This window comes from Myxocyprinus asiaticus, chromosome 13 (genome assembly GCF_019703515.2).
Source record: "Myxocyprinus asiaticus isolate MX2 ecotype Aquarium Trade chromosome 13, UBuf_Myxa_2, whole genome shotgun sequence".
Classification (NCBI taxonomy): Eukaryota; Metazoa; Chordata; class Actinopteri; order Cypriniformes; family Catostomidae; genus Myxocyprinus; species Myxocyprinus asiaticus.
The window spans coordinates 11,126,017-11,198,105 of NC_059356.1; the positions used below are offsets into that span (position 1 = coordinate 11,126,017).

At 38.6% G+C, this 72,089-nt stretch overlaps 2 protein-coding genes and 1 pseudogene across 6 annotated transcripts; all 3 read left to right on the forward strand.

Moving 5' to 3' along the window:
• Window positions 1-20,647: 20,647 nt before the first annotated feature.
• LOC127449785 (hepatocyte growth factor-regulated tyrosine kinase substrate-like) lies at window positions 20,648-42,314 on the forward strand. Of its 5 annotated transcripts, none has more exons than XM_051713330.1 (21): window positions 20,648-20,789; window positions 24,462-24,546; window positions 24,703-24,778; window positions 25,772-25,864; window positions 26,656-26,779; window positions 28,028-28,080; window positions 28,176-28,244; window positions 28,345-28,469; window positions 32,101-32,230; window positions 35,682-35,780; window positions 35,884-35,979; window positions 36,329-36,367; window positions 37,381-37,542; window positions 37,653-37,866; window positions 38,204-38,376; window positions 38,455-38,595; window positions 38,721-38,907; window positions 39,386-39,519; window positions 39,616-39,711; window positions 39,837-39,923; window positions 40,505-42,314. In XM_051713330.1, exons 1-21 carry the CDS (start codon window positions 20,753-20,755, stop codon window positions 40,598-40,600), a joined length of 2,316 nt encoding a protein of 771 aa, XP_051569290.1. In that variant the 5' UTR covers window positions 20,648-20,752; the 3' UTR covers window positions 40,601-42,314. The 5 variants fall into 5 exon arrangements, with proteins under 5 accessions (XP_051569290.1, XP_051569291.1, XP_051569292.1 ...); XM_051713331.1 differs by having other exon boundaries at window positions 32,101-32,212; XM_051713332.1 differs by having other exon boundaries at window positions 32,128-32,230; window positions 37,656-37,866.
• A 1,363-nt stretch (window positions 42,315-43,677) lies between these two features.
• Window positions 43,678-49,518, forward strand: LOC127449796 (39S ribosomal protein L12, mitochondrial-like). The gene is made up of 5 exons (XM_051713348.1): window positions 43,678-43,881; window positions 45,444-45,633; window positions 48,633-48,704; window positions 48,784-48,921; window positions 49,039-49,518. Exons 1-5 carry the CDS (start codon window positions 43,823-43,825, stop codon window positions 49,153-49,155), a joined length of 576 nt encoding a protein of 191 aa, XP_051569308.1. The 5' UTR covers window positions 43,678-43,822; the 3' UTR covers window positions 49,156-49,518.
• A 5,640-nt stretch (window positions 49,519-55,158) lies between these two features.
• LOC127450600 (mitochondrial dicarboxylate carrier-like) lies at window positions 55,159-58,162 on the forward strand (annotated as a pseudogene).
• Window positions 58,163-72,089: the final 13,927 nt, after the last annotated feature.

Below are 72,089 nucleotides of genomic sequence, written 5' to 3' on the forward strand. Positions count from 1 at the left end.
GATTATTGCAAATGTAGGTTAGCATCAGCAAACAACAAATGAAAAATAATATTAGCATTTCGTAGTGCAAAAGTATTTACATGCTGCAATATGTAAGCCTCAGTGCATTATTATCATTAGAGGTCAACTGATACTGGGTTTTTAATGGCCAATCACTGATAAAATGATGAGAAAAACTGTATATTTGAGAGTAGTGTGATTAAAAAATATTATTGGTAAAAAAAACTGGTAAACCTGGTAACTTTAGCTTGATACTTGCAAATATACTAGAAAGAGGCTGTTGACATGGAGTGAATTCTACTCAAAGGCATAGATTCCAGGGGGATGGGGGGAGGTAAGCCCCCCAATAATCAAAACAAGCAAGTACGGGTCCTGGGTAGCTCAGTGAGTAAAGACACTGAATACCACCCCTGGAGTTGTGAGTTTGAATCCAGGGTGTGCTGAGTGACTCCAGCCAGGTATTTTGGCTTCGCTATTTGCAGAGCATAATTTAAATTCATTTAAACTGACTGAATACTTTTCACAATTATCTAGACCAGGGCTATTCAACTTTGGAAAGGTCAGGGGCCGCAAAGCTGGATCCCTGTACCTTCGAGGGCCGCACTCTTAAGTTTTATGATTATATATATATATATATATATATATATATATATATATATATATATATATAATTTAATTTATAATTATCACACATTTGCACATATACATTGAAATTATTTTTTTCACATATCCCAGCTAAGCTGGGGTCAGAGTGCAGGGTCAGCCATGATACAGTGCCCCTGGAGCAGGTAGGGTCAAGGGCCTTGCTCAAGGGCCCAACAGTGGCATCTTGGCAGTGCTGGGGCTTGAACCCCTGACCTTCTGATCAGTAACCCAGAGCCTTAACTGCTGATTTATTTTAATGTAAATAAACACATTATTTACCATTTTGTTTTTACATGTTAACATGTAAAAGTATAGGTAAGATAAATACGGATAAGTTTGGCCCCAGTTCAGTTTATAAATCCCCAAGATTATTTACTTAAAAGATTATTAAATTAACATATGTTGCGAACAAAAACAGTCTCAGAGTATAAGTTTAATACTAACAAGGAGAGCACCTGCACTTTTTTTCTTCCACTTCAAGCACTGCTTAACGACTAGGTTTGGGAACTGAGAACGGGGTCTTGTTCAGAACCGGTTCCATTCTTTAAAAAATACCGGAAGCGCTGCCCTCTACTGACTCTACAGTTCTACCAGTGTATTTAATTCCCAATTGAACGAGTCACAAGCTGGTTCTTTTCCGGTATAGTTTGATTCCCCAAACAATTATTCAACGGAGCAGGTTCTTTTGAATCTACAACGCAAAACATACCTTGTTTTCGGTATAGTCTGATCCCGAAAGAATCATTCTAATGAGCCGGTTCTTTTGAATCTACAGTGTGAAACATACAGCACTTCCAGTATAAGTAATCTTATACTGATGTGCAAGTTATGAATGTCCAACTCAAAATTAAATAAGAACTGTTGAAGTCTCACAAGCCTGAAGTACAACATTAGGCTACAAAACACAGTCTAAACTGTCCCTGGAACTGCTGTGTCTATTTTAAATCAAGCAGTGCAGTTACTGACTGGTTGTTCATATGACAATGTATAATTAAAGTTACACGAGTTTTGTTGTAATAAGTGGAATTTTATAAAATAATAAATGAATTCATGAAATATGCCATCACATTTCTTGTTGGTTTCGATTTGTTTATTTAAAATATAGTTAGGATCTATTATTGGATTGAATGTATGTCTTTAAAAAGTCTGCAAACACACCTTTTACAAGAACTGTATTAAATTTATTTCTGGTTGGTTGTGTCTGCTCTGTAGAAATCTGAAATCTCATTATTTGGTAACAGATTGCAGAGGGTAGTAAACACAATAAGAATTGCATTACTCATTTCCAAATAATTCTTTAAAAAAAGGTACTAAAAGAATTACTGAAACCGTTAAGGAACAGGAATCGTTAAGAGAAATCGGAACAGGAATCGATTCCTAAACAGGAATTCCCAACCCTTCTTATGACTTCAAGGTGTAATCCATGTCTTCTGAAGCTATTTAATCGGATTAGGGTTAGAAACAGACCAAAATGTAACTTGTTTTTCTCTAAAAATCTTAGCATCTGCACTCTCCTTGGTGCATTCACGATTCGATTATGCACATATATCTGTGTATGCGTCAAGAGCGAGGAACTGTAATCGAAAATTTAAATAAACACTTATGGAAAAAACATATATGGAAATGGATTACATTTTTTAAATGTGCACTATCCATTGCAGGTTGCTGGTAATTTTTGGACATGACACTAGGCAGTAATTTGGGGAAACGCTTCTGTTAAGTGACCAAGCATTTGACCTTTATCAGTCAATACCAATTTTGAAAACCAAAGCCAAATACTGGCAGATTAATCGCCCTGCATGATATACTGTATATTGTCTTTCTCTGGATATTATTTAGTGCTGAAGACAGCATCCCAGCAGAATTCCTTTTGATAGAAGTCATTGCTAACAGATGGAACCATCAAAACAACTTTTCATTTTGCTTTAGTGAATTCAAAACTAATCTACAGAATACAGGTTTTCTTACATACTTATGTATTAAACATATGTATATTATAGGCGTTTGTAAATCACATACGATGCAAGACATAGATCTTACATAGGGCTTTAAAGTCTCAAAATAATTGCCATTCACAAAGTTTGGAATTTTTTAAATATCTATGGGCAGGTAATTCCACACATATCTCTACCCTGTCTGCTGTGAGACGACTCATGTTAACAGTCAATGAAGACGTTCTTAGCTCATGTTGTCTTGACTCTCTGAGCATCTCTAACTGTTGTTATGGGGGCTGCTTCTGTAGACAGTAGTACAATAGCACTGTATACTGCACCACCAGCACAGCATCTACAATAGCCTACATTGTCTACTGAGCCAGGTAGTGACTCATGTATGACCTAATGCATTGTGTGAAAATCCCGGGTTTTAAAATATAGAAAAGTAGTTGTTGTCTTGACTATTGGGGTGTATGATGTGTGATTGGCATCAGGACTGAAAGCTCATGTTTGCCTCTATTTACTGGACACAGTTTCTACCAGGGTGGCATAATGGTGAGGGCATTGATACATTCAAGTAGTGTTTTGGCTTGAGCTCTTGCATAGCTGTTACACATGGGATGACAGTTTGATTTCATGAAATAAACATACAAATAATGCAAGGACTGGTGCACTCAAATGTTTTCCTTATTAGTAACCATGGTTTCCACCAAAACAGCTACCATAGTTCCATCTGCACAATTCCTCTGTTACAACAATAAACTGTCACTGGCAAAAAGATTCTGAAAGCATTTTATGCATGTTTCATACTTGTAGATAACTGATGATGCTATGCAGTTATTAATGATATGCTGCGGGTGTGTCTATGGAAGTTAAGTTCATATATGTTCATTCCGTAACGGGGTTTCATCTCAGTGTGCATGTGCGTGCAGGGGCAGTGCAGTGGAACGGTTGTACCTCTGCAAATGATAATAAAAGAAGTTTGTTCTCCTGCATACAAATGCCTCCGTGTCAGTTAAACTACAATACTGTTACAATAGCAGGTTCACACAAGCTTTTATAGTATTTCCAGCAAGTCGGTCCACTGGCAGCCATCTTTGGAATGCTCCCGGGAGGCTACTTCCAGTCATGCCAGTGCAGCTCCTATCTACTTGAATGGGGGAACAAAGAAATCTCAAAAATGGTTGGTCATGATAACGATCAAATAGCGTATTTTAAATCAGCAGTAAAATCTGACAAAACTGGTATCATAAATTGTGCTTCTTTACTTCATATTACACTAAAAACGCAATTTTCCCTGAATAACTAATGCGCATGCGCGTTCTCGAGTTGATTGACAGGTGATGTCTGTATCTAAAAGGCGATTGGCTCTTTTACCTGTAAGGCGGGACTTCCTTTATACATCTGTTGGCCATTGTATGCTAGAGCTCCTTGGTTGGGCATTCCAATTTCTCCTATTAATTTTAATAGAAGTGACCCATCTCTGCTAAATACTCTTTGGCTTTTTAGCCAGGCAGATGACTTATAGACAAGTCTTCAAGTATATAAATTAATGAATAAATCCACTTGGTGAAAACCAAATGGAAAGTTAATCTTAGTCTGGTATCTATATGAACCATATAAATACACACAGTGTAAACTTAACTCTTTCACAACTGGGGTGGGGAAAGTAGGATTTATTTATATTGGAAGTGCTTGTGACTTTCAAGGGGGATAATTCAACAACAGCCCACCCACAGGTGGCTGTATGAAATATATCAGGTAGCCCACCCATAATAAGGGCATGTGCCCAATCGCTGAGTGTTGGAACAATAAGCACTCTAGTCAGTGAGGACCTGTGAAGAGATAGACGCCATGTCTAGGTTGTAAAGCCTAGCAAAAGTGTTTTGCAAAGACCAACCTGCTGCAAACATACGTCTTGCTAAGACACACCGTTTGTCCATGCCCATGAAGAGGCCATGCATGAGCTGTCGATCGACAGCGCCTGCAAATCACCCACTTGTTTAAATGAGGCCAGAGTTAACAAAAGTGCGGTCTTAAGAGAAAGCACATGCAACTCAACAGATTCCAGTGGTTTGAACGGGGGGCTCATGAGCATCTTCAGAACCAGGTTTAAGTCCCAAGTTGGAACTGTTGCAGGGCGAGGGGGGTTTAGGCACCTCGCTGCCTTGAGGATCTGAAAAATAGAACATGTCTGCCCATGGAAGAGCCAGCCTCCGGGGCATGGTATGCCTAAATGGTCACCACATAGACCTTAAGCGTCGATAGGGTGAGATCGGCGTACGGCCACACTTGGAGGAACGTGAGGATCTCAGCTATGGAGCAATTCACAGAGTTTTTGCCACATGAAGAGCACCAATGTGTAAACACACGGCACTTAGCACATAGAGGCGTCTCGTGGACAGTGCTGTATCATGCAGAATGGTATTGATTTATGTAAGCTACTACTGTCATGTTATCCGATCAAATTAGAGCATGTTGATTCGCTACCTCCGAATGAAAAGCCTTCAAGGCTAAGAGACAGCTAGTATTTCCAGGTGACTTAAGTGGCAAGTGCCGGGCATCCGCCGCACAGTGTGTGATTACCACGTTTCGACAGAAGACCTGACCCAGCATGATGCTGTTAAAAAGTTGGAGCTGTCAGCTAGACAGTGGCAAATTATGCCAATGCGCATGCGCCCCTGGCGCCAGGCGTTCTGTGATACATGATGTTTGAACCAGCGTTGGAGAGGTATCATGTGTAAAAGACCTAACGGTGTGATGGCGGATGCTGCCGCCATGAAACCCAGCACTTTTGAATGACTTCAGTGGAAGTGATTTCCCTAGTTTGAACTGAGACAGAAACTTAAGAATGGTCTGGACACGCTCGCTTGTGAGATGTGCACGCATGCACAGAGTTGAGTCAGACCCCTAAAAAGGAGATCTAATGGCTGGGAGAAAGTCCTTTTCGACCAGTTTGACATTGAGGTCCAGGCTGTACAAATGGCAGCGTAGTAAATTTCCGTGCTTGCAAAACAGTGCCTCTGATCGGGCTATTAATAGCCCATTATTGAGGTAGTTCAAATGTGCACGCCACTCAGCTTCAGTGGAGCAAGCACTGCATTGATACACTTCGAACATGTGGGAAGCCAGGAAAGAACTCTGAATTGATAAGCTGTTCCCTCAAATGCAAATCTCAAAACAGCCTGAGACGAGGTGCAACTTGTACATGAAAGTACGCGTGCATCCCTTAGGTCTATCAACACAAACCAGACCAAGGGCAGATGTGCAATAAGATCTGTTTCTGTGATATCATTTTGAATGGGCGCTTCGCAAACGTGTGATTAAAGCATTTCGGATCTAAAATGGGCTGAAGCCTGCTGTCTTACTCCGGAACGAAAGACAGCGGCTGTAGAATCCTTGTGGGTGCCGCTGCTCGGAACAGACTCAATCGTGTTCTTGCGAGGAGATTGTGAGTTCCAGTGCGCAACATCGGTGCCTCCCGTGAAGGGCCTTAGATGACAGAACAGCGTGAACAGGATAACGGGTGTGTCAGCTCACTCGCTAGAGGAGATAAATCGCCGCTTGCGACCGGGAAGCGGTTGTGCACAGAGTGTGTGAGTAAGAGAAGCATGAAGGGCTTCTTTGAGAGTTTATTTGCCTTGTGTAGTGCAACGAGCGTTTTCTCTTTATTTGAGAACATTCTTACGTGAACACAACACACAGAAACACATTTGTGTACCATCCCGGTGACCTATGGTGGGGAATGAGCAGCGTGTGAATATGTGTTTCTCGAACAGGAGCGACAAGCATATTTCTGTTTTTATTAGAACATTGTTTATGTGAACACAATCACACAGAGACAACACATATGAGACATCCCGGCGAACACCAGCGGAGAGAGGGAGCGAACAATGTGAAAATGTGCTTTTGTGAGCATATTGTTTATGTGAACAAAACACACGGAAACACATTTGTCTACCATCCCGGCATACCCGGCGGGGATGAGCAGCGTGTGAATGTGTGCGTCTTGAGAGCATTTCTGTTTCTTGTGAAAACATTCTTTATTTGAACACAACACACAAACCTTTCAGGCCACGGTTTGCATGGATTCACAGATGGCTCGGCTGTCTTTGCCGGAGCCGGAGCAACAAGATGGGATTCTCTGCTGGGCGCTGACCCGAAATAGAGCGGTGAGTCTTAGACTGAGTCACCGGTGACATTTTGTGACCCGCACACCCGAGGCAACCACAAAATTTTGTGTCACATCCATGACTCTGTCATGTCACGTGTCAGCTCGAGTCGATGGCTGGTTTTGAACCGTGGTCCTCTGACTCTTAGACCAACACTTTATGAGGCGAGTTAACACGCAAGCCGGATCTCCGGGAAGAATGGCGCTGCGATTTGAGACGCAGTCTTTTGACGGTGACTGGACTGCAGGACCACTCATTCTGATGAGATCTTTCCGGCTCGACTGGAGGGGACTGATAATCAGCTCTAATCACGTTCCTCACCCTCACTGGGGGAAGGGACGGCAACATCCTCCCTGGACCACTCGCCCATATTTGAGGCTGTGAGGGAAACAACGTCATCCCCATGGTCAGAACGGCAAACGTGACAAGGCTGTGCCAATGGAGGACCGGCACTTGTCACACGTATACTGGACTGCTACATCGGAAAATCGAGGGGCTCCGGAGGCAATCTGTCTCCATAAAACCGTTTCAACTAGGTCATCGGGAAGGAATCCCCAGTGCGAGTTTTCGCAATGTTGAGTGGACTGAATCGAAAAGGAACAAAATTTTCCCGGCTTGTATATCTAATGAGCATGCGCGTTCTCAAGTTGATTGACAGGCGATGTCTGTACTGTATCTAAAAGGTGATTGGGTCTTTTACCTGTAAGGAGGGACTTCCTTTCTAGATTTGTTGAAATTTTTTTAAAGTTATGCAATTTCTGTGCCATCAGTCACTAAATGGAATATTTTTCCAGAAGTATTTGTCCATTTATTTATTTTTTTCATAAGGATTTCATATTAAATCTTTCATAAAAGAGTTCTAAACCATGAACCTATCCAGCCAGCTCTGAGGTGGATCACAACATTATAAACTTTGAATTGAAGTAAAAAAGTATTTGCAAATTGGACAAAAATACAAAGGTACAAATTAAGGTACTTAAAGTCTTTAATGAGGCAATGAGCTACAAACTCATGAAGGTTTGGCTTACCTTTATGATCACTTCAGTTATTTTTCTTTATTCTTTCTCTCTTGAAAAGCTAGTGATGGGATGAGAGGGGGTCAAACTAATCAGTCTTAATGCCTCAGGACACTTACAGATTTCTTCTTCATTCTTTGTTCAGAGGTAAAAAGAAGTTTGAAACAGCTTAGCAACAACATACTCTTTGCGAACATTCAGACACTGGCCACACTGCTGGGGGAGGCATTAAGAGTTACATTTAAATATGAGGACATCAAGACTACATGTAAAACATCAACTGATATTACATTAAAGTGTGTCATCAATGATGTCATGCCTCATTCTATGAATAGATTTCAGTAAAAGATCAGTAAAAGAAGCTGTTTTAACCACTCGATGATGATTTAAAGTCATGTACTGTATATGCAGTAGATAATGTGTAATATTTACCTTTTGCATTTATGGTGTGTGGCAGCGGGGGTGTGGTCAAGCATCTCTCCGGAGAGAGAAAGCGGTAAGGGCGCTTACTCCTGAGCTAAATTATGTCTAACACCTGTCTCTAATTTCAGTGAGCACGGGGAGAGCGGCATAAAGAGAGCGACACAACGCTCAGGGAGAGAGACTGGATATGACAGAGCTGAGCCAGAGTGTCCATTCCTGAGTAGTGGAAGTTATTTGTAGAAGCAGTGTGTGTGTTAGTGTGGATAGAGTGTATGAACGTAACTGTAAAGTGGTGTCGAGGAAGAGGGGAAATAAAAGCGTCACCTGAAAAAGGAAAACTGCTTCTCGTGTCTTCTGTTACATGGTGTTAATGCACTAACACCGGGGGCGGACTGGGAACAAAAATCGGCCCTGGAGAAGAGTTGTTGAGCTGTTGTTGGGGGGGCGGTTGTGTCGCTGTCTTCTGCATATCATGGCCCTGTTCGGCATATCGCGGCCCACTTTGGCATATCGTGGCCCAGTCCCGATTCTCCCGATGGCCAGTCCGCATCTGGCTAACATGCTATCCACGGCCATAATACACACCAATCGCACTCTGTTATTGTAATTTATGATGACAGTGATACTACTGCATACAGTAGATGGGTGCAAAAAAAGTGTGTTAACGGGTGGAATTCAGACAAAAGAATGATGATAGCCATATCTTACTTTGGGCAGATGTGTGAATGGCTTTTGCTGCAGATTGCACGAGTGAAGCACTCAAAAACAGAGTGAATGAGCACTTAAGAGTATTGGAGTAGATTTGATTCCTTTTGTAGACTAATTAAACAAACAAAACAAAACAAATCACATGACAGGTTCTTGGAAAATGTTTTTAGACAAAATGTCATGGAGGTACAGTACATTAGCACCAATTCCCTAATAAATCTGCATGCCAGTGTGTTCATGTTGACAGATCTTAACTGACTGAACAAATAAATTATTGTTTATTTTATTTAAAATAATGATTCATTTGAAATCTTTCAGTTACAATGTTAACAGGCATGTATCAATAATTACATAATTGCCTGATTGCTACACTACAAAATGTGCATTGTGACGGCAACACTTTCTAGGTAGATAATATCATTTCTCCAGATTTGGAATAAGGAGCATATTAAACAAAACTGTTATCAACTCCTCCACACCAATTGAATGAAAAAAGGTAAAAATAAAAATTTCGTGCCGCATTTAGTCAGAGGTATGATTCACACACTAAAAGGGGTTAATGTTCTGCAGTATTATTGTATTATTAATACAGTAATATAAGTATTATTTAACAAGGATTATTAAACATATCCAGATATTATTTTAGTATTATTATTAACTGAAAATCCATCCCTCCCACTTTTGGCCTCTAGTAGGACAGAAGGCTTTGCAGCAAGACAGATAGCAGCATAAGTGAGATGGGCAGATGGGCAGGGAAGTATAGCAAAGGGGGCTGCCAAGAAAAAGTGCATTACTCACTAAGACAGTCTTGCTTTATGCTAGCGCAGAGCACTGTACACGCTTGTACATGCGCTCTGCATATGTGTCAAGTGCAAGGAAGTTTAATCAAGCTTCAAATCCTAATCTCGCCTATGAGACTACAATGCCAAGATTTATAGTGAAAAAGGAGTTACATTTTGGTCTGTTTCTCACCCAAAACCAATTGTATCACTTCAGAAGACATGGATTAAACCACTCATGCTGTATGATTACCTTTAAGTTGCCTTTATGTTCCTTTTGGCTTGAAAATGTTGGACTCCATTGACTTGCATTGTATGGATATATTCACAACAAATCTCCATCAAAATATCTTTGCCTGTGTTCCGCAGAAGAAAGTTGTACAAGTTTAAGATGGCATAAAGGTGAGTAAACAATAAGAGAATTTCATTTTTGGGCCTGGGTATCTCAGTGGTAAAAGACGCTGGCTACCACCCCTGGAGTTCGCTAGTTCGAATTCCAGGGCGTGCTGAGTGACTCCTGCCAGGTTTCCTAAGCAACCAAATTGGCCCGGTTGCTAGGGAGGGTAGAGTCACATGGGGTAACCTCCTCGTGGGCGCTATAATGTGGTTCGTTGTCGGTGGGGCGCATGGTGAGTTGAGTGCGGATGCCGCGGTGGATGGCAATGCGCTCAACAAGCCACATGATAAGATGCATGGGTTGATGGTCTCAGATGCGGAGGCAACTGGGATTCATCCTCCGCCACCCGGATTGAGGCGAATCACTACGCGACCACAAGGACTTAAAAGCACACTGGGAATTGTGTATTCCAAATTGGGTGAAAAAAAAAAGAGAATTTCATTTTTGGGTGAACTTTTCCTCGGGAGGCCACCTCTTTGATGGCCATGACAGTGAGCTCTGGAAATGGTGGGCCTCGGGCAACCTCTGCAGTGGCCATGGCAAAACTCTGGAGCTGCAGCAGTTTCTGTGTCTGACCGGGGACTCGATTTGGATGGCGCGGCGGGAGAGGAGATCCAGCGTCAGTTGTCCAACATGTCGGTGATGTTGACGAAGGTTCTTGCTAACTTGGAGGATCTCGCTCCTTATATCAGCGAAAGATCACTTTTGCTCTGATGTTTCCGGCAAAACTGAGAATAGAAAGGAAGGTCGGTCGCAAAGTATTTACATGTCCCAATCAGGCAAGGTCTTTTATTGAATCAATGGGTTAGTAAACCATTGGGTGTTTCTCATGTGAGTGGGTCGACTCGCTGTACTTACTCTGGTTTTTGAGGAAGTTGGGCGTCATTTTGGTTTCTTTTTGCTTTTTGCGTTGGCTCCGCCGAGCGGCTGGAGCTTGTTTTGTGAATAACACTTTTCCTTAAAGAAACTTTTACATTGACGGAAGATTACTTTTGCATTGAAGTTCCCGGCCAGTTTGAGAGTGGACACTACGGATGACCGCAAAATATCTACATGCTCACACAAAGGATGTCTTTTATAAAGTTAACGGATTGTGTAAGTCATGGTATATAGTTTTATGCGGCCTCCGAGTGAATTGACTCGAACATCCGGGGAACCAGGATGCTGGTTCTGTTTCTGTTTCTTTTTGTATTGGTTCCGCCTGGCGGTTGGAGCTTGTTCTATTGAATAACACTCCTTTGGAACAGCTGTGGATTAATCTGTTCGTTCTTCGTGCTTATTCTTTCTGCTGGCTTTAGTTTGTTTTGTTGAGTATTTTTACGGGACATTGGAATGATTACGTCATCCGTTGAACTCATAACAGCCGGCTCACTGAACATATCTGAACGGTTTTATATCAGCTGGAATTTGTTTTGTGGAGGATCACACCTTTGAGACAGTTCTGTGAATGAATCTACATGTTCTTTGTGTTCATTCTTCCTATTGGCTGGGGTTTATTTTACAAAGTATTTTCTGTTATGTAATTTTGCCTCACAAATCTGTGAGGCAAAATTGAGCAAACCTATGGCAAAGTTGTCGTGGGGGCTCGTGGGCGTTCATGGACCTTTTGAGTTTAGAGGGATTGTCGCCGGTTGGCGCTTTCGTGCGCGGGGTTAATGCGCACATTTTTCTTTTTTCTGTTTGTTTTGTTCAGGGGGAAGTTCGGGGTTTGATTGTTTCACTAATGGGGAATGTGGTCTGTATAATTTTGTTTTTGACACACAATTTATTTTTTCTACTATATCAAAATGTCAGATGTTAATATGAGTGTACTATCTCTCTCTACATGGAATGTAAATGGGTTGGGGCACCCCATAAAAAGAAGGAAGGTTATTACTTTTCTTAAAGGTTGATTTTGGCTAATATTTATGCACCTAACGCTGATGATCAGGGCTTTTTTATTGATCTTGAAGGGATGCTGCAAACCGCTGGCACCCCTCATGATATAATATTGGGAGGAGACTTTAATATTTTGATGGACTCAGTCCCTGATCACAGTGAAGCAAAAGTGTGTAAACCCCCTAGAGCGACATTGACGCTTCACAGGATGTTGGTCTTATGGATATTTGGAGACTTTTGAACCCATCTGGTAGGGACTATAATTTTTTTTCATCAGTCCATAAGATTTATTCTAGACTAGATTTTTTTATATACCCAAATCCCTCATTTCATCTGTTGTTGATTGTTCAATTGGAAACATCTTAGTCTCAGATCATGCCTTGGTGAATTTAGAGATGTTGCCATATACAGAGAAAAAGAAATCATTTAGTTGCCACCTTAATGTGTCCCTTTTGCAAAATCCTGATTTCCAACAAATGTTAAAGACTGAAATCAGTGTTTATAGGGAGACCAACTGGTCCTCAGTATCCTCTGTGGGCGTGGCTTGGGAGGCACTTAAGGCAGTTCTTAGGGGTCGGATCATACAGTATGCCTCATTCATCAAAAAATCCAAAGCACGAGAACTCGTGGAGTTGGAAGGAAATATTAAAAGTGCCGAGGCAGAGCTGAAGCGCCGTATGCCAGCTGATGACCTCAGAGAACTGACCCGATTGAAATATAGATATAATACTATTTTGTCGCGGAAAGTGGAGTTTTGGTTATTCAGGGCAAGACAGTCATACTTTGAGTCAGGTGACAAAGCAGGGAAGCTTTTGGCTAGATATATAAACAGAGAGAGTCTCTTTCTATCATTCCCTCAGTGAAATCTGCTGGTGGTGAAATTTTTACCTCAGCCATTGATATTAATAATGCCTTTAAAGAGTTCTATCTTGATATTTATAGTTCCACATCTTCGTCTACTGATGAAAATTTTAGAAACTTTGTGGAACCATTAGATCTTCCTAAACTGACAATTGAGCAAAAAAATTCTCTTGATTCTGAGATAAACTTGGAGGAGCTTGACGAGGTAATTAAGTCCCTACCTACTGGCAAGGCTCCGGGGCCAGATGGTTTTGCCGCAGAATTTTTTAGATCCTATGCTACAGAACTGGCTCCACTTTTGTAAGAAGTTTATACTGAATCATTAAAGAATGGAAAGCTTCCTCCAACCATGACATAAGCCCGGATCAGTTTGATTCTTAAAAAGGACAATGATCCAAGTGAGTGTAAAAGTTACTGTCCAATCTCCCTGATCCAACTAGATGTAAAACTTTTGTCAAAAATTTGGCTAATCGATTAAGTAAAGTTATGACATCTCTTATACATATAGATCAGGTGGTGTTTATTCGGGGCCATAGCTCTTCTGATAACATTAGGCGTCTCATCAATATCATGTGGTCAGTAGCGAATGATCAGTCTCCGGTCGCTGCCATCTCACTTGACGCCGAAAAGACATTTAATATGGTAGAATGGGATTATCTTTTTTAGATTTTGTAAATGTATGGGTTCGGGAATACATTTATTGGTTGGATTAAGTTACTTGATAGACACCCTGTAGCAGCAGTACAAACAAATGGATTAATTTCAGATTATTTTACTCTGAATAGGGGCACTCGGCAGGGCTTCCCTCTTTCCCCATTATTGTTCTGTCTTGCCCTGGAACCATTAGCAGCCGCGATAAGAAAGGAGGATGATTTTCCAGGGGTGGTTGCGGGAGGTGTGGCACATAAGCTTTTGCTTTACACAGATGATATTTTATTATTTGTCTCTGAACCTACTAGATCTATGCCTTGCCTCCACAGAATTATTAATTCCTTTTCCAAGTTCTCAGGATACAAAGTCAGTTGGTCTAAATCCGAAGATTTGGCTCTGACAGCATACTGTCCAGTAACGGCTTTGCAGCCGGGTGCCTTCCAGTGGCCCAAACAGGGCATTAAGTATTTTGGGATTTTATTCCCATCAAATTTGTCTGATTTAGTTAGAGTTAATTTTGACCCTTTAATAAAAAGATTTTTGAGCGATATGGGCAGGTGGGCTTCATTAAATTTATCGATGATTGGGAAGGTTAATGTTATTAAAATGAATTGTATTCCAAAATTTAACTACCTGCTACAATCTCTCCCTTATTTAAATGTTGCCTCGAGCATATGGCAGAACCCAAGATTGTGTATTGGCAAGTCCCCTTTCTGCTGGCCAGAGTGGATTGTGAGGGGGGTTGCTACACTCGGTGACCTATATGAAAGTGGAGTGTTGAGATCGTTTGAAAACTTGGTCCAACATTTTGGGATCCCCAGACCTCAGTTTTATAGGTATTTACAACTGCGCCACCTGCTTTGTACTATTTTTGGGAGTAGCACACACCCCCTTAAGGAGGCAGATGCTTTGGGAGAGGTGATTGCAGCTTTTGGAAAAGGTCATGAGGCATCAGTGTACTACTCCCTGTTAATTCAGAGTCTGGGGGACAGAGCCTTAACTTCTCTCAAGAGAGTATGGGAGAAAGATTTCAACTTGGCATTGGAGGAAGGAGTGTGGGCTAAGATTCTTAAAAACGTAAGTCTGCATCTACAGATGCAAGGGTGTGTCTTTTACAATTCAAAATTTTGCATAGATTTTATTGGACCCCCTCTAGACTGTATAGGCTTGGTCTTAAAGACACTCCCACCTGCTGGAGATGCCAATCGGAGGATGGAGATATGGCCCATGCTTTTTGGTGGTGTGTCGAGATCCAGAAATTCTGGTCGAAGGTTCAGAATTTTGTGTGCGATGTGGTGGGCACTCGGGTTTCGTTTTGCCCCAGACTTTGTGTTCTGGGCGATGGGGCGGTCATCGATGTGGGGGATGGCTATATAGAGAACTGGGTTCTGACCTGTGTGATGATCACCAGGCAGGTTATTTTGAGGGGTTGGAGGTCAGCTGGTGCGCCCCCATATCCGGAGTGGTGCACGGAGGTGGGGAGGGTGGGAGCTTATGAGGAGGTGTCATCGGGAAGACGGGTGGCTTGGATATGTTTATACGGAAATGGGGTAGGTATTTGGAGTTTTTGGAGGGCTCTCAGGTGGGGTGTGGAGAGAGTAGTGTAATATAGTTAGTATGATTATTATGTGTGTGTATGTATGTATGTATTTATGTTTGTATGTATATATATATATATATATGTATGTATGTATGTATGTATATTTTTTATATATATGTATATATGTGTGTCTGTTTGATTTTTATTTCTACATATTTACTTATGTTTGACCACAGGGTTGTTGTTTTTTTTTGGGGGGGGGGGGGGGGGGTTGTGGGGTTTAAATGTTGATATATATATATATATATATATATATATATATATATATATATATATATATATACATTTCATTGTCATTGTATGATTTAATCAAATTTTTTAAATTGTAATCAGGAAAAAAGCATGGAAAAAGTAATCACATTACTAATTAAGTTTTTAACTAATTCAGTTACTTTGTACAGTCTTTGAAAACAATTTCCACAGAAACGTTTTGTTTATCTACTGAACAGATTATGTCTGTACTTTTCTCCTAGTCCACTGCTGCACACAAGGCATACACTCAGTGCCATATTTTTCTTGTTTACAGTGGCCCTGTTTACACCTGGAATAGAGATGCTTTTGGGGTGACAGGCAAGACACCAGTATTTGCACCAGGTCATAATATGTATCTCAGTGCATCTCTTTTGACCACTTTTGTGTGGTTTTCGAGGGGACAGTGTCTAATTTCATGACAGCATTCAATCAGTGTGTTAGTGTGTTACTGCATGAGAATTAAGTGCAAAAACTTAAAAGAAAAAGTGTGAATTTTTTTTTTGCATCTTTTCTCTCTGTGGCAGCGGGGGCGTGGTCAAGCGTCCACCCGGAGAGAGAGAAAGTGGTAAGGGCGCTTGCACCTGAGCTAGATTATGTGTTTCCCTGTGTTCTCCTTCCCTTCTGTTTGTGAAGCTGTGTTACACTCTCAAATATACTTTTTTTAAATTAAAGCACATATGTGACATTTCAATCAGAATTCTCAGTTATTTTAGTAAAGTACCTGTTTTAATTACGTTTTGGATGTGTTCCTCACATCTGTGACTCTTCAAAATGATATCAGGTTCTGTAAAGTTCTTGTGCATGTATGTGTATGCTTTCTCAAATTTTCTGATAAGATGCTATTTGCATTGAAAACGTAACCGTCGATCGTCAGCTTTTAAAACTCTTGTTTTGGCACAGTGGTTGATTGACAAGTGAGTAGGCGGTGCTTCACTGCTTTGCATAACAGATGAGCATTTACATTACAAGCCCAATGTGGTCACATGCATTTGCATGCCAATGGGTAATCACTGGCACACAAGCAACAGTGAGAGAGAGAGAGAGGAGTATGTACGTTATTTGTATAAAGTTCCTCACACCTGCATGCTGATGCACATACAGTATGAGGTAATCCTTCCTCATAATCAGGCAGAGCCTAATTTATTTATGTGCTGAATAGAAGGCTAAAAGCTATTAGTCAACAGAGACAAACCATGCACACAACTATGACGTGCTAATACTGCAGTGCTTCACTTTCAGTCCAGGTCCGCTTAATGTTGGTCGTGTTGCGCGGTTGAACAAATGACAGCTACAGCTGAATTCAGAAGTTTACATACACTTAGGTTGAAGTCATTAAAACTCATTTTTAACCACTCCACAGATTTCATATTAGCAAACTATAGTTTTGGCAAGTCGTTTAGGGCATCTACTTTGTGCATGACACAAGTAATTTTTCCAACTATTGTTTACAGACAGATTGTTTCACTTTTAATTGACTATATCACAATTCCAATGGGTCAGAAGTTTACATTCACTAAGTTAACTGTGCCTTTAAGCAGCTTGGAAAATTCCAGAAAATGATGTCAAGCCTTTAGACAATTAGCTTCTGATAGGCTAATTTGCTAATTGGAGTCAACTGGAGGTGTACCTGTAGATGTATTTTAAGGCCTACCTTCAAACTCAGTGCCTCTTTGCTTGACATCATGGAACAATTAAAAGAAATCAGCCAAGAAAAAAAAAATTGTGGACCTCCACAAGTCTGGTTCATCCTTGGGAGCAATTTCCAAATGCCTGAAGGTACCACATTCATCTGTACAAACAATAGTACCCAAGTATAAACACCATGGGACCACGCAGCCATCATACTACTCAGGAAGGAGACACATTCTGTCTCCTAGAGATGAACGTAGTTTGGTGCGAATAGTGCAACTCAATCCCAGAACAACAGCAAAAGGACCTTGTGAAGATGCTGTAGGAAACAGGTAGACAAGTATCTATATCCACAGTAAAATGAGTCCTATATCAATATAACCTGAAAGGCTGTTTAGTAAGGAAGAAGACAGTTCTCCAAAACCACCATAAAAAAGCCACACTACAGTTTGCATAAGGGGACAAAGATCTTACTTTTTGGAGAAATTTCCTCTGGCCTGATGAAACAAAAATTGAACTTTTGCATAACTTGGCAGCACGTGTGAGCAGCTAGTGCTGCCTGTCTCATGACAGGCCACGCTAGCTCCTCACGGAGGCTGCCTCCGTGGCGCATCACAAAAGAAAACAGGTTTTCATAGGGCAGTGGATGCTCAAGCACCATGGCCAGGCTGCTCCTCCCAGTCAAGCAGCTCAGTTATCTGGGGAATCCTGGGGCCTTTATTGGCCATGATGGTTAGTGCCACCTCTAAAGGAAGGGGTTTGTGGTAGCCAGGCTAAAGAAAATAAAAATGGATGTCAATGGCATTTCGTCTAATGAAAAGTAATATGTTGATTAACATTATTATTAAAACAACACGTTTTAAATTAACGAAAAAAGAGAGAGCAGCCAACTTACAATGGATATATATTCTGTGTTGTTTTCCGTCTTCGTGACAACTTTAATTGCCACCTGATCAACAAAAATAATTAGTTACAATTAACATGTGCACAGAGCTCAAACTGAATTTAATTGTAAAGGTTAGTGAATTTTCATTCCAAGCAACCAGAGCACCACTAGTCTGACAGTATATACAGATCAAATTTGCTAGCTTGACATTGTAAGTAAAAAAATGAAACCTTAATGTCATCCTTTAAACGTCTTCCTTCAAAGATGAAGCCAAATCCTCCTTTATCCAGCATTTCCCCGATTTCATAGCCGAGGGATATGTCTATTAAAAGATAAATAATTGTAGTTAACATGAAATTTCCATCAGTCACCGCGGTGTCCTGCTGTGTGACATGTTAAACTTCATCTATATATATTTTAAACAACTTTTTGTAATTATTATACATGTAGTGTTAATAACATATTAGTAGAAACAGGGTCGGTATTGGATGTGATCTTTGGTGGGGCATTTGTATGGTTAAGTGGGGCAAAATTAATCTTTCGCTGTCAGTCCGTGCAGCTGCGTTCCCCTTGATAATTTCGCTGTCAGTCAGGACGGGGACATCAGAAGTTTTTAGAATTGCTCGAGGCCATGAGTAGAAGAATACATGGATAATTTTCCATAACTTTTGACAATTTATTTGTCACACCGCAATACTATTTGGAATGCCCAATTCCCAGTTCGCTCTAAGTCCTCATGGTGGCATAGTGACTTACCTCAATCCAGGTGGCGGAGGACGAATCTCAGTTACCTCCGCATCTGAGACTGTCAGTCCGCACATCTTATCACGTGGAGGCTCATGCTATTCTCCGCGGCATCCACGCACAACTCACCATGCGCCCCACCGAGAGCGAGAACCACATTATAGCGACCAGAGGAGGTTACGTCATGTGACTGTACCCTCCCTAGCAACCAGGCCAATTTGGTTGCTTAGGAGACCTGGCAGGAGTCACTCAGCCTGCTCTGGATTCAGACTCGTGACTCCAGTCAGCGTCTTTACTTGCTAAGCTACACAGGCCCCCATACCGCAATACTATTTGAGTGAACTGCAAAAAGGCTAAATGGTAATGAAATGTTTTTCTTTCTTTTTTTTATCTAAAAGAAATCATGCAATCTACTGTCAGAACATTTTCTGTTGTTCAAACTGTCACTCTGCTGCCCTGGCAGAGAGGTGCTTCCCAGTCAGTTTCCCATTTACATTATAACCAAAAATAAACTAGTTGTAGTAGTTCTTTAAAATGTTTGGTGTGATGGTGTGATGGTCACCAACAGTACTGGTGACAGTGCTTTGTCGTAAACATACGCATAAAAAATGCATACATAAATCCCTTATTATAATTTCTAAATATAAATATGGAATGTGCAAAGTAGAATTTACCTGATTTTAACAATTATTATATATTCTCTATAGAGAGGAAGCTAAAAGGTTTGGGTGGGTGCAAGCCAAAAGTAAAGAAATTCTAGCAAAAATAACAGTTCAACACTGAAATGAGGAAAACATAATAAAAGGGGCACAGCAGCATTATTTTTTCAACCTAAAGGACAGAAAAGTTTCAACAATTGATGAGTCACCCATTAATGGATAGTTATAGGCCTATCTGTTAAAGATGAGGTGACTTTTTGATGTACAATGCAAACTCCAAAGGCAAAAAAAAAAAAGAAAAAAAAAAAAAATAGCAAATTTGTATAACATGGTCATGTAGCTAATTTACCATACCTGTGTATAGCCTCAGTACAGTGGCGGATTTAGGCATGGGCGACATGGGCAGTTGCGGCATTTTGTTGGGGGGTGGGGGGTTCTGTGTGGGTGCCTCATGCCTCTAAAATTATATTCTTAATTATATTAAAATACATTTTCTATTATAGGCCTATTTTTAAATGCAACACTTTTACACATGCAGTCTATTTATTTAATATATAATTAATATATGCAGTCATTCTTTAATGAATTAAGTGAATCAATGAATAAATTGAAATGAAATTAATATATTATATTGTCCATAATATCTTTAGTTTATAAAATTTTGGAAATATTTTTTTTCTATCATCTAGGATGCATTCATTAACGAGACTTTTTAGCTAAATTGAAATGGTAAATTAATTTTTACTGAAACAAAAGTATTCATGAAACAGCAAAAATGTCAAATGTAATGTAAAAAAAAAAAAAAAAAATCACATTTAGCATATATTCAAGTTTAAGTATAAAAAATAAATTAAAGAACTGGGCTACATTCCAAAAAAGGCTGACCATGACTTTTAGAACATGACCTTTGTTGTACAAAGCCAACAAAATTAATACATCTATTTATATAGGAATCATTCAACAAATAAATACATTTTGTACTTTTGTCCTGGTCAACACTTTAACTGTATAAAAAATATATTTTTATATTATATTATATTATATTATATTATATTACATTCTATTATATTATTTTATTATATTATATTATTATATTATATTTTATTATTATATTATTTTATATTATATTATATTATATTATATTATTTTATTATATTATATTTTTATTATTATATTATATTATATTAATATTTGAACGTAAAGAGTACAATAATAATGAAACCCAAAATAATTGATAAAAGGGCAACAAAGTAAAACGTTACTTACAAAAATCACTTTTATTAGATATGTATGAGTATAATTCTGAAATAAAAATAAAAATAAGTAAACAGACGATAAATATACAAGAAACAAGTGTAACAGATTAAATGAAACGTCTTCTCGCTAGGACTTTTATCTGACGTTTGCGCCATTTCATTTGAGTCTGACGCGTGTCCCCCGGCAGTGAAACTGTCTCTTATTCACACAAGAGAAAAACAGCAAAACAAGACACGCAGAGATCACAGTGAGACATCAGACATGGGCAAAGGCGGCGGTACATTTGAGAGACTGTTGGGTATGTTATTTCAGCGTTGAAGTAGATTGACAGGCCGCTGTCTGGATGACACACAGATGTTGTGTGTGCTAATGTGCTCGAGTAGTCTATTATCTTGATTTCTCTCAACGGAGACTCAACACACAGATGACATCTTTCACTTTATTGTCATCTATCTCAGTTAAACCGTGTGGTGTTATTGTAGTCTTCAGCAGCTCGATTATTCTGATCAAACTAGTTAGCTAGCAGCGCGTTTAAGCTAAATGTATTCTCAGGCCTCTTTTTCAGTAACAGTAAATAAATATTGTATTAATGTTTTCAAACGAACAGATCCGTATGTATCGTATGATATTTGTGTACTTTGCCTTCAGTGTGTTTGGAGTTGTTGACGGTGAAATGTGTTATCACGGCTGCCATAATGTTCTTGTCCACAAACAACTGGGAAATGAACGGAAACCCTGATATCATGTTTACATGGCTTACACATTTTGGAATAGTGTATTGTAAACAATATCACTTTTATTTACAATATAAGGTGATGGTTTCCTAAAAGGGCATGCAGTGGATAAAGTTTGACAATGAGTTTTGTTTTTATGTCTTCTAATGGTGAAACTTGTCATGTAATTGCTGAAGGTTGTCCCGTGTGGACTTCTTCCGGGTTCAAATCAAGTTCAGTTTAATGGACGGCATTTGTGGCTTAACTCTGATTACCACAAAAATTCATTTAATTTCTACTTGACTCGATAATCATCGTTTAAAGGCAGAGATGTGACGCTTACATCATTACACCATCATGGTAACAAAGTTGTAAAATTGGATATAACTTTACACAATTAACATTAGTTAGTGATTATGCCACTCAAATCATATTAAAAAAAACCTTCTTCTTGGGGCCTAGGTAGCTCAGCGAATATTGACGCTGACTACCACCCCTGGAGTCACTAGTTAGAATCCAGGGCGTGCTGAGTGACCCCAGCGGGGTCTCCTAAGCAACCAAATTGGCCCGGTTGCTAGGGAGGGCAGAGTCACATGGGGTAACCTCCTCGTGGTCACAATTAGTGGTTCTCGCTCTCAGTGGGGCGTGTGGTAAGTTGTGCGTGGATCGCGGAGAGTAGCATGAGCCTCCACATGCTGTGAGTCTCCGTGGTGTCATGCACGTGATGAGATGCACGGATTGACGGTCTCAGAAGCGGAGGCAACTGAGACTTGTCCTCCGCTACCCGGATTGAGGTGAGTAAACGCACCACCAAGAGGACCTACTAAGTAGTGGGAACTGGGCACTCCAAATTGGGAGAAAAGGGGAGAAAAAAAAACCTTCTTCGTATTCACATTGTACCTGCTGTGGACCTGTTTTTGTCTGCTTTGTGATACTGTCTCAGCCCACTGTTCATCATCGTTATTTTTTGGAACCCAGTCAACTTGAATATTATGTTATTGTAATATAATATTTTATTGATTATTATTATTTATCACACAAAAATAATACATTTCTGTAATGCACAGGGCATTGCTACTGTACGCGTTCCAGTTATTTTGGCGACATCTGCATGAAGATTCTGTGTGTAGCTGAATTCACAACTGCTGTGTAACGTGCTCCTCATTTTAACATCTCTCTGCACCATAGGGTGTATTATTTGTATTTGTATATTAGCATGTAGTAGCCAAACATATTTGGAATAACACAAAAGTGAAATGAAAGTGAATCTGGAGCACTTAAAACAGGGGTGCTCACACTTAGGAAATGAGAAGATCTTTTTCATAATGTTATTATAGCAAGATCTACCATGGCATGCACAATATATATGTAAGCAGTGTTGTCACGATACCACAGTTTCAGTAGTTGGCACTTGGCTGTGAAATTTGATGACTCTCAATACCAATCTCAATACTGCAACAAATATTAATAATATGGTAACGCTTTGCAATAAGGTTCCATTTGTTAACAGTAGTTAACATGAACTAACAATGAACAATACTTATTAAGCATTTATTAATATTAACTAACGTTAATTTCAACATACAATATACTAATGTATTTTTAAAATTAAGTTGTATTTGTTAACATTAATTAATGTACTAATATGAATTAACATGAATTAACAATGAACAATTGTATGTTTATTAACTTTAACAAAGATGAATAAATGCTGTAAAAAAGATATTGTTAATTGTTTGTTCATGATACGTAATGCATCAGCTAATGTTAACGAATGGAACCTTATTGTAAAGTGTTACCATTAATACTAATACTAATTTGTTAATTGTGCACAGTAAGTACTGATTCAAGTTCTCAATTAATCATTTGAGACAAATAAATAGTCTGCAATAAAATAAGCACAAAGACACAAAAGTAATGAATAGAAACAAATTAAAAACAATAGATCAAAAATACACAAAAGAAAACTTTTATCAGCTTTAAAAGTTTTTAACAGCAGTATCAAGTATTCAAATATACAAAAAACTACTACTACTGGTCTTCACTGTATGTTAATAATACACTAATACTTTTTAAAGCTACTAAACAAATTATTCTGTCAAGAGCAGTGAGGGGATGTATTGATTCCTCATTTCCTGAATTGTTTGATTAGCATTATAGCGACATACTAGACAGCGCCAAGTCTATTATTTTACAAAAATACTTAAAGTCTGACATTTTGATGCAAATCAGCTTTTTTGTCCCACTGTTTACATTCACTTGACTTAACTGATTGTGTTCCCATTAATACCTCACCAGGACAGGCATTTTGGCAGAATTTTTAAGTGTATTTGACAGTTAAGGCTCGTCTCCGCATTATCACAAGCGCTCTCGGAGCACACGCGCATTAAGCGTACACACATAAGCCGCCTGTCAGTCAAACAGCACGCGCCTAAATATACACACGCACATCTGTAACTCTGAGCACGAGATTGAGATGTGACGCAGAGAACCGCTCTGAAAACACTGTAAAAACACACTTGCATAATACAGACAAAACAGAGCAGCACACATGCATTTTTAAGCATGCAGACTATTCATTTATTTAATTAAATCACAGGTCATATCATGATTTCGATTTTATTTCGATTAACCATGCAGCCCTAGTCTAAATACATTTTTATGGTAATCAGTCAACATTGTCACAAATGCTGTCAATTGAGTTTAACTTGTACTTAACCTAGAATTATTCATAGTAATTCTTTCCTTGTAATTCCTTCCTCAGTGTCGCTTACAACTCAGATATGGCGGATTTCAACAAATGTCAGGCTGGATGTCAATGACATCATAAACATCATTGCACCTTGCGTGTCCGTGACCCGACACTTGGCGGCATATTTATTTATTTATTTTTGCTACGGGAAGGGAAAAATGAAGTGCATAATTTAAATTTCAGCCTATTTTTCACACAAAGCTATCGTATGGCTTCAGAAGACTTAGAATATAGCGGACAAATTATATAGACTACTTGTATGTTAGCAATCATTTTACATTTTATTTTATGTTAAAGAGCTGTTGGACATTTAATTCTTTGATTATTGGAATCATATCAGTTGTGTATCAGTGAAAAAAAATATTTGTTGAAATGGAAGTACTGTCATAGCTGAACATGGCTTTTCCCCCTTCCTTTTCCTATGTTGTCATTGAATGGACCATTAGTGGATTGATTCAGATAACACTAGGTGATCAGGCCTGTGTTTTCATCCAATCTTTCACAGATAAAGCTACCAGTCAGCTGCTGCTGGAGACAGACTGGGAGTCCATTTTGCAGATATGTGACCTCATTCGCCAAGGAGATACACAGTAAGAGCATAATTTTATTTTTTATTTTTAACAGTATGATTTTGCACTTACACTGTATAGGGCGAGTTATTGTCAATGGAGGAGCAGGAGTCATGTGTTTATGATAAAGATTGGCCTGACTTTCTTATTCCAGTTTTGTTTTGTGACCCCCTCCAGGGCAAAATATGCAATTGGTGCCATCAAGAAGAAACTCAGTGACAAAAATCCACACGTAGTAATTTATGCTCTTGAGGTAAGCTCAATATCTACATACAGTAAGTGTATATATCTATATACTGGTAGTAGGGATGGAACGATGTATCAAATTTAGATATATCACAAACCAAAAAAAAAAATTATGAGCCATATCGAGGCAAAACTTGAAATTTAATGTGCAACATTCTTTTCTATCCGTGTGATCATTAATTAAATGACCCGTCAAACATAATCTCTCTATTGCTTGATTCCCATATCTTCCCGTCCCTAACTAGTAGTCAGAAGTATTTTAGGCTACATATGGAACAAATGGATTAGGCCTGTCTGATAATCATCTGATCGCAGTTATTTGAGATAATCGTGATTATTATGCACTTCAAATTACAATCACGTTTTAATGCCCAAATAAGGGAATTTTAAGTGAATATATAAATGCCATCAACGGCACGTTTGTGTGTCATTCAGTTGAACTCCGAGCGTCTCTGAGCCACGCCACAGACGTCAACCAGAGCAGTTCCTGTCCAGAAGAGCGTGTGAAGCGCAGAACTTTCAGACATACATTTTGTAGTCTGTCATCATCATCTACAACAGTCTACACTTACAGCTATTAAAAATAACAACTTTTGTTTTCAGCTAATAGACTAGCCAACAAGACTCGCTGTCCAACTTTAATGAAAAAAAAAAAAAAAATAACAGAAACCAACCGTCTTGCTGCTTTACCAGATTACTGTAATTATCATAGTAGGCCCACATACCAATGTTTATGTCGCAGTTGGCTTTACCATTTATGTTCAAACCGGGGTTAGCATTGGCCTGACTTGCAATCAAAGTACAGGTAATATTAAAATCCCTTCTCCAAAGTATTGGAAATGTATACAATGTATAAAACACAGTACACCCAGAGAGATATATTGTATATTATGAATTAACACAGTTTTACATGGTGATGTATATTTACATGGGCACAGACTTGGATTTTGCCCTGATCTGTCAAGCTTGTGTGCGTAAGTCAACGTTTGCCTATCAACAGGTTCTGGAGTCAGTGGTGAAGAACTGTGGCCAGACGATTCACGATGAAGTGGCCTGTAAGCTGACAATGGAAGAGCTGAAAGAGCTGTTCAAGGTGATACTTGCCAAACTCAACCTGTCTATCCATTGGTAATATGTTAAAGGGTTAGTTCACCCTCAAATGAAAATACTTTCGATATCCAGACATGTATGACTTTCTTACTTACGTGGAACACCAAAGGAGGTGTTAGGCAGAATGTTAAAGGCTGACATCCTCAGTCACGATTCACTTTCATCATATGGAGAAAAGATGTCATGAAAGTGAATGGTGACTGAGGTTATCAGTCCCTAACATCTCCTTTTGTGTCCCAGCTAAGAAAGTCAGTCATAGGGGTTTTGTACAACATGAGGGTGAGTAAATAATTACAGGATTTTCATTTTTAGGTCAACTATCCCTATAAGTAGACTGTTGCTTTAAGAGTTTGGTCCTGTGTTCTTTCTTATGATCTTCGTCTTTGCCTTCCATGTGGGTCAGACTCAATGACTCACGCTGCACTTTACTTCCTGATTTTGTCATCACGTCACACATTCTCCATTTTTTTCTGGGGAGGGAGCTGCTGTTCCTGCAAGCTGTCATATCAGAAACAATGCACACTGTTCTCTCTGTGCACTCTAATTTGTTTTTCTGTATTTTCAGTAAAATTGAAACACGTATAAAAGGATTTTATGTGAAGAAATAACGGCTAATGGAAGCTTGGAGCCTGAATATACTGGATGATATTTGTTAATTATCATGTTCTTTGTGAACTGGTTTGGTGACTTCTGAGTTTAACTTCTCAGCTCAGACATTTTTTTTTTTTTTTTTTTAAAGCCATCACTGAGTGAATGTGACGCTTCTGTCCTTAGAAACAACCTGAACCGAACGTGAAGAACAAGATCCTTTATCTCATCCAGGCCTGGGCCCACGCCTTCCGCAACGAGCCCAAGTACAAAGTCGTTCAGGACACTTATCAGATCATGAAAGTGGAAGGTAAGACTTCAGACAGATTTGTAAACATAAATAATTTTCTAAAGGGGCTTTTACAGTGACTAGAAGTCATACATTTTCAATGTGAGTGAACTATTTCAGTTCCGAGTTGAAAAGTTTATGGGTTTACAGTGTTGGATATGTCTCTGCTCACATGCAGGAATATAGTAAAAAATTCTTAATTTAAAACTGTCAAATTGTTGCAGACTAGGTGAGTTTAGTTCATGTATTGATAGATCATTCATCTTATTCATGATATGATGCATTATGCAGAGCTGCAATTTTTATATAAATGCTTTCCCATTCAAAAGGTTAATTGTTATTTTTATTCAGTTTCTTTGTTATTTTTGCATGCAATTTGTCCCATTTGTTTAGATATTTAAAAGCTATGGGCAGTTGTGAAGCCCCCCAATCACTGTGTGTGTATGGTTCTTCACTGTAAACTTGGTTGCCTAAACAAGTGATTTTTACTCGCCCTCATGCCATCCCAGATGTGTATGACTTTCTTCTGCTGAACACAAATGAAGTCCATACAATATAAGTAAATGGTGACCAAAACTTTGAAGCTCCAAAAAGCACAAAGGCAGCATAACAGTAATCAAAACAACTCCAGTGGTTTAATCCATGTCTTCAGAAGTGATATAATAGGTGTGGGTGAGAAACAGATAAATATTTAAGTACTTTTTTTTTCTTTTTTTTTACTATAAATCTACACTTTCAAACACCCCTCTGTTTTTCTGTTTTCCAGCGATTCGCATTCTTCGTGCATATCACCACCTACTGGGCAGGGAGAAGAAAGAAAAAAATCAAGCAAAGGAAAAGAATAAATAAATCAAAGTTGCACGAAGAATGTGAATTGCCAATAAACAGAATAACTCTTGTGAACGTGCATAGAAGGGCTGTGTGAAATTAGATGTATAGTAAAAAAAATAAATAAATAAGGACTTAAATATTGATCTGTTTCTCACCCACACCTATCATATCACATCAGAAGACATGGATTAAACCACTGGAGTTGTTTTGATGACTTTTATGTGATTTTTGGAGCTTCAAAGTTCTGGTCACCATTCACTTGCATTGTATGGACCTACATAGCTGAAATATTCTTCTAAAAATCTTCATTTGTTTTCTTCAGAAGAAAGAAAGTCAGTCATACACATCTGGGATGGCATGTGGGTGATTAAATAATGAGAGAATTTTCATTTTTGGGTGAACTATTTCTTTAATGAGAAACAATCTCTGCACCTTCAGGTCATGTCTTCCCAGAATTCAAGGAGAGTGATGCCATGTTTGCAGCAGAGAGGGTGAGAGTATCTATTCAAATGTTATACAGTAAGTACAAGTTATGCAGACTTTTATGTTTGGGTTGTCATTGGTTTGTCATGTGCCTCTCTTCAAGGCCCCTGATTGGGTAGATGCAGAGGAATGCCACAGATGTAGGGTTCAGTTTGGAGTAATGACCCGAAAGGTATATATCACTTATTGGATAATCTGCCATACTGATTTTCATTTTTCATGAATGGTGTAGTCCGATTTTGTTGTGTAACTGCTGGTGGCTCTTCATTCAGCATCACTGCAGGGCTTGTGGGCAGATTTTCTGTGGGAAATGCTCTTCTAAATGCTCTACCATTCCTAAGTTTGGCATTGAGAAGGAGGTGCGTGTGTGTGAGCCCTGCTTTGAGCTTCTCAACAAGTGAGTATACATGAAGATGACCATTTTTATTGTTCTCTGTGGAGATTTTTCTTTATTTTTCTATAATGATTAGCAATTACAACTTGATTTCTCTTGAAAGTTTCTTTATGTCCCTTGCTTCAGTTTGGAAGTGAATGGGGCCAGTCTGTAAACTTTTTACATTTCAAAAGTATATAAAATATTAACTTTATAAACATTTATAAAAAGTGTACTAAAGTATAGTTTCAAAAGTATAGCCACAAGACATAAACATTAAAGTGTTAACATGATTTTAGTGTGATTAAAATTAGCAACAAATTTATATAACTTTACACAGATAAGATTATCACACTAAAATCACATCTTGTAATCTATTGTAAGTGCCTTACATTAACAAGGGATGAGTCATAATTTTTTGTGGTTATCAACATTATGGCGCAAATGCTGTCGATTGAGTTTCAAGGGATGTCACGGGTTCAATACAATTTAAAGGAATCGTTCAGACAAAAGTTATATTACTGTCATTATATGCTTACCCTCATTTCCTTTCAAACCAGTGTGATTTGTCTTTTTTTCCATGGAACATAAAAGGAGATTTTGAAGAATCTTGATACAATGAAAGCATATAGTGACCAGGGGCTGACCAATAGCTTTGTATGAGGAGTAGACTGACATGTCAGTTGTTATTTACTGATAAGATTAAGTGCAATACTTTATTGTAATATGTTTATTGTTTACTTTGAAATCCACTCCATTTCATAGCATAAAGACATAAAAAATAAATAAATAAAAAATGCAATAAAAAAATAGGAAGAGACGTGTATATACAGCTCTGGAAAGAATTAAGAGACCACTCCAAAAAAATTAAAAAATTAAATCAGCATCTCAACATGTATGGCAACCCTTCTAGTATCTGTTGAATTCCAACACAAGCACACCTCATTCTACTTAATAAGGTACTGATTAGGAGATCACCTAAACCAAATCTTATTTAATGAGGAAAAGTATAAAAACCACTGTTGTGGTCATCACTATCCTCTTGCAATAGGACCAGCTGGATGGCAAAAACAGTGCTAGTAACACCTCAAAAGTAATGGGAATCAAAAAAGAACTATTGACCATACCAAAAGAGTTGAAAAGAAATGTTTTCAGTGAGGAAAAGAAGGGTTAAATTCTAGCTTTACTGGCTGAGGAATACAGTGAGTGTCAGGTTGCTTCCATCCTTAAAGACGGAGGTTCATAAGAACAAGGTCAAGCAGCAGACATTGGGGACAACAAAGCTACAGACCGGCAGAGGGTGAAAACGACTCTCCACTGACCTGGATGACCGCCAACTCATTCAAATGTCACTCAACAATCGTAGGATGACATCAAGTGACCTACAAAAAGAATGGCAAATGGCAGCTGGGGTGAAGTGCATGGCCAGGATGGTTTGAAATAGGCTCCTAGTGGCAGGGCTAAAGTCGTGCAAAGCTAGAAAAAAGCCCTTCATCAATGAGAAGCTAAGAAGAGTTAGGCTGAGGTTTGCAAAAGACCATAAGGATTGGACCGTAGAGGACTGGAGTAAGGTCATCTTCTCTGATGAGTCCAGTTTTCAACTTGGCCCAACATCTGGTCGTCTAATGGTTAGATGGATACCTGGAGAGGCCTACAAGCCACAGTGTCTCACACCAACTGTGAAATTTGGTGGAGGATTGGTGATGATCTGGGGGTGCTTCAGCAAGTATGGAATCGTGCAGATTCGTCTTTGTAAAGGACGCATGACTCAAGCCACGTACAAGGTTATCCTGGAAGAAAACTTGCTTCCTTCTGCTCTGACAATGTTCCCCAACTCTGAGGATTGTTTTTTCCTGCAGGACAATGCTCCATGCCACACAGCCAGGTCAATAAATGTGTGGATTGAGGACCACCAGATCAAAACCCTGTCATGGCCAGCCCAATCTCCAGACCTGAACCCCATTGAAAACCTCTGGAATGTGATCAAGAGGAAGATGGATGGCCATCAAACAAAGCTGAGCTGCTTGAATTTTTGTGCCAGGAGTGGCATAAATTCACCTAACAGCAATGTGAAAGACTGGTAGAGAGCATGCCAAGACGCATGAAAGCTGTGATTTGAAAATCAGGGTTATTCCACCAAATATTGATTTCTGAACTCTTCCTAAGTTCAAACATTAGTATTGTGTTGTGTTTTTTTTTTTTTTTTTTTTTTTGCATTATTTGAGGTTTGAAAACACAGCAAATGCTCTAAATGACCATATTTTTATTTGGAATTTGGGAGAAATGTTGTCAGTACTTTATAGAATAAAACAAAAATGTTCATTTTACTTAAACACATACCTATAAATAATAAATCCAGAGAAACTGATAATTTTGCAATAGTCTCTTAATTTTTCCAGAGCTCTGTGTGTGTGTGTGTGTGTGTGTGTGTGTGTGTGTGTGTGTGTGTGTGTGTGTATATATATACACACACACACACACACACACACACACACTGGCAGCCAAAAGTTTGGAATAATGTACAGATTTTGCTGTTTCGAAAGGAAATTGGAATTTTAATTCACCAAAGTGGCATTCAACTGATCACAAAGTATAGTCAGGACATTACTGATGTAAAAAACAGCACCATCACTATTTGAAAAAAGTCATTTTTGATCAAATCTAGACAGGCCCCATTTCCAGCAGCCATCACTCCAACACCTTATCCTTGAGTAATCCTGCTAAATTGCTAATTTGGTACTAGAAAATCACTTGCCATGATATCAAACACTGCTGAAAGCTATTTGGTTCATTAAATAAAGCTTAACGTTGTCTTTGTGTTTGTTTTTGAGTTGCCACAGTATGCAATAGACTGGCATGTCTTAAGGTCAATATTAGATCAGAAATGGCAAAAAAGAAACAGCTTTCTCCAAAAACTCGTCAGTCAATCATTGTTTTGAGGAATTAAGGCTTTACAATGCTTGAAGAAAGATTTCATACAAAAGGTGTACACTACAGTCTTCAAAGACAAAGGACAACTGGCTCTAACAAGGACAGAAAGAGATGTGGAAGGCCAGATGTACAACTAAACAAGAGGATAAGTACATCAGAGTAATAAGTTATTATAAAAATCTACAAAATCGGCACAGTATAACAGAAAAGGAAGAGATAATGCCGTTTTATCAGATGCAGAACATTGTAAACTATCAAATACACATGGACACTTTCAGTGTCAAAATAAAAGCCCCAGGTGAAGGTGAAGTAAATTTGACAGAAATATATTACTTTAATATAAAAACAAATCAAATCCCTTTAATAATAATGATAATTCATTATTATAATATAATAGTAAACTTGACTGGGTCCCACAATAATACTTTTGCAATTATCTCAAATCAAGCAGATGATGAAGTGGCTGGTGTGAATTCGCTGTCCTCTTAATTGAAAGGAAAAATGATATTGTAATATATGAATACCAGTTCTATGAAAAAAAAAAAATAATTATGTGAGTTTGGAACAATTTGAGGGTGAATAAATGATAACAGACCTTTCTTTTTTTCTCTATATTAGTCTTTTATCATCCTTGTTGTCCCTTGGTTTTCTCATGTTTATAAGCCTGCTGTCCTCCAGAGATTTACCAGGTTGTGTGTGTCTTCTAACCCCTCCACCTCACCAGCCACCCCTCCCTTTCTCCCCCTCCTAGGAAAGCTGAAGGGAAGAGCACCAACTCTGGGCAATCTGAGCTCCCCCCTGAGTACCTGACCAGCCCTCTGTCCCAGCAGTCTCAGGTAGTGCCCACCGAATCAGTAAGTAGTTACATTTCATAGAGAGCTCACACTCATGGGCATCTCAATTACGAAGCATACCACTACAATTATTGACACGGACAATAAAACCGATTATGTGTACCAGTGTATTTGGAACTGGAATGCCAAGCAATTTTGAGGCTCATGAGTGAGAGCACATACTACTTGTACTGTCTAGTTTGTGTGCTAACTGAATCACACCTAAATCAGTGATTAATGCAGTATTTAAAGGAAAGTTTGTCATTTTTGTGCCATTCGCATCGCCAGATGGAATTACTTGAATTATAATTAGCTGTGTTCAGAATGACATACTAAAATAATACTTGTACTATTTCTTCAGCATATAAGGTGTATGCACAGTATTCAAATTTTCTCTATGCAGTGTGCTTGACTTGATCATCCATTTAGAGGTCTGCTTGACATAACACTCAAATTACTGTGTATTAGACTATTTTTTATTTTATTTTTTTATCCCCAATTTGGAATGCCCAATTCCCAATGTGCTCTAAGTCCTCATGGTGGCATAGTGACTCGCCTCAATCCGTGTGGCGGAGGACGAATCTCAGTTGCCTCTGCGTCTGAGACAGTCAACCCGCACATCTCATCACGTGGTTTGTTGAGCGCGTTACCATGGAGACGTAGCGCATGTGGAGGCTTCATGCTGTTCTCTGCGGCATCCACGCACAATTCACCATGTGCCCCACCAAGAGCGAACCACATTATAGTGACCACGAGGAGGTTACCCCATGTGACTCTACCCTCCCTAGCAACCGGGCAAATTTGGTTGCTTAGGAGACCTCGCTGGAGTCACTCAGCACGCCCTGGATTCGAACTGGCGACATCAGGGGTGGTATATTAACCTGCTTCTAAGATTTGCACATTTTAATTTCATTACAATTCCATTAAATTGAATTGTGTACTTTTTAACAAAATACAATTCATAAAACTTTGAACATTTAACAAAAAGAAGCATGTAACGTTTTAAATTATAAAACAACAGATATGTGGTTTAAAATTAAGACAAAAAAATTATTTGGACACTTGATAATGGCTTCATTAAAGATTACAAGTTCAAGTGTTTCAGTTTTTAGTTTGCAAAACTTTCGTTTGCAGAATATCTTGACAACGTCTGAGCATAGAACCAACAAGTTAAACAAAATAATTTTTGTGTTCATTTTAAACCATCTATCTGTTGTTTTATCATTTAAAATGTAATAAGCTTCTTTTTGTGAAATGTTCTGCTTGAAAAGTGTGCTTATGTTATCTTTCTTTGCAATAAATGCAAATTGGTTTGATGTTTTGTTCTCAAATGCAAAGGAATTCATGCATTTTTAAGGTCAGCTTAAGCATCCAAATACTTTTTGGGGCCACTGTATGTATATGTTTGTGTATATATATATTTATACACTGGCGGCCAAAAGTTTGGAATAATGTACAGATTTTGCTCTTATGGAAAGAAATTGGTACTTTTTTTCACCAAAGTGGCATTCAACTGATCGCAATGTATAGTCAGGACATTAATAACGTGAAAAATTACTATTACAATTTGAAAGAAATGTTCAGAACTTCTTAAACTACTTCAAAGAGTTCTCATCAAAAAATCCTCCACGTGCAGCAATGACAGCTTTGCAGATCTTTGTTATTCTAGCAAAAGTGGCTTTTTCTTTGCAATTCTTCCCATAAGGCCTGCACCCCTGAGTCTTCTGTTTACTGTTGTACATGAAACTGGTGTTGAGCGGGTAGAATTCAATGAAGCTGTCAGCTGAGGACATGTGAGATGTGACTATTTCTCAAACTAGAGACTCTGATGTACTTATCCTCTTGTTTAGTTGTACATCTGGCCTTCCACATCTCTTTCTGTCCTTGTTAGAGCCAGCTGTCATTTGTCTTTGAAGACTGTAGTGTACACCTTTGTATGAAATCTTTCTTCAAGCATTGTAAAGCCTTCATTCCTCTAAACAATGATTGACTGATGAGTTTCTAGAGAAAGCTGTTTCTTTTTTGCCATTTTTGACCTAATATTGACCTTAAGACATGCCAGTCTATTGCATACTGTGGCAACTCAAAAACAAACACAAAGACAACGTTAAGCTTTATTTAATGAACCAAATAGCTTTCAACTGTGTTTGATATAATGGCAAGTGATTTTCTAGTACCAAATGATCAATTTAGCATGATTACTCAAGGATAAGGTGTTGGAGTGATGGCTGCTGGAAATGGGGCCTGTCTAGATTTGATCAAAGATTCCTTTTTTTCAAATAGTGATGGTGCTGTTTTTTACATCAGTAATGTCCTGACTATACTTTGTGATCAGTTGAATGCCAAAATTAATTTTTTATTTTTTATTTTTTTTAAACATTACAGGTTTGTTTTTTTTGTGTGTTTTTTTTTTTTTTTTTAATGAAATTAAAATTTGTAAATCATGTAAATCTAAAAATGTGTTTTTTTTTTTTTTTTTTTTTTTTTTTAGTGCAAGTTAAAGGCAGAACCCGGCCCATTCCAATAATGAATTATTCTTTTTTTATTTTTTTTTTCGAAACAACCTCAAAGTTATACTTGGAAACACTGACCCAAGCCCAGCCTGAAACTCAGTGGTTTTTTGCATCCTGTAGGGCTCGGGTTGAGTAGCACATCTGTGATGAATGACCCAGTATTTACAGATAGAATTTTTAACATTTCTGTTTTAACTCTTTGTTTTGTCAAACTGTCAAAAGTTGACATTTTTGCACAAAATTGAATTAAAATGCAAAAGAAATGTGTCTGTTTCCAAGATGACGAGGTCATCTGACAACAATGTAGCATACTACAGTTGGAACCCTTGCATAATGCAGTCATTGCATAATGCCTACTGTTTCACTTAAAATTATTTTTAAAGAATGGTAAGCAGTAAACAGTGTATAATGCACTGTATTCAGTAAGAAGAAAGTTAGAATTCCATTCTGAACATAGCTACTGTATTTAAACAGATTTCCTAAACACTCCCTGTGTCTTCTAGTGTTTGGCCAAAGATGCAGTCCTGCCCTAAACTCATGTCATTCGTTGAGCCAGTGTTGTTACATCATGGCCAGTCAGGCCACACAAATAGATAATTATCTTTGGTGTTGCTTGTGGCTCAGAATTGACAATTTTTGTATTTATTTTTGTTGACATTGTTTGGATTGGTTGAAGTCAGTGATTGGACATCCAATTATTCTAACAGTTATAATAATTTAAATTCAAACAGTGATTTGTTGTTAGAGTATATTGTTTAGATTTATAATATATGTCATTGTATTGGTTTTAGGAAATAACATGAATATAATTGAGTATTGGGTAGACTTTCTAGATTGGTGAATCTCTAATATTGAAAATAAAACTGAATTAATTTAAAATACAGACGTGTTCAGCTCAACTCCTCTCACGTCCTTTATGTGTTTTCCCCCTGACCTCATGTTGCTGCTCTGCTTCTCAGATGCCTCCTAAGAGAGACGAGGCGGCGCTCCAGGAGGAAGAGGAGCTGCAGCTGGCCATCGCTCTGTCTCAGAGTGAAGCTGAGGAGAAGCAGAGGATGGTGAGACATCTGCATATACACCAAAGTCTATAAGCAAATGGTGCCGCCAGCGTAAAGCATGAGGTGATGCGGTTGTATAATCCTATGATGTGTTTGTTTACAGAGACATAAGAACACATACACTGCATATCCTAAAGCTGATCCCACCCCTGTGACTTCCTCTGCCCCACCTGTCAGCACTCTCTACACCTCTCCTGTGGTGAGAGTCCACATGCTAAATTTAAAGGGGTCATGACATTCCTTTTTTTTAATTATTATTATTTTAATATGTCCCTTGAGGTTCACTTTTGAGAACAGTAAAGTTTTTTTGTCATGTTTTTGTAAAAAATGATAATTTTCCACCCTTGGTTATAACAAATGCGCTTTTTGCCGTGAAAGTTTTTTTTGAGTTCTGAAACTTGCAGCAGGTTTTTATAGTACAATGATCTCTGATATGTGAAAAGATAAAAGAAAATGTATTTCTCATGTCATGACCCCTTTTAGCAAATGATTGAAGACCTTCATCTTAAATATCTTCAGTGGGTAAAATGTTTCTCTTCACATTTCAGAACTCATCAGCTCCATCTGCTGAGGAAGTGGATCCAGAGGTGAACAAATGTTCCTATTTTTTTGCTTGTTTGATTTTTTTTTTTTTTTTTTACTTTAATCTGTCCACATTCCTCAATGAGGAATTGATTGGATTGTGTAACATACCAGAACAGAGTCATTTTGTTAAAAAAAAATAACGGATTTGTGATGTAAACCGTAAAGTCATTTGAGGCACAAAAAGTTATACTTGATATATTGATAAATGATTGTATTTGTTTTTTTTTTGTTTTGTTTTTTTAAAATATCGTGCACAAAAAGTACAGGAATGTGTATTAAGAAAGTTAATAGAGTCAATTTGAAGGAATAGTTGACCCAAAAATGAAAATTCTCATCATTTACTCACCCTCATGCCATCCCAGATGTGTATGACTGACTTTCTTCTGCCGAACACAAATTAAGATTTTTAGAAGAATATCTCAGCTCTGTTGGTCCATACAATGCAAGTGAATTGTGACCAAAACTTTGAAGCTCCACAAAGTACATACATGCAGCACAAATGTAATCCATATGATTCCATATCTTCAGAAGTGATATGATAAGTGAGAATGAGAAAAAAAATCAATATTTAAGTCATTGTTTTACTGAAAATCTGCACTTTTATTCCGGTGAGGAAGTGACTCTCACTTTCACATTCAGTGAGTTACTGGTTGGGGCCAGTCAAAGGTGGAGATTGATAGTAAAAAAGAGACTTAAATATTGATCTTTTTCTCACCCACACCTGTCATATTGCTTCAGAAGACATGGATTTAACCACTGGAGTCTTGTGGATTACTTTTATGCAGATTGTATGTGCTTTTGGACCTTTGAGTTCTGATCACCATTCACTTGCATTGTATGGACATACAGAGCTGAGATATTCTTCTAAAAATCTGGCATGAGGGTGAGTAAATGATGAGAGAATTGTCATTTTTGGGTGAACTATCCCTTTAAGTTTCACGTTGACTGCAGTGTAATCAAGTTATATTTGAAAAGCCCTGTCTGCATATTTAAATTATATTTGCATTATTTTTAGCTGGCTCGTTACCTGAACAGAACTTACTGGGAGAAGAAACAAGAGGAGGCTCGGAAAAGTCCCACCCCCTCCGCTCCTGCCCCCGTGTCACTGCCTGAGCCTGTGCCAATCAGCCAACCAGTGGAGAGCCACGCCCCAGTCCAACCCATCAACATAGTGGAGGTACAAGGAGCACTAGAAAAATGGATGAGTCCATTTCTTCCCGAGAATAGTCCATTTTTTTTTTTTTTTTGCTTTCTTTTTTCTTTTGAGATTCTTATGTGTCTCCTCAGCAGCAGTATCAGAATGGCGAATCGGAGGACAACCACGAGCAGTTCCTGAAAGCCTTGCAGAATGCAGTCACCACCTTCCTCAACCGCATGAAGAGCAACCACATGCGCGGACGCAGCATCACCAATGACAGCGCGGTGCTCTCTCTCTTCCAGTCCATCAACAACATGCACCCACAGCTGCTCGAGATTCTCAACCAGCTGGATGAGAAGAGACGTGAGTCAGACATGTGCCTGTTTGTTTCTCAGGCCCCTTTTCCAACGGGTATTAACTTGCATCTTGGGTGATCACAAGTGGCCAGTGCTAAATTCAGATTAAATTCAGGTGTGAACTGATAAAACAGGTGTAAATGGTGTCCAAATCCCACTCAAACTACTATGGGAGGTAGTCAGAAACACAAATGACTACATTACATTTGTAGTGCAAACTCTAACCTGTCCTGATGCGCAGACAGCGAACAACCGTCTACTCACTTCCAGTGTAGCTAACTACTTTTTAAAAAGTGCTGTGAAGACGCCTTGTGATGGTGAATGTATTATTCTCTTCCGGTCAGTGTACTACGAGGGACTTCAGGACAAACTGGCGCAGGTGCGTGATGCTCGAGCGGCTCTGAACGCTCTGAGAGATGAACACAGAGAGAAACTCCGGAGGGCTGCAGAGGAGGCTGAGAGACAGAGACAAATGCAGCTCGCTCAGAAACTGGAGATCATGAGGCAGAAGAAACAGGTGAGCTGGTTTTCTGTGGTGTCTAGTGCTGTTTGTGTCACGTGATGAGGTTAAGCTGACTGTGATTGGTTTCTGCAGGAGTACCTGGCGATGCAGAGACAGCTGGCCATTCAGCGTCTGCAGGAGCAGGAGAAGGAGAGACAGATGCGTCTGGAGCAGCAGAAACACACCATTCAGATGAGAGCACAGATGCCTGCATTCTCTCTGCCTTACGCCCAGGTCTGAACAGATGAATCTGCACATTTTACACATTCAGCATATGATTCATATAATTTTCATTCAGGCTGCATTGCTGTACATGCTATATTTGTTTTTGAAGTACTGTTGTTCCTCGGTGCTTGTAGATGCAGTCACTGCCTCATAATGTGGCAGGAGGGGTGGTGTATCCCCCAGCTGGTCCTCCCAGTTACCCAGGCACGTTCAGCCCTGCTGGTTCAGTGGAAGGGTCACCCATGCATGGCGTCTATATGAACCAGCCTGGACAGACAGGTGCTGGTGGCCCATACCAGGCCATGCCTGTGTCAGCTACAGGTGAACAAAACATTTACTAGATCTCTTTTCAGAGATCCAAGAAGGCCACCGGAATCCATTTTTGTTTAAATGCTTGTTGAATTGATTGTCATTGATTGTCAAAACATACTACAGTAATGTGCAGGTGTTTTTGGCACGTGTGAAAAATGTCACAAAGTGAGGATATTTTCAAGGATAATGCCATGAATAGTTTTTATTTAGCCATTAACTTTGAAGTACAAAGTGCAGCAACAAAACAAAACAAAACAATGAAAACTTTATATTTGGTTTGACCTCCCTATGCCTTTAAAACAGCATCAATTCTCCTGCGCACATTTTTTCAAGGTTGTTGGTTGAAAGGTTTTTCTGAGCATCTTTGTGTAGGCTATTTGCAGTTCTTCTATGTATTGAGGCCGTTTTTGTGAAACATCTAATGTGCTTAAGATTTTATATTTTAAATGAATGTTCAATACAGTAGATTCTCCACACTCTCTTTTAGATCCCAACATGGTGAACGCTTACATGTACCAGACTGCAGGCACCAGCGGACAGCCTGCTGCTCCGGGACAAGCCCCTCCCACAACAACCCCTCCCTATACTAATTACCAGCCCACACCCACACAGGGATACCAGGTCAGTTTTGATAACGAGATTACTCATGTGATTTGCAGTGAGTGAAACTTTAATTGTCCAAGTAAACGATTATGTGATTGCTGGTTCTTTCTGTAGAATGTGGTGTCTCAAGCTCAGAGTTTGCCCCCTATGTCCCAGGCTGCCCCTACCAATGGCATGGCCTATATGGGCTACCAGCCATACAGCATGCAGGTACATTGTACTCTATCAGATCACACATTTGTTCTACTACTATTGTTCCTACTAGAGAAAAATCAGATGGGTGTAACTTGTAAAGTCTGAAGGCTGTCATTGATTGCCATTACGTTCTATCACAGAATATGATGACAGCTCTTCCAGGACAAGACCCCAACATGCCTCCCCAACAGCCGTACCTGCCTGGGCAACAGCCTATGTACCAGCAGGTCAGCCCTATTCCACAACGATTTATTGTTTGCGAAACAGATGTTCAGAAAAGAATACCATCATGTTGCTCTCACTATTTCGGCAGTTTGTACAGCGGTCCCTGAAAGTATTTGTACACTTGAGTCGCACAGAAAATGTCTGAATGTCATTGCATTTAAATAACAACATTTCTTATTAAGAATCAACCTGTTACAACCATGATTTTTATCATATTTTGTGAATCATCATTGGATTGGAATGTCAAAAGTTTAAGATATTTGCATGCAAAATTTTATTGAAAATGCCAAATACCCATGAATACCCAGAATGATAACTCAATGGCATTTACATGCAACGTAATGAGGTCATGTGACAACTATGTGGCATACTGCTGTTTAAAACATTTGTTTCATAATGCTTACTGTTTCACTTTTTGCTTTTTTTTTATTTATTTATTTTTTTTTTTTTTTTTTTTTTTTATTATTAGGCAGCATACCACACAGTATTCAGTCAGTAGTAAGCTGATATTCCATTCCCAACAGAGCCATAGTTTTTAGTTTTATGATTTTTCTTAATATTGTCTTTTCATGTTTGTGAACAGATGGCTCCCCCTGGTGGTCCACAGCAGCCATCACAACAGCAGCACCAGCAGGCTCCACCAGGCAGCGCGGAGGCTCAGCTTATTTCGTTTGACTGATAGCTCACCATTTGCCTTTACCCCACACTACATTCAACCTCCCCCTTCCCCTGTAGTTTCTAAGTGTATTGCCCTGTACCCTCTACCTGACCTCTCTCTTCACAATATTCAACAACTATTGAAAATGTAGAAACATTGTAAAAGCATTTGGCTGTCTAAGTCCCTTCTCCCTTTTCTTGCCTTTTTACATAAAGAAGGAGCAGTAACAACTGCAGTAACGTGTCCATTTCATATTTCACCCCAAAATCAAAAGAATAAAATTAGAAATTGTATTTTGCATTAAGAAAATTAAGCTATTTGTATTTAACAAATATATCATGAGCAGTAAGCACACTTTCCTCAATTACCGTAATGCAAAACAAAAAATATTGCTCATAACTATAGTACAAAAAAAGTACTTCAATTGCAAACGATTTACACTGCAAGGTAGCATTTGTTGTACTGCATTTATTTTACTATTTACAATTTAACTAAAATAATTGTATTACAGTGTCTGTTACCACAAAATGATTGTTTTACAGAAAGGAGTCATTATTCAGAAAAATGGGAATACAAATAAACCTAAAAAGCAAAACGTCCAGATGCATTGCGGTAGTGAAAATGTAATTGTCATGAAAATGTCACAATGCAAAAATGGTAATTGTCCTGAAACTAGGCTTCATTTTCTTTTTGGGGTTAAATGTGACCCGGATATGTTTTCGTAAGAACTGCAAACTCATTTCCTCTTTCTCTTGATTTTCACAAATGTAGTTTTTCATTATAAAACAAAGCTGATGCAAAGTTAGCCAGTCGTAACAGAGTTAAAAACAATATTAATCAAAAAGACAAGACATAAACATCCTTTGTCTCATATTTTTCTAAGAGATGTTTGCATGTGTAAACTTCTTTTCAGAGGTGGCAGTGAGTGACTGTGTAACAGCAGATATTGTGCGCTGATCAAATGAAGCTGTTTTTTCTTCAGTTTAAAACAACAGAGTTTTTCAGCTCCAATTGACTCAGATATTCTAAAAATCAGGTCTGAGTCTCCGGTTCTGGTTTCCATATGACAAATCTGTTGAATGCGATTATAGTAATATTTCAAATGAACTGACATTCTGTGTTTCGCAGTGTTGTGTAATCCACGCAGATTTCTGCTGTAGACAGTGCACACATTGGCTTCTGTCGGATAATTATCAGCCAATGAGACCGACGTCAACTTTACTGCAACATCACCAATCTAATAAAATGGAATGGCTCTGCATGTGAGTTTGCCAGTCTTTCACTGTCACATTCTGTTTACAGAATCACACAAGCAGGGGCTCAAGCCTCTGCTCAGAACTGTTGGCCAACTATGGGGAAACAATTGATCTCAAAGCACAGTTTCATTACAAATTAATTGCAGCTGGAAATAGAGTGCCGCATCAATATCACAAAAGCCAGTCTATTTTGAAACAGTGAGTGTTAAAATTATTGACTGCCTATGGTTATGAATATGGATGGTTAAGAGAGAGAAACCGCTTTTGAATGAAAGTGACACTGCATGTTTGTAACATTGTCTGTAACCCCTTTAATATCATCATTCTTCCATCATACTGATACACCTAACTTAAAAAAAAAAAAAAAAGATCATATTTAATAAATCTCTTGTTCTGTTAATGGTCATACAATGGTGAAATTGCTTCTTTTTCTTGTCTCTGAAAATATGACGTGCAAAATAAAACAAAATGTGAATCTGTTTATTTGTGTGCTTGGCAGAATTGACGGACTCAAAAGAAATTAAACGGTAATGGCTGCATTAGAAGTGATCCTGTCAAAAATGACGGGATTCTTCGGTAGCTGTTTCAATCCTGGAAACTGGATAGGTGTTCTTTGAATGGACAAAAGAAAGGAGTTCCTAGAGCTTTCTGAAGACAAGGCATTTGTTGCTCTCAGGCATCTCGATCTGTTGAGCAACACATCAAATTGAAGTATAAATATGTGGTTTTCAAAACTTTTCAGAAGGCGTAAATACATTAGTTCCATTCTCATTCCGTTTCCAAATGCCAGCTGTCTAAGTACATCAATGTCTGGAAGACCCCACTCTGGATTCCTATTTAAATTTTGGTGTAAACCGGGAAAGTAATACAGTAGATTTGTATGTACTGTACCTGGAAAATTAGTCTGTATAAAGTATTGTCTTTAATGATTAACAAATGCCATAATATCTTAAATCCTGAAATAAAGCAAAGGTGACATCTCTGTTGGTAAACCCACATCACGTAAGGTCTGGTCCAGTTCTTCATTGCAGAAGGAGGTGATGGTTCCATTGATGGCATATGGGTGAGAGAGAGATTTCATTGCACAAGGTTATAATTACATTGCAAGATAGTTTTCCATGTTAATCACTGTCTGCTTGTGTTTAGTTTGGATATGAATGTATATGCTGTTTATCAAATCAGGGCGAGCAATGTTTAGGCATCACAACCAAACTCATTCCATAAGTCATTAGAAGGCTGTTCGGTTTCAGCATCTGCCCAGATCCTTTGAAAACACCCTGTGGAAACAACATTATTACAATGTGTTCAACTGAGACTGACCTCAAATACCCATGCACACATAAAAGTAATATAGGTACATAGTGCTCAAGGAATGGTTCACCCAAAAAAAAAAAAAAAAATCATTATTTACTCACAATAATGCTGTTCCAAACCACATACAGCGCTGTAACTGTAATCTGATTATGAGAATTTCAAATGTAATGTGTTACTCTAATACTGAACAGTAATTCGATTACAGTAATAAATTATTTAGTAATAAGATTACACCCAACACTATTTACTTTTGTGGTTTTTTCTTTTTTTTTTTCAAGCGTATTTCAGCATACTGTTTGGAATGAACTATCCCTTGAACTGCACTCAGTTCCAAGTTTCTCTAATTGAAATATCATTAACAAGTCAAAATGATTTTTTGCGGTAGTCAATATTATGCCACAACTGCTGTCGATTGAGCTTAACTTGTATTGAACCCGGAATATTCCTTTAAGACATGTTAAAAGCGTTTGTGAGCGCGTTGTGCCAGGAAGTTTGTAAATAAAGTTTTGTCCCTCACGCGCAGTGCACTGTGGGTAGGTCAGGATGCCAGTGGAGGACGCCATGTGCTTCTGGTAGAGGAGGACTGACAAACACTGATAGAGAGCCGAGTTGCAGCACAGGAGAGCGGGCCACACGCGTTCACTGAAGCGGTCTGTTCTAGTCACCGGTTGTCATGTACTGCACGAGACATTGCGCCCGGAGCGCGCTGCGGATAGCGGCGATCACACACCGGTAAGCGCGTGATATAACGGCGGGGATCCGCTCAACTAAACATACTTTAGGGAAGAGCGTTCAAGGACAGATCATTTCCATAGAATATTTCGCACTTCTGATGTGCCGGTAACATCGGTGTGAATTAAACACGTCGTTGTGTTTAATTAAGATCTAATGGTCACGAATCTCATGTAGCATGGGGTGAGAGATGACCTTTTCCTCATGATATGGACATCCTTATGTGTCTCCTAACATCAGAAGTTAAATGTCAGGGATGTGTGGGAATAGCATAGTTCATTTTTTATTGCATTACCGCCCAGGTAACCAGTTCCGGTATAGAAGGTCATGTCTTCTAAATTGACTGTTAATGTTATTTTGTTTCTCATAAATTGATAATTTGCATTATGGCAGCAGGTGATTCCTACATTTCTTGCTTTGTCTTGGGGGTTCACGTTAACAATAGTCGAATGTCCACCCTGGCAACACACATATGATTTTTTTTTTAATCCATTGTTGCTTGCATTATGACAGCGATGTTAAAGAAATAGTTCACCCAAAAATGAAAATTCTCTCAGAATATACTCTCCCTTATGTTGTCTGAAACACTAATGACATTCGTTCTTTTAAAGAACACAAACATATTTTAGTGAAGATATGTCTGTTGGTCCATACAATGCAAGTGAATGGTGACTTTGAAACTTTGGAGCTCCAAAAAGCACATAAAGGCAGCATAAAATCCATAAGACTCCAGTGGTTTAATACAATACGCTGTCTTCAGAAGCGATCCAGTTGGTTTTGGGTAAGAACAGATCAAAATGTAACTCCTTTCTTACTATAAACCTTGACATCGGTAGTCTCCTTGTCGATCATGATTTCAAGCTCAGTTACACTTTCACGCCATCCAGCGCTCTGCGTATGCGTCAAGCACCAGGAATTGTAATCGAGCTTGAAATCATGATCGTGCCTAGAGACTGCAATGGCAAGACGGTACTGTACAAATTAGGTACATTTTGGTCTGTTCTCACCCAAAACTGATTAGATCGCATCAGAAGACATTGATTAAACCACTGTAGTCTTATGGATTACTTTTATGCTTCTTTTATATGCTTTGTGGAGCTTAACATTTCTGGCCATCGTTAACTTTCATTGTATGGCCCTACAGAGCTGAAATATTCTTCAAAAAATCTTTGTGTTCTCTAGAAGAAAGTCATTCACATCTGGGATGGCATGAGGGTGAGTAAATAATGGAAGAATTAACATTTTTGGGTGAACTTTGCATTTGATTGGTAATGTTTAATTGAAAAGGAAAACAAAATTGCTTTTCTAAAAGGCACTTCTCAAAAAATGTGCATCCTCCACACAATGCTACTTAAAAGATACCACTAAGTTGAACATATTTGTACAAGTTTTATATTGGTGTATTAAAAGTCATCCCTTAATTATTAACCATTTCCATCTTATTTGCGTCATGTCTTTGCAAAGTTAAGAAAATTGTTTTATACTCACACATGCACATGTTGTGATCTAAATGATGTTGCTTGTTTTATGTCCTCATTATTAATGTCCAATGCATTTCACAGACACAAACTACAGATGGCGACAGTGTGTGCACTGCGAACAATCAAGACGAGTCCTGTCAGTCCCGATGCTATCGCTACTCCACCTCTTGATGGAGCACCCAAGCAATACTCGTCCAAAATCCAGCAGCTCGTCAATGACATCGCCAGTCTCACTCTCCTAGAAGTGTCGGACCTCAATGAGTTACTCAAGGTACACCAGCACACTGTCAAAACCCCAGTGAAATCATGGTAGTGTGTAGGGCTGGGCAATATGGCTCAAAAACATTATATCTCTGTAGTTTTCAGAATTTTGTAGACAATCGATAGATGGATCTTAATATTATTTTTTTGGTCTGAAATGACTTGTAGAGATGCAATCAGAGGAACCATTCATTTGAACCAAACTGCTATTATAATAAATTCGATTCCAAAAATTTAATGTAAAAAAACACAGTAAAAATCAAATAATCAAGGTATGTTTTTCAGTCAATGATTACAAGGAAGAATATTTAATCACATAGCATAGAGGCAGTGCCGTTTCTCTATAGGCTAACAAGGCGGTTGCCTAGGCGCCAAAGAGGAGGCGTGATTTGGTTTACAACCAAATTTATCGCTATTCTACTAAAATGTATTTGGCAGCTGGCTGGTAAATGTTTAGAATTCACTCACCAGTGATTGTGTATAGTGGTGATTCAGCAGCTAGATCCTTTCACTGCGTGTTGAGAGTAAAAGTTGTTCCGTGTAATGTGTGTCCAAAGATGTGACATGTTTGTCATTGAATAAGGTCTTTTTAAGTACCCTTTTGGTTCTCTACAGTTAGTTGCTGATCAGAAACACAAAATATAAGCATTTAATTCTAATCATGCATAGCACGGATGAGATAAAGCCGTTTGAGTCTCTCTGGTTAACATGCGCTCATTTACAGACACTCTTTACAGAAGTGCCTGTTTTCTTAAAGAGACAGTACTGGTTTTTAGCATGTGTTCAACAAGTCAATGTTAATAGTACAATTTATGCAATCAAACTATAAACATGTTAAAGAATTATATATGAGATATAATATATTTATTGATTGAATACACGGTTTTGTACATTTAAAAAAAAAAAAGCTAAAATGTGACAAATGACATTGAATCAAGAATCGAATCGAGAGCTTGTGATTTGGAATCAAATCGGGAAATCTGTGTATATACCCAGACTTAATTACATAAACCAATAAACTGCAATATTTACCTACATATTTTTATTAAAACATTTTAATACATAAAAAATACGACCACACAGACTTTTGAAGTTAGAATTTTTGAATCAATCCATTGAACTTGATATTTTGAACTGATTCAAAGAAGTCAGTTGAACTTACCAACTGTAAAAACATTTTTGCTTCTGAAGTTTATGTGTGTCAGAAAGGGGGAGTACAAAGATTCTCTAGTAAGTTATTATTTATTTTTTTAGATGGTTTTTAACTACAAATAGTCACGACACCCTTTGAGAATTTACAAAATCTTGTGGCACCCTGCTCTAAAATACACAAACATTAAAGGAATAGTGCACCCAAAACTGAAAATTCTCATCATTTCCTCACCCTCATGCCATCCAGATGTATATGACTTTCTTGAGCAGAACACAATTGAAGATTTTTAGAAGAATTTCTCAGCTCTTTTGGTAATCTCATCTACATCTCACAAGGGACTACTTTCCTCAATTCTTAACATATTGGCCCTTCTCTTTAGTCACTTCTTTCCCAGCAAGACATGTAATCATGTGCTGACTTACCTTTATGTTGTTGTTATTGCCAAATAACTTGAACAGTTACTTCTATAGGTAGTTAAAATGAATGTTTAACCAAAAATAAAAATTCTGTCATGATTACGCGACCATATGTTGTTCCAAGCCCAAAGAAATTTCTCTTCTGTGGAACACAAAAAGAGATGATAGGCTGAATGTTAGTCCCAGTCTCCATTCTCTTTCATTCATCATTTTTCCATACAATGAAAGTGAATGGTGACTGAGACTAAGATTTTATCTACCATCTCATTTTGAGTTCCACTGAAGAAAGTCATATGGGTTTGCAAAACTTCATATGCAACTGCCTGAACCTTGGATTTAGGATAGACCTCACCGAAATTACCGGCCAGTTGAACTGTGGTGCACCTCACTGATCTCTGCCTGCATCACCTTGGTCTAATGATGGACTACACTCTTATGGAATACATAGACTATCAATTCATTGCCAACAAAAAGTCTTCATCAGCCAACTAACAAAGAACAATGCATCTATGTGAACTTCTGCAGTTAATCCAGGATGAACTTCAAAGACATTAGTCATTAATCTTACAGTTTTTACAAAATCTTTGTTTAAACACTGACCCTTAACACTTACTTAGTTTAATAATTTTAAACCATGACTTGCACAATACATAAGTAATATTGGCATTACATTCATGATGTTAGCCAGAGGGGAACTGGCCCCCACAGTGAGCCTGGTTTCTCCCAAGGTTATTTTGCTCCATTAACCAACATCTTATGGAGTTTTGTGTTCCTTGCCACAGTCGCCTTCGGCTTGCTCACAGGGGTTCTAAATACAATTATTTAAGTTTTTATTCACAATTTACAATCATATTTAATCAAACTACACAGTGATGACTGTAGATATTACAGTTTCATTATCTGTTGAAACATGATTTTCTGTAAAGCTGCTTTGAAACAATGTGTGTTGTGAAAGGCGCTATAAAAAAATAAATGACTTGAAAAAACATGAAAGTAGGTGATGACAACATTTTCAAGTCAATACTCGCCAGTTAAAGTTGACAAAATGCACTGAAAATTAACAGATGAGATCCTGAAAGAGGGGACTTTGCTACTAAATCAGTTGTTTATTGAAAATAGATGGATAATAAGATCTTGAATATTATGTAATATAAAGTAGACAGCTTTGTTGATTATAAACAGTAGTGATTGTTTTATTGTTGCTCGTTTGCAGAGATGCAGAATAGAGCTATTTGCATGTAGAATTAACAGGTTTATACACGTTCAAGTTAAGCTAATATCCCAACTTCAAATATGTGCTTTCTTGGCTCACTGCACGCTCCACAAGCATCCAGTGAGGTGCGGAATGCTGCCCATGAGAAAAAGAGCTAGAGAGATTTGTTTGTTCATGACCTCATAATGCTGCATCTGAAAACACTTCATTTTTACCCCCCCCTTCAGAAAACTCTAAACATACAGGATATGGGAATGATGCCCATGGGGTCAATGGCCACAGCTGCACCTGCTGCTCAGGTATGTCTTATTAGGCATTCAGGTCTTAAAGTGTTTTGAGTGTGAGGTTTTGGCTTTAATGGTCTAACTGAATACACAGGCTGCGGAGGAGGAGGCAGCACCTGCAAAGAAAGAGAAAACACATTTTACAGTCAAACTGACAGAACTGAAGGCGGCTGATAAAGTGAAACTGATCAAAGAAGTGAAAAATTGCATTCAGGGTCTCAATCTCGTACAGGTAGGATTTGCACAGGAACTCACAGTTATGATACCTGCAAACTGTCTTGTCTATAAACTGAAAAGGTTTAACCTGTGATGGAATGTGTCCTTTATTATGTTTTCCCCCCACTTACAGGCCAAGAAGCTTGTGGAGTCCCTACCTCAAGAGATCCGGGCTAATGTGTCTAAAGAGGAGGCTGAGAAACTGAAAGCAGCACTTGAAGCAGCAGGGGGCACTGTGGTGCTGGAGTGAATATCTGCGCTGGCCCTTTACTTGTTCAGTTGTTTCCTGTCAGTCATTTTTTTGTTTCCTGTCAGTCATTTTTTACAACAGAGATCAAAGGAATTTGAAGAAAACAAATAATGCCTTTATAAATACCACTTGGTCCATTGGCTGGGTCCAGTTGAACTCACGGACTGAAGTCACACGCCACCTGGTCATCGACTCATCCATTTGTCTGTCATATACTTTAACTGTTTAGCTACACGTGTTGTCCTGGGCCAAGTAGACAGCGCTGGCCAGTCTCTCTGAAGCTTTGTCTCAGGAAACTTGGTTTGGCCTGACAAAGGGACGTGATTGCTATTGCTTGTGGTTAAATAAATGTGTTGTACTCTACTGTGTATTTCAATGCATCATGATGATTACTTAAAGAGTAGTAATCAGTAGACTTCAGAAGACAATTGTTGCAACAAAAAACTCTGCATACTGAATGAAAATAGCTTGGTTTTTAAGAACATGATATGGAGTCAACTGTTTTCACAGATTTTTGATGGTTATTTAGAGAAAAATTAGAGTTTGGAGCAGTTCACCTTTTGTTTTCCACAGAAGAAAGACTGTCATATGGGTTTAGAACAACATGAGAGTGAGTAAATTATTTCACAATTTTTATTTTGGGTGAACTATCCCTTTAAGCTTAAGCTGAATCATTCGATATAATTTCGAGTGTTCTTTTAAATATACAGATGCCTCTTAAGAAATGAGAGAAATCTGGCTGACCCAAAAAATATATTTTATGAGACTGTTGAAAACATACAGCCTACTGTACAAAATGATTTAACTTTAAAAGAGATGATGACTACATTTCCAGTTAGAAGGGACTAATTAATGGCATCAATTTCATATTATTTAATAGCCTGACTGCTCAAGATTTGGCCCCCCATACATGCAGTTGAAGTCAGAAGTTTACATACACTTAGGTTGAAGTCATAAAACTAATTTTTTTAACCACTCCACAGATTTAATGAGCAAACTATAGTTTTGGCAAGTCGTTTAGGACATCTACTTTGTGCATGACACGAGTAATTTTTCCAGCAATTTTTTTGACTGATTATTTCACTTTTAATTGACTATCACAATTCCAGTGGGTCAGAAGTTTACATACACTAAGTTAACTGTGCCTTTAAGCAGTTTGGAAAATTCCAGAAAATTATGTCAAACCTTTAGACAGTTAGCCAATTAGCTTCTGATAGGAAGTGTACTGAACTGGAGGTGTACCTGTGGATCTATTTTAAGGACTACCTTCAAACTCAGTGACTCTTTGCTTGACATCATGGGAAAATCAAAAGAAATCAGCGAAGGCCTCAGAAAAAAAAGTGTGGACATCCACAAGCCTGGTTCATCTTAGGGAGCAATTTCCAAATGCCTGAAGGTACCACATTCATCTGTACAAACAATAGTATGCAAGTATAAACACCATGAGACCACGCAGCCATCATACCGCTCAGGAAGGAGACGCATTCTGTCTCCTAGAGATGAACGTAGTTTGGTGCAAAAAATGCAAATCAATCCCAGAACAACAGATTAAATGTCAAGTTATGAAAAATGAGTTTATATTTGGCTAAGGTGTATGTAAACTTCTGACTTCAGCTGTACTTGCTAAGTTTAGGAAAAAACATGACTTCTGTTCTGTAAGCATTTCTTTTAATACCATTCATAAAATGTCCATAGAAATCACTGGAATAGGTGTCCTATGAGAAATCACACCTGACTGTTACCGTCCTAGACTCCAAATGAAAAAAAAAAAGAAAAAAAAAGTCAGGGGTTCGGCATTCACTTTTTAGCCAATCAGAAATGTTTTCTTCCAGTGACTCGCTTTATGCATTCAGGTTCACTGACAACACTGTAAAAATAATTTTAAGTTGTACAGAAAAATATCGGCAACTGTGGTTGCCAGAAAGTTTAGCGAAAAATGTACGATGAACATGTTTCAGGCTTTGTGATGTAATGATGATGCCTGTATATTTTACGGTTCATTACCGTTTATATTGATAAATGATATAAACTTTATATACTAACCTTCTGGAATGATTAAAGTCTGCTTTCCACTTTTAAATGTATTGTTAACCGCTGTAGTAATTACAAAAGGCTGCATGATGACATAAAACTCATCAAGATTGTCATCTTCCAGGAGAAATAATTAATACACATGTAGAGACAATGCATAATGTCACTCACACAAACACAAAACACCATCAGGGTAACACGTTACTGTAAAATAATGCAATAAACATAAACTAAACTACATAAAATATAACACAAAACACCCCAATGTACGTAACTGATATCAAAAATAGGAACCACACTTATTCCCATAAAAAATAAATAAATGTGATGGGTCACGCAGGGACTTTTGGGAACGCCTGAATATTGCTGTTCACTGTAATTTAAACAATAGTTTACCATAAAAAGGACACATATTTTCTTGTTAATCATAATACATTTTTACTGTTAATTATTCCGTAAAATCCTACTCTTTGCAATCGTCTTGTTAAATATATTATTTTTAACATATATGCTCCTATTAACCAATTAATTTTTTGTTGTTTGTTTGTTTTTTACTGTAGCATGTTTACATTCTTTTACCATTAAAATTACGGACATTTTTTTTTTTTTTACAGATTTGTTCACATGTTTTTAGGGGGTGGGGTTTTGAAGAAATCCTGTGGTTGAAAATAGCAAGATGGCAGAAGTCAGCCCATTTGGCTGAAATGATGTAAAAACAAACAAATAAATAAACACCTTTAAAAAAAATTAAATAAGAAATTCCTATTTTAATGAATAGCATACAAACCCCCATCATCTGCTGTGGTTCAAGATTTCATAAAGGCTACATTTGTTCTCTATAATTTTTGTAAAACTAAAAAATATATGTTGTTGGTGACGATGTGATTCTTTGTGTTTAAGTGGACAGTAATATTTCCAGGAAGGAATACCAGTGCTTGCAATGTAGCAAACATTGGCACTCTGAGAAGCAGGCAGGCCTGGAGACCACAAGGCCATTAAGACACCATTGCTGTAAGATACTGCGACTTTACACTGCTAAATTAAGGCGGCTGTGAGGTGGATCTGTGCCGTGTCCAATTTCTGTGTGAATTTGTACTCCAAATAACACTTAAATGGTTGTTGTCTGAATCGCTCGTTTCGGTTAGTTTTACATTGCGTCTGGAGACCAGACACAGAAAACAGGCAGTTACAATCATCATAGCGCCGCCATTCACAAACCCACTACCTGAGGTCAAACATTTCTTCATTTATGTGTGTCAAGTACATGCACTGAATCCAGTTTAAAGCAATCTCGTCAAGTCAATGAGATCATCGCATGTGACTATATCAACCTGAAGGTGCAGAGATTCCATTTTTTATTATTAATCAATATCATTATTTTTCAAGAACTGCCTGTTTAACAGTGTACATTGGCTGCTTATCCTGACTGTAATGTGCAATAATGCTTTGATTGATTCATACGAGAGACGCACCATGTCCTAATTTGCGCGTCTGCTACATTTTTGTAAAGTTTTTGATTATGTTTACATATTAACATATTTCTTTACTATCTGAAATTTTTAATGTCATGTATTGCGAATAAACATGACAGTAGAAACTACTGTGTCGGCTAGTACTGGTTTTCCGTCAGCACAAACTTCCATTCTGGAGGATTATTTTGAGACTTTATGACAGAACAGACTTGAAAGTTTATGTCATGTCCAAGTCACTTTATTCATTCATTGGCTGCCTGTTGCACTCATCCACTGGACCTAATAAAGGTACGAGTGCATGTGATTTAGAAGCGAGAGGCTTGAGCACAGTCTACAGCAAACTAACGGCAGCCTATTAATCTTTAAAGTCATATACATTTAATGTGTGTATAGTACAGTATAGTATAGTATAGTTTAGTATAGTGTATAGTATATTATAGCAATATGGTACAGTAGGCTATGGGAAATTATTGTATAGTGTAGCATTTTATACTATATTATGGTATGTTACAGTATAGTGTATAGTATAGTATAGTGTGGTATGGTATAGTACAGTATAGTATTGTATAGTATAGCTTAGCATTGTATGGTATGTTGAAGTGAAGTATAGTATACTATGGTATGTTACAATACAGTATATTTTGGTATAGTATAGTAAATTGGTATGGTATGCTATAGTCTGGTATGGTATACTTTAGTATGGTGTCTAGAATATGGTGGTAAGTAGATGTCAGCTTAAGTGGGCCACTTTTTTCAGGTACTAAAAACAAAACGTTGTTCATTTCGGTTCGTTCTGAGCAGAAATGTTATTTTTTCGTTCTGGATCACAAGTTCTGCAGTCTCCTTTCCAAAAGGTTACCGGTTAGAACAAAATAAAAGAACAGTTAATTACGTTCTTTTTTAAATGACAGTACTCTGCGCTAAGGGCTGGGTAAAATACCAGTTGCAGTGTTGCCAGATCTCACAAGAGAAACAAGCAACACTTTATGGAAAACAAGCCCAAAATAAGCCACTTGCCTTACCAAAATAAGCGTACATAAGCAATACATTTTTTTCCTGTGTGGTAGATTTATCAGCATAGAAATCATAACAAGCAGTTAATTAATAGTTACTGTAAGTATAGTTTTCTATACAGAGCTGCTTCTGAGTCAAAACTCGACAGCATCAAATCTGAACTAATGCATCATATCTAACAAAAATTCTGTGAAGACTGAGAAAATTACTTTTGACCTCTAATAATGTTTTCCTTGTATCTGGATTAGCCGTGCATGTAAATGCAGGGTTGGGGAGTAACTGAATACATGTAACGGGATTACGTATTTAAAATACAAAATATAAGTAACTGTATTTCACTACAGTTACAATTTAAATAATTGGTAATTAGAATACAGTTACATTCAAAAAGTATTTTGATTACTGAAGAGATTACTTTGAATTTTATTGTCATTTGTTTCATTTAATATTTAGTCCTTTCAGATGGAAAACATTTATCCATATAAATGATGCGATCCAAAGTGCATCTGAACAGCGGTGAAACACTTTCTTATGATGTGTTACATTCATACGAGCAGACAGAGAAGTAAGTTTGAAGTAAGTCTGGAGCAGAAGAAATAGAAATAAACCTTGTGTAAATTGTCAGCTTTACACTAAGATAAAATGCTATTTCTAGCCATTTTACATGCACCTTACCAGGCACGATCATATTTTTTTATCAAGAAAATTCACGTTGGATCATAATTTATTTTTTCTAGTAAGACCTTTGATATTAGGGCAAAAATCGTATTCTTGATAATAATTTTTGTGTTGTTTTCCTGTAAAAATATCTACAAATCCTTAAAACAAGATCAATTTGATATATCTTGTTTTAGAAACAACACTGCATAAGATATTTAGGTTTTTCAGAGAATGTATTTTTAACATGTGTATTTTGTCTTACTGTACTGGCAGAGTTTTTATAGTCAAAACAAGTGTAAAAATCTACCAGTGCTGAAGAAGTAATCCAGAGTATTTAGAACACGTTACTGACCTTGAGTAATCTAACGGAATAGTCTTTTTTTTTGTTTTTTTTTTGGCACCATTCTGAGTAAACTCTAGAGACTTTTGTGCGTGAAAATCCCAGGAGATCAGCAGTTACAGAAATACATCTGGCACCAACAATCATGCCACGGTTGAAATCACTAAGATCAAATTTTTTTCCCCCATTCTGATGGTTGATGTGAACATTAACTGAAGCTACTGACCCGTATCTGCATGATTTTGTGCATTTCACTGCTGCCACACGATTGGCTGATTAGATAATTGCATGAATAAGTAGGTGTACAGGTGTTCCTAAATAAGTGCTTAGTGAGTGTATAAACCTTTTAAAGGTTTAAAGGTGCAGTCAAGGCCTCGATATACTTCCTATGAAATAGAAGAATGAACGGGTGTGACGTCATTTAGTACAAAATCTGGCCAAAAAGGTATTTTTTTTCATGTGTATTTTCTTTTACCCTTGAACAGAATGCAGAATGCAGAATGCAGAATGCAGAATGATGTTAAGTTGCCACCAGAGCAGGAGAAAGTGAGTCTGAAAGATTATAAATTATAGACTGCCTACACCAAAACAAAATTCTGATCTATCAAACAATAATCTGTCATAACAGCATATATTGTGTTTCTTGCAGCTATGCACATGCTCTTGATGGATTGTTCCGTGTCTGGAAAGAAGGTACGAATGAGCAATTTTTTTTCTTTCATTTTTCTTTTTTTTTTAGTAATATCTTTTCACACATAGGAAAGAAATGTATATACAGTATGTATATATATTTTGGCCTAAGACTAGAGGAAACTGGATGAATGAACTGTCTGAAAGGATATTGTGCTCTGTCACAATATATGGTATGGAGTGAATTGCAGCAATATTTTGGTGTCGGAAAATATGCATTCCAAAGGCAGCACCTTAAAACTTTCCCACAGCCATTTAGAAGTATGCAGTGACAGAATGTGGGACTGTGCTACTAACTCATCCATCAGGAAAGAGAGAACAGACAAGGGTTAGGGTCATTTGAATTATTCATCAAACACTGTTTGTAAGATCCCCGCCTCATGACCTGCTGTCTTTTCTCACAGAGGGAGTTAGGAAGCTATTCTCTGGAGTCTCTATGGCATCTAGTAGAGGGGCCTTGGTCACTGTGGGGCAGGTAATGTTGGTGTATGACTTTCTAGTTTTGCATAACCATACTTTTGACTTTCAGCATACAGTCTGGTCCATTTTGCAGCTTATTCTTGCCCACTTCGATGGAAGAGACTGACTGAAACGTAATGCAATCAATTTCACTTCTTTTTATTTTACTATCAGAATAACATTAATAGCTGGCATGGAAAAACCAAATAATAGACTTGCATGGAAATTTTTAATTAATTGCACAGTGTAGGTTCAAAATCAGTTGTTCTGAAAACATTAAAAACAATTGGCAGAAATGTGTGTCAAATTTGGAAATAGTGATAATAAGTAAGTACAGTACCAAAATAATAAGTACAGACAAGTGGATATCTAGTTTACTTGATAATCTTTCAAAGATTTGATGCCACTAACCTGGCAAACTTCAGTGATTCGTTCCTTCTTCAAATGCTCATTGTGCACCCCAACTGTCAACAATTGAGTGTAAGCCAGTCAATTAGATTGAAACTCATGATTTCGGATGGTGATTGACCATGGGTTTTGTGAGCAGTATGCATCAGGCGTTAGTGTCTGAGAATGAGACTAATAACTTTGAACTCATAATAGGTTATAATGATTCCTATATAATCAACAGGATAGTCTCCATTCCTTATTAGTGTTTTGTGGTTCTTTCCAGCTCTCCTGTTATGACCAGGCCAAGCAGCTGGTTCTGGGTACTGGTGTGATGACTGAATCTGATAACATTTTCACTCACTTTTTTGCCAGTCTTATTGAGGTGAGTTGTTATAATTTAACCTTAAAGGGATAGTTCACATACAAATTATAATTTTCTCATTTACTCAAACTGCGCTTCATCTTCATGTAGTTGTGTAAAGATGCTGTGGTTGTTAGAGTGACATTTAATGAAGTTTTGCTTCATTTTATGAATGAAGCAAGTTTTTTAATGTTTATGTTGAGATTTTGCTTATCACATTGAGTTAGACGAGGACACTGACGTACTGTCTTACTGGTATAGTGCATTTTATGTATCTTTGACTGCCTCAGAGCATGTGAGTTTCCGCATCCCCCTGTGAACTCTGACCCCAGGTTGGGAACCACTGGAGACATATGGATTACTTTTATGCTGCCTTTATGTCCTTTTTGGACCCCATTGACTTGCATTGTATGGACAAAAACACCTCATACATTCTACAATTTTTTTGTGTTCAGAAGAAGAAAGACAGTCATATGAGTTTTGGATGCCATGTGGGTGAGTCAATGCTGAGCAAATTTTCTTTTTTAGGTGAACTATCCCTTTAACTGTTTTAAAGGGGTCATATTGTACATGTTTTTTTTTTGTTTGTTTTTGTTTTTTAACCATTTAATTTTTCCATAAGGTCCATTTATAATTGTAATCAAGATGTTTTTCCACAGAAAACATAATTTAGTTAATAAATTATGTTTTTGTTTAGGTCATGATATTCCACCTCTGATCCTTAGAATTAAATAGCTATTTTTGCAACTGTACCTTTAAGACTGTAAATGCAATACACCATGTGAAATAAGAAACAACACTATTACTTACAAAATTACTTGCGGGATGCAGATTTGCTGTCGGGTCCTATGTAGGTGGCAAAACTTTCAGTGGACTTTCCCCACATCTTACTCTTATCATTGGCTATGATACATTATGCTCTTTTGTAATTTAGCAATTATAGTGACTAGTCCTCCCTTATTACTTCATTGTGACTATGCAGGCTGAGTAGATGAACACTGACTAGGCATGAGACATTGCTCAGCTATGTTAGAGTAGGCTGGGAGATGTCATAGGTGGGCATGGGGGTGAAAATATCCCTTGCAGTACCTTTTTCATGGTATACTACCTCTAGTACTCAAATAAATTTAACACTTTAGTAATATACAATTTCTGCACAGGGAGGCTGTGCCACTATTCTCTGCCAACTGATGGATAGGATGAAAATCAGAGTGATGAATTTGAAGGGAGAATACAGGGTAAGATCTCGTGTTGGATCCCCTTTGAATTCCTTCTTCATTCTTTTATTTATCATATATTCTTCAGTTGTGACACTGTCGTTTCTGTGGTAGGGGGTGATTCATTGTCTGACTAAAGAAATTCATTCATACTGCTAAACTTGGACCTAAAGCTTTCTACAAGGTGAATAACATGTTCCATTCTGTTATTATTTTGAGTGTTTGTTACACAGGTAGTAACCATGTACTCTGTCTCTGCAGGGTCTTGTCCCAGCTGGAATCCATATGATTCCTCATACTGTAAATACTCATTTTTATCTTTCTGGAACAGCTCATATTGTACGTAGGCATTAGAGTCATCACCTCTACATGAAATCTGACCCCTCCCCGTCTGTTTACCTCAAATGTCCGTGACTGCTACAGTGTCTCAGATGACACGGCAGAGAGCCTGTCCCTCTTTAAAACAAGAAGTAGGACAACTGGCCATTGCCATGCAAGAAAGAGTATTGATTCAGGAGGAGAAAATGCACAAAGTGCTGTTGACAACAATAGTGCATTTGTTGGGGTGTGTCCTTTTTTAACTACCTTTTTGCAGTGGCATGATATTAAAAATGTAAGTTGTCTACATGTGGTAGGAACTTTTATTTTAATTAGGCCTACAGCAATACTAATTAGTGATTTATGATGTTATGATTTTTATGCTATTAGGCTACTATACAGTGATACATGTAATTTGTATAACTTTATGTTTGATTGTGTGTAATATACTTCAAGATATAAATGATTGAGGACCCATTATGACTCCAGAATATAAGACACAGAGTGCTCTACAGGAGGCAGTGCTGCATTGTTAATGTACCTCAATGGTGGAGTGTGTGGAGGGGAAAAGTGTCAGCATAATATTCACGCCACAAATATATAAGTCATAGTTACAGTAATCAGTATTCTGGCCTATATTTATTTATTAGGCTCATTATTTTAATGTTGAATATGTTTCTAAAAACAGTTTTATGGAAGTTGCAATTTTCCAGGTCAAAGATTCATTCTGAATTTTTACAATGTGCAATACATTTTTTTTTTTTTACAAATTGATTCAGATTGTCAAATTGATTTGACAATATCTAAAATTATTTCTGATAAATATTGAAATAAATAAATAAACAGTTTCTCTCATATGGTCTTTTTCCAAGCCATCTACCACCCCATCAGAATACAGATCCAGGTCACACAAGTACACATCTTCAAAGTGTTAATAACCAGTGATAAGTCAACACAAGGTTCTGCAAGGGCAGATTATGGTCTTGCGAGGTCCCTGGGCACCAGCTTTTTTGCAGGCTCATTCTTGTTGCAACTGCGAGAAGCAATTTCAAAATAATGAGAAATTACATCACAAATAAAATTTCAAGATATAAAGTCGCAATGGGGCAATTACAATTATGAAGACACCCTTGGTGTGTAATAAGGTGCAATAAGGTGTTCAGAGGGCACTGTTAATGCTGAGAAGCAGTGGCATGTCCAGACATTTTTGACTGGGGTGGCCTGTGTGGGGCACAGACTCATCGAAGGGTGGCATAAAGCGAAACTCATCATCCCTGATAATAATAATAAAAACAGATTTAATAAAGATTTGTGCATTTTCAGGAATTTCAACGGTCTAATGTTATTTAGATAAATAATTGTTTGTTATTAAATAAAACACAGAAGACTCCAAATAGCATGTATTTTTTAAATGTTGTATTTTCCCCAGTATCATTTTTATGTACGTAGTGTCTCTTGAAACTGCATAAATGTAATGGACACTGCTAATATGGTCACTGTCTCTTGAAGAACACTGCATCATGTAACATTGAATAATACTATTCAGCTGTTTATTTTGAGAAAATAGAAGATATTGAACATATCTTATCATAGGCCTACACAAAATGAATGTGCATGGATTTCAGTTATTTTGTTCTCAATATAGCCATAAATTGGGACTCCCACAGTTAATTAGATTATTTCATTAAATGTTGCTTTTTAAAAAAAGAATATGTTTATATTTTTCCATCGTTTTGAATTCAGTTACGACAATCGCAATTAGGGTTGCCACTTTTGAAGTTTTAAAATAAGGGACACTTAAATGCTTTCACATTTTGAAAGTGCAAATTGAGATTTATAGTGAAAAGGGACTTAAATATGAATCTGTTTCTCACCCACACCTATCACATTGCTTCAGAAGACATGGAAATGCTTTGTAAGGACCTACTGTAATCTGCAGAAGAAAGTGATACACATCTGGGATGGCATGATGGTGAGTAAATAATGAGAACATTTTCATTTTTGGGTGAACTACCCCTTTAAATGAAGAATGTGATAGTGATGTGTGATATTTTACTCTCTTGGTCGCTAAAGTATTGAAATGCACAAAGAGTAATGTGTAATTTATATTGATCTTTTGAACATACTGAATATCAAACTGGTCATTGCTGCATTAAGACATTTTAATGGAAACCATGCTTTTCATGTAGTCTTCAAGTATGTGACGTTTTGATATTTCCGACCCCAATAGCACCATTTACAGTATGTGCTTTTCTTTGCGTTTTCCATTCCCAGCCCTGCAACTTTGCCAAAGTATGTGAATTGAACTGTTTCCTTTTACAGCGACCTCTGTGGGATACGGCTACACTGTTTCCCCATTTGAAGCAATTGAGTGGAACATTGACATATACTGTGAGAGATATTTGAGAGACAACAATATACTAGAACAATATACATCTATGTACAGTAATTTCAGTGCTCACTGTCATTCGCTATCCTTGGTAAGTTATTAATTTTATACTCTGAAGACTCTTCATGTGAATTCATGATGGTAGTAGGGACTATCTATTGACATCTATCATTTTAACATTGAGCTAGCCTAATTATTTTTGCTATACCCTAACCATACAACTACCCCTAAAGCATAACAGAAACATTTGGACTTTTTAGATCTGAATTAATTAAAGCAAAGTTTTATTATCCTTTATTATGCAGTTTTCCTCAGGAGGACTGTTGGGAGGTCCCCACAATGTCAAAGATTTCTCCTGCATGCATTCTCAAAAAATAATAATAAAATAAAATAAATAAATAAACAAAAAACCCACATCCATCATATAGAACTGCTCATTTTCTTTATCATACTACTTACAATTGTGAAGAAAACATAATTAACTCCTATATTTAGATATCCTTGTTATTCTCAAGACTTCCTTCAGTAAAAAGAGCAGTTATCTTATCTGTCTTGCATGGGTTTTAAAGCATAATTTCCCACAAAACCACAAAACAAACTCCCTCAGTCATAGTATTGACTGCATTTTTAATTTCACCTCTTTGAGGGTACTCATAGAAAAAGATTATTGCTAAGAGGTTGCTCTTTCATAGCACACGGGGCATAAAAATAGTGCACAAAATGTAATTGCTTAAAAACATGAGTATGAAGCTATTACATGAATATGGATTGCATAGCTCATATAATTTGGTCTCTGAACAATTTGATGTGAAATGTTTGTGTTCATGTTGAAATCTCTGACTTTTTATTACAGACTTTGGTATCTTGGAAAATCAGTGTGCGGCTTGAGACATTGCTGAGATCTCTTCTAAAACTCTAGAGGACACACATGTGAAGTTACTGGGTCTTTTATTCTAAGGAGAGGTTACGCAAGAGTCTCCATTTGTTCTATTCAATCTCATATGGTTTCTTTGGGAAACACTTCAAGAGATATTCATTTGGGAATTTTCTTTCTTTGTGAGTAATGGACCTTTTCCTATCTCCTATCATTTAAGTGCTGTACCATTTAAACAGACACAGCTGAATAACACCAGTGGCATGTTTCTGTTCTCAACAGTGTTGGGGTCTTGCTGCTGACTGTGATCCAGGAGAACTTCACAGCTCTGCTGAAAGATGTCTCTTCACCAGACATGGAAATCTGTACAAGTCAGAGGAGCAAATAGAGGCTTGAATTGACAGTGCTCTGCACACATTTTGTTTTCCATTCCAGTCCAGAACTGGTCCATTTTAGGTGGCAAAATGTCTCCTTCACCCGTCCTGGTATAGCCAACTGACTGGCAGAGGAAACATGAAAAGGCTGTTAGGTGTTTGGATAAAGCCAATGATAATCAAAAACCTGACAGTGGTGTTTTTCTCTTCAAAAGAACCAGACTCAAACCCCTTTTAAAACTGAGTGAAAAAGTTGGCTATGGCTACTCTTTGCCTACACTTTTACCTGGCCCTAAAAATGTGTTCAGATCTCAGATCCACTTTCTACTCACACTACTGTATTTTGGAATTCGAACCACTTGAATATTATAGTAATTCTATTCTAACATTCTATTTATATAATATTACCATATTTTAATATATAGTAATACATTTCAGTTGCAAAGTCTTTACATTGCGACATTTTCACATAAAACTGTGTTGTCTGTGTTGGCAATATACAGTATATACAGAAATCTCATCTCCCCTTGTGTTTTTTTGCAACCTGTTCTCATAGAATCACCGTACAATAAGCCTACCTGCAGTTTTGCAAAGTTTTTTTTACTTGGCTCATTGTACGTATCATGTCAGTTTCCTGGTGAAATGAACACTAGAGGCACTACAACAACAATGACTTTTATTCACTTTTACACAAATCATGAGTAAAACAGATTCATAAACACTTACTTTTCCTCATACAATTATATCGTATGACATTTAAACACGTTCATGAATTTTAACCTTTGCATTACATAACCTACTACATTTATAAGCTTGTTCAAGAGTGATCAAATTTGTGTGGTTTGCGATGCAAAGGATGGGGGTACACTGGCATCTCAGACTCATTATTTTTGGTGGGGCACAAACAATCACTTGCCTTACCCAAAATGATGCCAAGCACAAACATATCTAATAATTTTAACTCAGCACAAAAGACCAGTAAACATTAGCGGGAGGGCGCATATGTAAACGCGTTCAGCGGGAGAAGCTGATGTAAACACGGAGATGGTGCGCAACAACAAAATGCATCCCTGTAGCGCATGAACATAGAGTAACAACGTTTTGCCTCCTTCACTCCTTTCACATGGTTGCTTCATCAATTACCTCTTTCATCTCAAATTTGCTTTGTATGACACTATTGGTTAAGTTTAGGTTTAAAGTTTAGGGTAGGGAGTGGACATCAGTTTTGTTGACTTAAACTCAACAGAGCAATAACCTTAACTTCATCTGTCAGCACTAGGGATGGTACAATATATTGAATTTCAATATATCGCGAATCAATAAAAACGACGAAGCATTGTTTTCTGTCCAAGTGTTCATAAATGAAATGACTCGTCAAACATCATAATCTCTCAATCACTTGATTTTATCCCTACTACACTTTTTTCTATAGTGTTTACAGGGTTCGCATAAGGTCCTTGAAGTGCTTAAAGTGCTTGAATTTAGCTTTTTAAAATGTAAGTACTGGAATACCTGTAAAATCGCCTTGTTTTGTTGAAAATTGCTTGAGATTAAAACAGACCATTACTTCTGTGTAATGTGTGACCATCAAAGATGACATCCCACACTCTACTTTTATTGAATAATGTATCTTTTAATATCCTTTCTGTTCTTGACAGTCAAATATAAAAGTAAAAAGAAACATTAATTTAAACAACAAATAGCATGGATCCACTAAAAAAAAAAAAAAAAGAACTTCTCTCTTGTTAATGAATGAACAGAAATACCTGTGTGAGTCTTTGAGATGTGCATTAAACTCTTAAAGTGACAGTACAATTTAGCATGATTTAAAAGTAATAACAACAGTTTACATTCATGTGTATAACAAAATATATGTAAACGTTGTTATTACTTCCAAATCGCACACATTATTTCAAACATATCAGCTCATATCATTATTATATATACAATTTCAAGAAATAATATGAATTGATAGAATGTAGAATTTTTATATTTTTAAAAAGTTAAAATGTGATTATAATAATCAAGACAAACAAATTATTAAAAAAAAATAATATACACTTCCACAAAGTTTCACTGTTCCGTTCTATTGCTTGTTGTGCACCTGATCAACCTAAATGTAGTCCAATATCTTTGAAGGTGTAACACCAACCCATCTATCCTGTAGGCACGCTTCAGCGTCACCAGAGTATTGACAACACCTGTGACTCATTAGAGACTACAATTACCCTCAGTATATAAGACTCTGATCTTTAGAGAAACTTTGAAGTATTGAGCATTTGCACCATTCTAAGCCTGTCCTAGTTCTATGCTTTTTGGTTGGATTCCTGTGTATGAAGTTTGCCTGTATTTTGGACCTTTCTTCCTTCTGATCTTGGATTTGTTTGCTCATGTTTCTGACTTTCTTTTGTGACCTTGCAACTGTTTTACTCATCACGATTCTTGGATTATCCTTTGTGTTATCTACACTTGAAGTTTCAAATAAATGATCTGGCTCTGCACATGGGTCTCAACTTGTTTTCATTACAGAAGTCTTATTTGTTTTTTTTTGTTTGTTTTTTTTTTCTTGTAGTAAAAAGTATATAAGGGACTCTATTTAAACTTTGAGCATTTAAATTGTGTACAAGTAACTTTATTTGATGAGAAACTATAATGTGCATTTTGCGCAAGCATTTAAAAAAAAAATAAACACAATTTCCTGCCATACTTTGTCATTTAAGTGTTATCATATTGAGATAATATCAAATCGTGAACATCATATCGAACCGAATCGTGAGATAACCATATCGTCCCATCCCAAGTCAGCGCCACAGTGGTCATTTCACCTCGGAACTGCTACGACACATGTAAGGAACCACATAATATAATTTTACACAAATTTTGCCACAGTCACGTATTTTTCATGAAAATACATGAAAAATATTCCATTTTGGCCATTGCATGTCATCATTACTTCTGCATGGTTTTCTGTAATGGGCAAAAATAACTGGAATTACACAAATGTCAAAATAAAGTGAATCTGAACTTATTGCAAACTGTATTTTCACCCAATCCGCTCTCACTCCGGAGGCGTGAAATATTGCTGCTTGTGCAAGAGCCAAGCACGTTACAGGAGGATGCCAAAAGCAGCCTTTCGTGTAAATTTCTGACGCATCCAGAAAGCACATTGCTTTCAATGAAAAATGTTCGGCGTCAAAGACTGATGCGACGGGCATCATATTTTTATCATTGTGAAATTGTATGTTGGGGTACAATTTTGTGATTCTAACATATGTTGGGGTATGCTTTTCATTATGTTTGAGATCAGCCACATTTATTCACAATGGTAATGTTTAATCAGCAACATTTATTAGTTTGCAGTGGTTATATTTGAATCCATTGTTTTCTGTACAGATTCTGCTTTGCTGAAGTGACCTTTTCGGTTCCAGGTGAATTCCATGTCTTCCGATCGCTTTGTGTGAAGAACAGACCCAAATGTAAGCTTTCATTCCACAATCGTGGCCCCCAGCGTCCGCAGTAACACACATCCCGCTCTCGACTTATTCTAACACAACAGGCTTGTTCGAGATGAGCAAAATCTGCATAGCACCGATCACCGGTGATCACCGTGAGGTGCATGCCGGTTAGAAATGTGATCGAGTGTGGTCCGACTTGCTCTGATGTCATGCTGACGTATGCCAAAAAAGTCTCGAGATGGCGAGGCGGCTGTGCCAGGCGGGGCAGTCGGGCGCAGCTGCTCTACCCCAACTGCGCTGACTAAAGGCTGATGATGGGAAACAACTTGCTGACGACACAGCTTAATGCTCATTGGCTTAAGCAACCATGATGTTTTGTTCTCTTCTAAACTGTTTGGTTTTGTTATCTCTAATATCATGTTTTGTGTATAATTTATATGTGAATATTCCCAACACTCTGACAGTGCGATCTCTGTATGGGATATGTGATTATCATATTTCTGAAATATCTAAGATACGAGTCTAAACTTAAAATGGATGGAAAGACACGTCTTATTGGCTAAATTAAATAACAGGTACATTGAGTGTCTTTTCATCATATTTAACAGAATTTTTTTATATCCACTTTATCAGCAACAGCGCATGAACGTGAGTTCTGTGATATCTGCCTTTAATCTAGAAGGTGACTGGTCCACTACAAGAAGTGAGAACTGTCTGACTTTTCTTTTTTTTTTTTTTTCACCCAATTTGGAATGCCCAATTCCCAATCTGCTTTTTAAGTTCTCGTGGTCGCATAGTGATTCGCCTCAATCCGGGTGGCAGAGGACGAATCACAGCTGCCTCTGCGTCTGAGACCGTCAACCCACGCATCTTATCATGTGGCTTGTTGAGTGCGTTGCCACGGAGACATAGCGCGTGTGGAGGCTTCACGCCATCCACCGCGGCATCCACGCTCAACTCACCACGCGCCCCACCAAGAACGAACCACATTATAGCAACCACGAGGAGGTTACCCCATGTGACTCTACTCTCCCTAGCAACCGGGCCAATTTGGTTGCTTAGGAGACCTGGCTGGAGTCACTCAGCACGCCCTGAGATTCGAACTAGCGAACTAACAAGCTCCAGAGGTGGTAGCCAGCATCTTTACCACTGTTTACTCTGGTCTACTTAAAAGGTGAGGCATTTGGCATCTCGAACAAGCCTATTCAAAAATTGCCGCCACGAGAAGGCATCAGCGACGTCAAATGTCATGTCTTTTGACCGATTACGATGAACTCAAGTTCAGATGTATCTTTTGAATGAGATGTGTGACCAGTATTTGATGATGCTGCTGCTTTCACAGAGAGGGAAGATTTTCAGCAATTCAAATCTTTAGTTTCTCTCTGTTCCTCACACAGTGCCCTCACTCACACAGATATGCGCGCACGGATGAGTTAGGGGCTGTTCACACCAATGTAATGTACAGTGTGGGTCAGTTAATCCAAAAAAGTAATTAATTACTAATTACCTTTGCTATATTGTAATTATATTATTGTACTAATTACTTTGTATGAAAAGTAGTTCAATTACTAATTTGTAATTACTTTTCTAAAACCCATATCAGCTTTGACCAGATGGACAATAAAAGGATAGACATCAAATTATTCTTTTAATTCTTTCAAATAAATCCTATAACATCAAATAAATTATTCTTGAACTGCTCTTAAATGGTTTCTAAATGGTTAATAAAATCTGTAACTCAAAATCGATCACTCTCTTTATAATTTCTTCTCCAAGTAAGTACATTGGTTGCAAAAGGTTATATTGCATATAACATGTCACATGAAGTCCTCTTTGACACCTGAAATTTCAGAACATTGAATCTTAGTGACACCTGTGCTAAAAAACAAGCTAGACACAGTGCAACATATGAAACAGAATGCAGGTATCTGGAGGAGCATTTTTAAACACTGAAGCTCTTTTTAACTTGACATGGTGTCTAAAATCTGTCAGTCCTGCACAAAACTCAAAAGAAACAGCAAGATGTGCTGCAGCAGTCAAAGACATCCATCTAGTGCGTGATTACATCAGAAAACACACACAGTGCAGACGTGCACAAAAATGCGTTCAGTGTGAACAGCCCCTGTGTCAAGTGCTTGCTAATCTACTGTTCCTCACTCCAGTCCGGTAGGTGGCAGTAATGCATCTGCAAGCTGGTTTGCCAACCGCCAAACAAACCAAAAGAAGTAGAAGAAGAAGTGTCAAGTGCTTTAGTAGGTACCTGTGCTTCGGATCTGCATTTGTCTTCTTATCTGATTGCATTTGTCATAAACTCGTAGTAATGAGGATATTTGCATTTAGTAAAACAGTCACTAGTATCTTCCAACATCTAGCATAGTAGCTAGAGCTCACGTGCGCAGGCATATTGCCAATGCATTTAAAGGGGCCGCGTTCAATTAGAAAAATAAATTTTATCAATAGACATTAAATTTCGATTTTATATAGAATTGTTGTATAGAACTGCTGAAAGTCTTTACAGTATGTAACGCAAGTACATCATAAGCAACTGTAATTAAATTACTAAAAAATAAAGAGTAATCCCTGCACTTTTTCAAGGAAAAAGTAATTTAATTACAGTAATTCTTTACTTTGTAACACATTACACACAACACAGGTAATGTAACCACAATAATATATTTATAAGTATAATAAAACATATTGCTGTTAAACACACTATCCGAAGATTGACAGAGATGCCTCCCTTTTAGAGACTGCCTTGCTGCGTGCATCGGAAACAGATGCCAGAGGGTACTTTTGGCATCTGTACACTGACGCGCTTGGCTCTTGCACAAGCAGCAGTATTTGACACCTCGGGAGTGAGAAAGGGTTGTTTCACTACCTCCCGAGATGGCCTCGAGATTGGTACACTTTAACCATTATCTCTTCCATGAGCACTTTACCCAGTCCTACTAATTCACAATATGTATTGTTTTTTCTTGGAAAAAAAAAAATCTTATTCTTTCACCACTGTGTCTCACTTTCATCTCTGCTTGTACTTCTTCAACCCTCAGGGGTCAACGGACGTGCCTGCATGTCCTGCTGGATTTTTTCCTCATAACAGTGGAAACAACTTAAAATACTCCATCATATTTGGGCATACAGATAAGACATCATTAGAGACTATAAAGAGTCTACTTTTATTTGTGTACATTCACAATAACAACAAAACCTTGTGCTTTTGTAAAATAAAGAAATTAAACAGGGTGCGCTTTCAGCCGTCTCTCTCTCTGCGAGCATCTTTCTGAAACACGTCACAAAAATGAACTGAAATTCTGCGAATACCTATCACACAAACATGAAACATATGTCTAAAGAAAGCTTAAAATGTCTACTTTTAAATAAAACAATTCAAATTTAAACAAATATTCTCCTGCAGTGTAATCTGTATTAAACAAAGCGATGTACAGTTTCTCCTGGCTCAGCTAATTATCCCTAATCTGATCCCACCCACGCGCAGAGGGCGCTATTCATACGGTAATGTGCTGAGGCGATCAATGCAAATGGTAAACACCCCCAAGGCAAGTTTATATATATATATATATATATATATATATATATATATATATATATATATATATATAATATATTTTAAAATGCAATTTATTCCTGTGATGTAAAGCTGAATTTTCAGCATCATTACTCCAGTCTTCACATGATCCTTCAGAAATCATTGTAATATGATGATTTGCTGCTCAAGAAATATTTATTATTATTATCAATGTTGAAAAACGTCATGGTTACTGGTGTAACCTCCGTTCCCTGATGGAGGGAATGAGACGTTGGTGTCGATGTAGTGACACTAGGGGTCACTCTTGGGAGCCCGAGACACCTCTGGTCTTTGATAAAAGGCCAATGAAAATTGGCGAGTGGTATTTGCATGCCACTCCCCCGAACATACGGGTATAAAAGGAGCTGGTATGCAACCACTCATTCAGGTTTTACGCTGAGGAGCCGATATAAGGTCCGGCCATTTCAGCAGGTAGTTCAGCGTTGTGGCAGGAGGGACCAACGTCTCGTTCCCTCCATCAGGGAACGGAGGTTACACCAGTAACCATGACGTTCCCTATCTGTCACTCACTCGACGTTGGTGTCGATGTAGTGACACTAGGGGTCCCTATACAAAACGCCACAAGGCTGAACTGTGTTACGTGAACTGGCGGTGTGTGGTGGGCAGACTTGCTGTGTGCCTCATAGCCAGCACACCAGGTCGACACATAACCTCCCCCAACACAGTTATGAGTGTCGAACGGCCCTTTTTGGGGACAAGTCGACTACCCAGAGATAGAGACAGGCTTAACCCAGTCATGGCCTCTTTCCCCTTCTCTTTTTCCACTCCCTAAAAAAGAAGGGGGATTATCCGACTGGGCCGCCAGGTCTAGTCGGGGGGTGTCCCTCCCAAGGGGAGGACACCGCGGAGACCACACCTCGCCCCAAGAGAGGGGGGGATATTTAAGTGGAAGAATACATCACATGGTCTTTCCAACCATGTGGAGAGCCTTCAAGGTAGATCCTACCCAATGGGGAAGGAGTTACTACAACATGGAGACTGAGGGGCTCTGCCCAAGGAAGACGCAGTTTGCCAGTAGGGAAACGAACTAGCGGAAGATATAGATCGCATGGGGTTAGCGTTACAGGGAACCGCCACATGCGGAGCACCTACCCCAGAACCGGGCTCTTAGTTAGCGCGTGTACTGGGCCGGCAGCGAGTCTCTCCGAAAACTCGACTGCCACAGGGCTCAGAGGAAGTCAACCAGGGAACAACTTTTGTGAACACTACTGGGAATTAACAGCGCACGTCTTCAGCTCAAAAGGAGGTGGAAGGCGCTATGTGCAAGCGATACACCCAGCCAGCTATCCCGGGCTTATCCGCTTGTGTTGCGTGCCACTACCTGGGACCAAACCGGTTCCACCCGGAGGTTGTAGAACCTTGCAAAGGTGTTGGGTGTTGCCCAGCCCGCTGCTCTGCAATGTCTGTTAGAGAGGCACCTCTGGCCAGGGCCCAAGAAGCCGCTACACCACAGGTAGAATGGGCTCGTAGCCCTACGGGGGGCGGCATGTTTTTGGGCAAGACATGCCATAGTTATGGCGTCAATGAGCCAGTGGGCGATCCTCTGCTTGGAGACAGCGCTTCCTTTCCGCTGTGCACCAAAGCAGACAAAGAGCTGCTCAGAGATTCTAAAGCTCTGCGTGCGATCCAAATAGATGCGTAAAGCGCGCACCGGACACAGCAATGACAGGGCTAGGTCTGCCTCCTCCTGGGGCAGCGCTTGCAGGTTCACCACCTGGTCTCTAAAAGGAGTGGTGGGAACCTTGGGCACATAGCCCGGTCAGGGGTCTCAGGATCACGTGAGAATAGCCCGGACCGAACTCCAGGCACGTTTCGCTGACAGAGAACGCTTGCAGGTCACCTACCCTCTTGATGGAAGTGAGCGCAGTCAGGAGGGCAGTCTTCAAGGAGAGTGCCTTAAGCCCGGCTGACTGCAAAACTCAAAGGGGGCTCTCTGTAGACCCTGAAAAACTACAGAGGTCCGATGAGGGAACAAGGCGTGGCCTGGAGGGATTCAGCCTCCTGGCGCCTCTTAGGAACCTGATGATCAGATCATGCTTCCCTAAGGACTTACCGTCGACTGCGTCATGGTGTGCTGCTATGGCAGCAACGTACACCTTCAAGGTGGAAGGGGACAGCCTCCCTTCCAACCTCTCTTGCAGGAAGGAAAGCACTGATCTGACTGCGCACCTCTGGGGGTCTTCCTGATGGGAAGAACACCACTTAGCGAACAGACACCACTTAAAGGCATACAGGCGCCTCGTAGAGGGAGCCCTAGCCTGAGTGAACGTGTCTACCACCGCAGGTGGGAGACAGCTTAGGTCTTCCGCGTCCCGTCCAGGGGCCAGACATGGAGATTCCAGAGGTCTGGGCGCGGGTGCCGGATGGTGCCCCTTCCCTGAGAAAGAAGGGCCTTTCTCAGGGGAATTTGCCTGGGGGGAGCTGTCACGAGGAGCGTGAGGTCCGAGCACCACGTCTGGGCGGGCCAGTAGGGTGCTTACCAGGACGACCTTCTCCTCGTCCTCCCTGACCTTGCACAGGGTCTGTGCAAGCAGGCTCACTGGGGAAAACGCATATTTGCGAATGCCAGGGGACCAGCTGTGTGCCAGCGCGTCTATGCCGAGGAAGGCCTCGGTGAGGGCGTACCAGAGCGGGCAGTGGGAGGATTCTTGGGAGGCGAACAGGTGCACCTGTGCCTGACTGAATTGACTCCAAATCAGCTGGACCACCTGAAGGTGGAGTCTCCACTCTCCCTTGAGGGTAACCTGTTGTTACGGCACGTCCGCTGAAGTGTTGAGGTTGCCCGGGATGTGAGTGGCTTGCAGCAACTTGGTGCTGCTAACTCCGTTGGAGGAGACGGCGGGCGAGTTATGACATACAGCGGGAGCGCAGACCGCCTTGGCGGTTGACATATGCTACCGCTGCCGTGCTGTCTGTCCGAACTAGCACGTGCTTGCCCTGGATCAACGGCCGGAACCTCCGCAGGGCGAGCAGAATTGCCAGTAACTCGAGGCAGTTGATGTGCCAACGCAGCTGCGGACCCGTCTAGAGGCCGGCGGCTGCGTGCCCGTTGCCAACAGCGCCCCAGCCCATTTTGGAGGCGTCTGTCATGACCACGACGCGCCTGGAGACCAGTTCTAGCGGAACACCTGCTCGTGGAAACGAGAGGTCGGTCCAAGGGCTGAAAAGACGGTGACAGACCAACGTAATGGCCATGCGGTGTGTCCCGTGGCGCCATGCCCGTCTCGGGACTCGAGTCTGGAGCCAGTGCTGAAGCGGCCTCATATGCATCAACCCGAGCGGG

Excerpts from the sequence above, each read along its gene's own strand:
- LOC127449796 (XM_051713348.1), top strand. The coding sequence starts at position 43,823 with ATGTACTGCACGAGACATTGCGCCCGGAGCGCGCTGCGGATAGCGGCG. Across the intron at positions 43,882-45,443 it reads ATAGCGGCGATCACACACCG|ACACAAACTACAGATGGCGA; the intron begins GTAAGCGCGTGA and ends TGCATTTCACAG. Across the intron at positions 48,705-48,783 it reads CAGCTGCACCTGCTGCTCAG|GCTGCGGAGGAGGAGGCAGC; the intron begins GTATGTCTTATT and ends CTGAATACACAG.
- LOC127449785 (XM_051713330.1), top strand. The coding sequence starts at position 20,753 with ATGGGCAAAGGCGGCGGTACATTTGAGAGACTGTTGG. Across the intron at positions 20,790-24,461 it reads TACATTTGAGAGACTGTTGG|ATAAAGCTACCAGTCAGCTG; the intron begins GTATGTTATTTC and ends AATCTTTCACAG. Across the intron at positions 38,596-38,720 it reads TCTCTCTGCCTTACGCCCAG|ATGCAGTCACTGCCTCATAA; the intron begins GTCTGAACAGAT and ends CGGTGCTTGTAG.